The following is a 72,089-nucleotide window of genomic DNA, read 5'->3' as shown; positions in this document are numbered from 1 at the left end:
CCTCCGACGGCCCCGGGCTCTCAGCAGTGCAAGCATCGCAGGTCCGCTGAGAGCCAAGGGCCGTCGGAGGGTGAGCATATCACAATTTTTTATTTTTGTTTATTATTTTTTTACATTATATCTTTATCCCGGATCCAGAAGAAAAGCTGATCCGGCGCAATCAGTTTTAACACTAATTGCGCCGGATCCAGCAATCCGTCCCGCCGCCGGATTATGCGTGACAGCGCGGGACGGATGTGTGAAAGTAGCCTTACTGTTTTTTTCCTATGCTCCGCCATTGAGGGACAGATATATATATGTGTGTATATGGCAGCTTTACACGTGCCTTTCTCTCTGTTATAATCTGGTTGACTTCTTATATACTGAACCCCAAATTAGTTAGAAAGTAAAGATGACTCCAGATAAGTCTGACCTTTCACCTTAGGGTACCGTCACACAGTGCAATTTTGATCGCTACGACGGTACGATTCGTGACGTTCTAGCGATATCGTTACGATATCGCAGTGTCTGACACGCAGCAGCGATCAGGGATCCTGCTGAGAATCGTACGTCGTAGCAGATCGTTTGGAACTTTCTTTCGTCGCTTGATCACCCGCTGACATCGCTGGATCGTTGTGTGTGACAGCGATCCAGCGATGCGTTCGCTGGTAACCAGGGTAAACATCGGGTAACTAAGCGCAGGGCCGCGCTTAGTAACCCGATGTTTACCGTGGTTACCAGCGTAAAAGTAAAAAAAAACAAACCGTACATGCTCACCATCTGATGTCCGTCCGGTCCCTTGCCGTCCGCTTCCCGCTCTGACTGTCTGCCGGCCGGAAAGTGAGAGCAGATCACAGCGGTGACGTCACCGCTGCACTCTGCTCTCACTGTACGGCCGGATCTGTCAGAGCAGGAAGCGGACGGCAAGGGACCGGACGGACATCAGATGGTGAGCATGTACGTTTTTTTTTTTTTTACTTTTACGCTGGTAACCACGGTAAACATCGGGTTACTAAGCGCGGCCCTGCGCTTAGTTACCCGATGTTTACCCTGGTTACCCGGGGACTTCGGCATCGCTCCAGCGCCGTGATTGCAACGTGTGACCGCAGTCTACGACGCTGGAGCGATAATCATACGATCGCTGCGACGTCACGGATCGTGCCGTCGTAGCGATCAAAATTGCACTGTGTGACGGTACCCTTAGGTCGACTTATTTATTTTTGGCTGTTCCTGTGTGTTGCAAGTTGGCTGCAGTGCTGCTAAGTAATGTATGCGCTGGGCTATATAAATAAAATAACATTTTTAATTCTACCTATAATCCACGAATGAGTTTTTCTCTGCCACCATCAGTGCTTTTGACTGTTGTCATGATAAGAACCGAGCTGCCATCCCCCACACATTGCAGCTGAACTGAATAAAGTTTGATGGAAATTTGGGGATGGTCCCTTAGCTACAGTTTCAGTAATCCCTTAGTAAAGGCGATGTAAAGTGATCCCTTTGGAAATTCATGTGTATGAAATTAAGTATAATCTGCATGGTAAAAACCCAAATTTTTGTTCTGAATTCAGTTGCATGATATTTGTGCAGATGTCTGTTCTATTACAGCACACGTTTACTGTAATTCTGTTTCTAGAACAATATAAATTAAAGGTAATTCCCAAATTCACTAATTTACAATTGTATAAATGATGCTCTAACTTGTTTCTTTATATTTGTAGTTTTAGTATTTTATATTTACAAGAGAACAAGAAATTATGGAACATCTTGGAGTGGGGAGTGTATTTTGCATTGAGAATATGATTCAATGTATGTTTCTATTAGAGATGAGCTAACCCGAACTTAAAAGTTTGGGGTTTGTACCAACTGTACGGTGCTTAAACGCTGAACACGGACTTCTACCGGAAATCCACTGCAATGTTCGTGATTCCGGAGGAAGTCCGGGGAGAGAGAGAGAATTTTCCAGCTCAAATGTTCGGGTCACTTGTTTTCAGTAGGGTACAGGTTCTGCTTCAAGTTTGGCAACAGTTCTGGTACTCGAACCGAACTTTAGAATAACGTTTGGGTCGGGTACCAGAACCTGAACTTCCACAGATCCGCACATCCCTAGTTTCTGTTGTATGATCTAATTATGATAAGTTTAAATGCTAAACATTCAGTTTTACCTGCAGCTAATTATGGTTAAATTATTGATTTCCAACATAGATTGTAGTCTGACATAGGAAAGTGATTATGTCGGGCAGCAACTAAACAATGACTCTTGTTTATATATAATAGACTCTTTCTCAGATACCTGACCAAAAGTAGCATTTTCCGTCCAACATGGTAGTCAAAAACTGAAGGAAACAGAACTGATCCTGTAGGTTTGGTATGTGATCACTTCAGACATAAGATGTAGCCGTTATTGTGCCAAATTGGTGGTAGAATTGACTTCAAAAACCTCATCTAGGTCATTTTTGGTCCAGATATGGACACCAGACTGGTGCACACAGTGAAACCAATATCCGATAGTTAGAAACCAATCGCTTTATATCATCTAAAGTCAATAATGATTGCCAAATGTTGTAAAAATGATCACAAAGGGAATACATCATTCTCTCTACACTAATTTTCTAGAGAGAAAAAGTCACACAAAGAATGGCACACACCACATTAGTGCAACAATTGTCAACTTTTTCTTTTCCCACTCTTCTGAGAAGTGGAGAGATCTTAGCAGAAGGGGATTTGGATTCCCACAACCTGTCAAATTTACTATAGTTTACACCATAAAATTGACATAAATTATAGTGTAAATTTACCCCAGCCCTTTCGCATATATATACATTTCTGCAACAGGGACTGCCCCAGATGTGCCTCATTTATTAAGACATGTTCTTCTCTAAATAAAATACATGCATCATATCCCAACAAGCTTTTATTAAGATCAGATTTTAAAATTCCGGTCTTAATCTATTCCCCCATGGTCATGCATACTACTCTATAACAGTTCTGCACCACCTTACAGCCATAACACTACACCCATAGACTTCTATTGGCTCCTACTGTACTGTCCTACTTTCTACTTTTCAGATTTAATGTGTGTCAATGAATCATGTTTCACTGGATACCATATTATAGAGGCAATAGATTAAAGAGAACCTTACATCAAATTTTGTATGTTGAACTGCACACACGATGTGATAGGTACTGCAGAGCAAAATTAAACAATTTTTTTAAAATTATTAGTGATCAGAGTATTTGGCTCATAGACAGGGTTTTTTTTTAAGTGTAAGTGAGCATTAGCAGATAGATTTCGCTGGGGGGGTGTGCTTCTCCTCTTTCTGATGCTAACTAACTGGGGAAAGAACAACACACCCCACAATACCTTAGATCAAAATCATTGTGGGACATGTATTGACAAAGAGTCTGGTCTCCTCACTGCATAGTTGTCACATGTGCTGGAGTACAGCAGACCTGAACGTGACTAAAGAAGAACTCCCATCAAAGATTTTATCCTATTAATATATTGCGGTCATCATATTATATAACGCGGTGTAGTTACAATTGCTCATTTTGCCTTTCTACCCTGCTAATTCTTCTCTTTGCTCTATACAGAAACAGGAAGTCTCTTGTCCCTGCATTTATCATTTCCCTCTTCAGCTCCTGATCCAGCTTCCCCTCCTGCCAGGGACTTTTGCAGTGACTCATGACTCATACAGGGATAATTGACTTCCTAATTCTACATAGAGCTTCGCAGGTTTCAACTAGTCAGTTTTTAACCCCTTCATGACCTTGGGATTTTCCGTTTTTCCGTGTTCGTTTTTCGCTCCCCTCCTTCCCAGAGCCATAACTTTTTTATTTTTCTGTCAGTATGGCGATGTGAGGGCTTATTTTTTGCGGGAAGAGATGTACTTTTGAACGACATCATTGGTTTTAGCATGTCGTGTACTAGAAAATGGGGAAAAAATTCCAAGTGCGGTGAAATTGCAAAAACAGTGCAATCCCACACTTGTTTTTTGCTTGGCTTTTTTGCTAGGTTCACCAAATGCTAAAACTGACCTGCCATTATGATTCTCCAGGTCATTACGAGTTCATAGACACTATGACTAGGTTATTTTTTATCTAAGTGGTGAAAAAAAATTCCAAACTTTGCTAAAAACAAAAAAAATAATTGTGCCATTTTCCGATATCCATAGCGTCTCCATTTTTCGTGATCTGGGGTCGAGTGAGGGCTTATTTTTTGAATGCTGAGCTGGCATTTTTAGTGATACCATTTCAGTGCAGATACGTTCTTTTGATCACCCGTTATTGCATTTTAATTCAATGTCACAACGACCAAAAAAACGTAATTCTGGCGTTTCGAATTTTTTTCTCGCTACGCTGTTTAGCGATCAGGTTAATGCTTTTTTAAGTTGATAGATCGGGCAATTCTGAACGCGGCGATACCAAATATGTGTAGGTTTGATTTTATTTTGTTGATTTACCGCATATACTCGAGTATAAGCCGAGATTTTCAGCCCAAATTTTTGGGCTGAAAGTGCCCCTCTCGGCTTATACTCGAGTCATGGTCGGCGGGTGAGGGGGAGAGAGGAGTGTCGCATACTCACCTAGTCCCGGCGCTCCTGGCGCTCCCCCTGCCCGTCCCACGGTCTTCAGTGCCACAGCTCTTCCCCTGTTTAGCGGTCACGTGGGACCGCTCATTAAAGTTATGAATATGGACTCCACTCCCATAGGGATGGAGCCGCATATTCATTTCTCTAATGAGCGGTAACGGTGACCGCTAACAGAGGAAGAGGCTGCGGCACCCGGAGACCAGCTGTCCGGGATAAGAAGCCAGGGACGCCGGGAGCAGGTAAGTATGTCATAGTTACCTGTCCGCGTTCCACACGCCGTCTTCCCATCCTCTTGCTCTGACTGTTCAGGTCAGAGGGCGCGATGACGTACTAGTGTGCGCGCTGCCCTCTGCCTGAACAGTCAGTGCGGAGAGACGCAGAGACGGGACGCTGAGGAGCTGCGGGCAGCAAGAGAGGTGAGTATGTCATTTTTTTTTTATTGCAGCAGCATTATATATGGCACAGATTTATGTGGAGCATCTATGGGGCCATAATGAACGGTGCAGAGCATTATATATGGCACAGCTTTCTGTGGAGCATCTATGGGGCCATACTGAACGGTGCAGAGCATTATATATGGCACAGCTTTCTGTGGAGCATCTATGGGGCCATAATGAACGGTGCAGAGCATTATATGTGGCACAGCTTTATATGGAGCATCTATGGGGCCATAATGAATGGTGCAGAGCATTATATGTGGCACAGCTTTATGCGGAGCATCTATGGGACCATAATGAACGGTGCAGAGCATTATATATGGCACAGCTTTATATGGAGCATCTATGGGGCCATAATGAACGGTGCAGAGCATTCTATATGGCACAGCTTTATGTGGAGCATCTATGGGACCATAATGAACGGTGCAGAGCATTATATATGGCACAGCTTTATGTGGAGCATCTATGGGACCATAATGAACGGTGCAGAGCATTATATGTGGCACAGCTTTATGTGGAGCATCTATGGGACCATAATGAACGGTGCAGAGCATTATATATGGCACAGCTTTATATGGAGCATCTATGGGGCCATAATGAACGGTGCAGAGCATTCTATATGGCACAGCTTTATATGGAGCATCTATGGGGCCATACTGAACGGTGCAGAACATTATATATGGCACAGCTTTATGTGGAGCATCTATGGGACCATAATGAATGGTGCAGAGCATTTTATATGGCACAGCTTTATGTGGAGCATCTATGGGACCATAATGAATGGTGCAGAGCATTATATATGGCACAGCTTTATGTGGAGCATCTATGGGGCCATAATGAACGGTATGGAGCATCTATTTTTATTTTTGAAATTCACAGGTAGCTGCTGCATTTTCCACCCTAGGCTTATACTCGAGTCAATAAGTTTTCCCAGTTTTTTGTGGCAAAATTAGGGGGGTCGGCTTATACTCGGGTCGGCTTATACTCGAGTATATATGGTATTTTGAATGGGGCAAAAGGGGGGGTGATTTAAACTTTTATATATTTTTTAATTTTTTCACATTTTTTTAACTTATTTTTTTAACTTTTGCCATGCTTCAATAGCCTCCATGAGAGGCTAGAAGCTGGCACAACGCGATTGGCTCTGCTACATAGCAGCGATCATCAGATCGCTGCTATGCAGCAGAATTGCAGGTGTGCTATGAGCGCCGACCACAGGGTGGCACTCACAGCTACCGGGGATCAGTAACCATAGAGGTCTCAAGGACCTCTATGGTTACTATTCTGATGCATCGCTGACCTCCGATCATGTGAAGGGGGTCGGCGATGCGATCATTTCCGGCCGCCCGGCCGGAAGCGCCGGTTAAATGCAGCTGTCAGCGTTTGACAGCGGCATTTAACTAGTTACCCGCCGCTATTGCGGGCACATGTCAGCTGTTCAAAACAGCTGACATGTCCCGGCTTTGATGCGGGCTCACCGCGGAGCCCTGCATCAAAGCGGGGTATCTGACCTCGGACCTACTATCCCGTCCAAGGTCAGAAAGGGGTTATTCATGTGATGTCATAGACCTAATGGAAAACAGAAGAACTAACTCTGCAGAAGGGCAAAATGAACAATTGCAAGTACACAGGGCTATATAATATGATCACTGCAAAATATTAAGAGGATACAAATTTTGATGGGAGTGCTTCTTTAATTAATAGCTTTCAGCTCTCAACTCTAGTAGTCAATGTGGGGGGAGGGGCAATGCTGCAGAATTAAGTCTCATTGCAACCACTTTTAGTAGCTCTCCTCTCATAGTGTGGCCAGCTCTGCCAATCATAAACAGGCATGCATATACAAGGAGAAAAAGAACACGCCCCCATTATAGCTGAGAGCAATTGTGGTGGATTGGTTCATTATCTAACTTAAGTACGGTAATTCAGCAACTAGTATCAGTCTATAGATATTGTCCTTGAGAGCAATTGCCTTTGGTATGACCTTGTGATTTCTGCGTTGTGTTCATTTTAGTACTCATTTTAGTAGAATGTATATTCAGTTATGTCAGTAGTGATTTTAAGGGATTTTCCGCAAGTCAAGAAGATGTTTATTTGGAGATTTGCTATTTCAGAATGTTTAGTATCATACACAACTGCATGTCTAATAAATGTTATATTACAGGATCATTTGAGCAGGGATCTTGTTTCTAGTTTTTTGCGTGTTTCTTGCGTAATTGTTATGACAACCCGCTGCAGGACCTTCTTTCCACAGAACAGCTGACATCGTATAGATGTTATATATAATTTTGGCATATGATGTGGAGTTTTATGATTATAGAACTATCTGAAGGAAAGAAAATACTTTTCTGAAAGAGACTTAAAAAAATACAGCCAATCCATTTTATAACTGCATCGCAGGTTAAATGGGGTTAAACGTTGTGTCTTCACTATCCAGCTGCTTACCAAGATCACTGCATCAGTGTCAGATTATCCGGCAATAGATACATCCACAGCTAATCATTTACTTCCAATTGTGTTCTCTTTTCTCCTCATTCTCTGAATTTAAGGGAATACTATAGCTAGAATATAAAATCCAGATTTATGGACTGTTATTGACGCGTCTGATAACTTTTTCACAGTGATTTAATATTTTTGCCCCTGTTTCTCCACATTGAGCTACAACTGCGATGACTTGTGTTGTCTAGAATGATAATGCCATTACATTGGGTTTTAATGGAATAACCAACCATGAGCTATTGTGGTTTTATCATCCACAGTAGAATATTATATGTATGAGGCAACTCATTTTGAATATATTTATAAAGGTTAGGCAGTAAAAAAAAGCACATTGCTACCAGAAACAGCAATCACACTCCTGATCAGTCTACTGTGGATACAATTGCTGGAAGATGTCTATAAACACGTTGTCATGAAAAAAAATATTGGATCCATAACCCATATCCTCATAGCTGTACATGAAATGTTGAACCTGGATCATGAAGTGGCTTCTGGTGCAGCTTGTGTGTCAGGACCTCATTAGATGGAAACAATCTTCATCACACATGGTAGCTATAATATTGTATTCAGCATCCAATTGCAGTTCGCTAAATACTTCATTTTCTACCTTTAGTTTAACTCTTACATAACTGACAGTCTGGCTTCAGGATAAGTGATTTCACTACACATTCACATATAGTTCTACCGATATGCCCCATTTTGGGGATAATTTTCATAACGATTTCCTTTGGCTCCTCATCAGCCTCTCCTGGATGTCTGCAAAAAAAACAAGGTGTCTAAAATCAAGGTTGTCTTTTTTTTTGCATCCGCCATGCAACTTGTGCTCCGCCACTTCTGCAGAACACCATGTGCAGTATACGGCTTTTTGCTGGAATAGGAATGTCTGAATACTGACTAGTCACTGTCCTGTGTTTCTTTGATTGTGTGCTCCACTGTGACAACATTGTTGCTGTATTCAGTTGAGTATCATGGTGTCTTTACCTGGTGACGGGGGGACAATTAGTCCCCGAAAAGCGTTGTATGCCTATAACCTACAATACATTTATGATCATACTGATCATCATCTTCCTTTTGGCACCATCCGCAAAACCACTTGGGTTTTTTCCGAATCCTCCATTGTGACGCTTATCTAGACATACCTAGATGGGACACCGGATAAGAGAGTCATTAATTTGTTAAATTGCTGGTAAAATGAATTCTGAGCTCTGATTAGTCAACAAAGATTTTTCTACTGTAAGGCACTGAATGAAGGATAATTAGTACTTTTCTGTACATGACACACAAGGGAAACAGAGGTCTGTTTTCTACAGCCCATCCTATATTTTAACTTGCTGAATCCATTTAAAAACAAAAAATAGTTTAATTAATTGACGTAACTGTAGTAGTATAAAATATTTCACTAATTATTAAGTGGTTTTTAAATCTTATGAAATAGAACATGACGAACGCGAAATGTTCGTTAGGTAAAGGGTCCAACACCAAGGTGGGACTCCAACTATGGGTAAATATAGCATATACAGTGCCTTACAAAAGTATTCAGCCCCCTGGAATTTTTCATCTATTCCCACATATCATGCTTCAAACATAAAGATACCAAATGTAAATTTTTGGTGAAGAATCAATAACAAGTGGAACACAATTGTGAAGTTGAACAAAAGTTATTGGTTAATTTAAATTTTTGTGGAAATTCAAAAACTGAAAAGTGGGGAGTGCAATATTATTCGGCCCTTTTAACTTAATACTTTGTTGCGTCACCTTTTGCTGCGATAATAGCTGCAAGTCGCTTGGGGTATGTGTCTACCAGTTTTGTTCATCGAGAGACTGAAATTCTTGCCCATTCTTCCTTGGCAAACAGCTCGAGCTCAGGTTTGATGGAGATCGTTTGTGAACAGCAGTTTTCAACTCTTTCCACAGATTCTCGATTGGTTTGAGGTCTAGACTTTGACTTTGCCATTCTAGCACCAGGATACGTTTATTTGTGAACCATTCCACTGTAGATTTTGCTTTATGTTTGGGATAATTGTCTTGTTGGAACAAATCTCCGTCCCAGTCTCAGGTTTTTTGCAGACTCCAACAGGTTTTCTTCAAGAATGGACCTGTATTTGGCTCCATCCATCATCCCATCAATTTTAACCATCTTCCCTGTCCCTGCTGAAGAAAAGCAGGCCCAAAGCATGATGCTGCCACCACCTTGTTTGACAGTGGGGATGGTGTGTTCAGGGTGATGAGCTGTGTTGCCTTTATGCCAAACATATCAGTTGGCATTGTTGCCAAAAAATTTGATTTTGGTTTCATCTGACCAGAGCACCTTCTTCCACATGTTTGGTGTGTCTCCCAGGTGGCTTGTTGAAAACTTTAAATTACATTTTTATGCATATCTTAGAGAAATGGTTTTCTTCGTGCCACTCTTCCATAAAGGCCAGATTTGTGCAGTGTATGGCTGATTGTTGTTCTATGGACAGACTGACCCACCTCAGCTGTAGATCTCTGCAGTTCATCCAGAGTGATCATGGGCCTCATGGCTGCATCTCTGATCAGTCTTCTCCTTGTTTGAGATGAAGTTTAGAGGGACGGCCAGGTCTTGGTTGATTTGCAGTGGTATGATACTCCTTCCATTTCAATATGATCGCTTGCACAGTGCTCCTTGGGATGTTTAAAGTTTTGGAAATGATTTTGCATCCAAATCCGGCTTTAAACTTCTCCACAACGGTGTCACGGACCTGCCTGTTGTGCTCCTTGGTCTTCATGATGCTCTCTGTGCTTCAATCAGAACCCTGAGACTGTCACAGAGCAGGTGCATTTATACGGAGACTTGATTACACACAGGTGGATTATATTTATCATCATTAGACATTTAGGACAACAGTGGATCATTCAGAGATCCACAATGAAGTTCTTGAGTGAGTTTGCTGCACTGAAAGTAAAGGGGCCGAATAATATTGCATGCCCCATTTTTCAGTCAATGGATTTCCACAAAAATAAAATGACCAATAAATTTCGTTCAACTTCACAATTGTGTTCCACTTGTTGTTGATTCTTCACCAAAAATTTATTTTTGGTATCTTTATGTTTGAAGCATGAAATGTGGGAAAAGTTTGAAAAGTTCCAGGGGGCCGAATACTTTCGCAAGGCACTGTAATAGGAACAGTCTATTGCTACATTGTCCAGCAAGGCATTCTAATATAGGTTTGGACATATGTATTTGGGTATTTTGTATCCTCTCTGTCTGCCAGCAGGAAAGATTAGTTGCCCTGCAGGACAGCCAGTGCTGGACTGGCCATCTGGCAATTCTGGCAAATGCCAGAAGGGCCTGTCTTATCGTGGGCTGCCTTGTCTGCAACGTTGTTAACTGAATTTGATATTCTCAAGACACCCATACTGTAAAGACTTGTGTCGGAGCACAAAGTCGCTGACTCCGTCACTTACCCCACCAGGCCACTGGTATCATTAGAAATATTGGTCTTGTAGTAAATCTTGCTTTCCTCCATCCAGGGTAATATTAGTAATACATCCTATCTAGTGCTTGGGGATGGGGACAGCATGGGCCTGTGTGATTTTAAATGCCAGGGCTGAATTTCAGCCCCGGTCCGTACCTGAGGACAGCATAGTGCTATTTGGCATTTGGATAGGAATCTAATACAAATATACTTCTATCAAAGCCTGTAGCATATAAGAGCTTGACATTTGTGATAAACTTGTTTTGCCTTGTCAATGGTTCCCTCTTTACCCTGGATCATGATCACAAAGATCATATGTATCCATATAATGTTTTGATGTATTTTTTCATGTATATATTTGTGATAATAAAGTTTTATATTGAATTTTAATATGGCTTGAAAGGCTCTGTTCCTCCTTATTTGCTCGTCGGCTATGAGTCGCGAATATATGGGAACATTTACTATGTGGAACTGGTACATGTGCTATATCATCCAAAGAACTGCAGGCCTCACTTGTCTCAGGTAAGGTCAGTGTTCATGACTCTATTAGTAAGAGACTGGGCAAAAATGGCCTGCATGGCAGAGTTACAAGATGAAAACCGCTGATGAGCAATAAAAGCATAAATGCTCATCTCAGTTTTGTAAGAAACCATCTAGATGATCCCCAAGACTTTTGGGAGAAAACTCTCTTCTGTGGACTGACGGTACAAAAGTTAAACTTTTTGGAAGGTGTATGTCCCATTACATCTAGCATAGAAGTAACACAGCATTTCAGAAAAGGAACATCATACCAACAGTAAAATATGGTGGAGTTAGTGTAATAGTTTGGGGCTGTTTCGCTGCTTCAGGACCTGGAAGTTGCTGTGGTAAATGGAACCATGAATTCTGCTGTGTTCCAAAAAATCCAGAAGGAGAATGTCCGGCCATCTGTTCGTCAACTCAAGCTGAAGCGCACTTGGGTTATGCAGCAGGACTATGAGCCAAAGCACACCAGCAAGTCCATCTCTGAATGGCTTAAGAAAAACAAAATTAAGACTTTGGAGTGGCCTAGTCAAAGTCCTGACCTTAATCTGATTGAAGTGCTGTGGCATGTCCTTAAAAAGGCGGTTCATAGTTGGAAACACTGCAATGTGGCTGAGTTACAACAATTCTGCAAAGATGAATGGGCCAAATTTCCTTCATAGCGTTGTAAAAGACTCATTGTCAGTTATCGCAAACGCTTGAGTGCAGTTATTGCTGCCAAGGGTAACCCAACCAGTTATTAGGTTTATGGGGCAATCACTTTTCGCACAGGGCCCTGTAGGTTTGGATTTCTTTTCCCCTTAATAATAAAGACCTTCATTTAACCCCTTACCGACATTGGGAGTAATAGTACGCCGATGTCGGTATCCCTCCCTTTTAATGTGGGCTCCGGTGGTGTGCCCACATCTTTCCGGGGACATGTCAGCTGTTCAAAACAGCTGACATGTGCCCACAATAGCCATGGGTGGAATCGCGATCCACCCGCAGCTATTAACCAGTTAAATGCTACTGTCAAACGCTGAAATGGAGCCAGAAATACGCATGTGTCGGCATAACAACCCGAGGTCTCCTGGAGACCTCTATGGTTGTCAGTGCCAGATTGCTATGAGTGCGACCCAGGGGCCTGTGCTCATAGCAAGTCAGAAATTCTACTACATAGAGGCGATCTGAACGTTGCCTCTATGTAGCAGAGCCGATTGAGCTATGGCAGCTTCTAGTCTTCTATGGAGACTATTGAAGCATGCCAAAAGCAAAAAAAAAAAGTTTTTAAAAATATAAAAGAAATTAAAAAAATATAAAAGTTCAAATCACTCCCCTTTCGACCCATTCAAAATAAACAATAAACATAAAATCAATCCTCCACATATGTGAAATCGCCATGTTCAGAATCGCCCAATCTATCAATAAAAAAAAGGATTAACCTGATCGCTAAATGGTGAGAAAAAAAGTCAAAGCACCAAAATTAAGATTTTTGGTCACCGCAACATTGCATTAAAATGCAATAACGGGCGATTAAAATATTGTATCTGCACCAAAATGATATCATTAAAAATGTCAGCTCGGTGTGCAAAAAGTAAGCCCTCACCTAACCCGACATCACGAAAAATGGAGACGTTACAGGCATCGGAAAATGGCACAATTTTGTATTTTTTTTATCAAAGTTTGGATTTTTTTTCACCACTTAGATGGTCAAGAACCTAGACATGTTTTGTGTCTATGAACTCGTAATGACCTGTCGAATCATAATGGCAGGTCAGTTTTAGCATTTAGTGAACCTAGTAAGAAAGCCAAACAAAAAAACAAGTGTGGGATTGAACTTTTTTGCAATCTCATCGCACTTAGAATTTTTTTCCTATTTTCTAGCACATGACATGGTAAAACCAATGATGTTGTTCAAAAGTACAACTTATCCCGCAAGAAACAAGCCCTCACATGGCCATATCGACTTAAATATAAAAAAGTTATGGCTCTGGGAAGGAGGGAAGCGAAAAACGAAAACGCAAAACCGAAAAAAGTTAAGAGGTTAAGGGGTTAAAAACTTCATTTTGCATTTACCGTATATACTCGAGTGTAAGCCGACATGAGTATAATCCGAGACCCCTAATTTTGCCACAAAAAACTGGGAAAACTCCAGTTATGCCACTGCTGCTGAAGATAAGAGCTTACACTCTACAGGAGGTCGAGAGACTTGCTGAGTTACTCTAGAAATGGAAAATACCTCTGCCGTACAAACTGTGCTCCATTGGGACCCGGTGATCTGTGATGGCTTAGGTACGGTACAACATATGATAATCCACTAGATTCCATAGCTGCAAGACATTATGGGGAGGCCCACATGACCATACAAAAACACATTAGTCCACTCACTGATGCTCCAGTAGTAAAGCAAATGTTGGCCAGCAAATTCTTTTTGTGAATCATGAATTGGAATCTTGTGAAACCGCAAATTTCAGGAAATATAAATTGAACTCAGTCCTTGGAGACAAATCTGCAGATCTCTAGTTAAAAGTTTAACATCAATTTTTCATTTTTCACATGAAAAAATGAAATTTCTTTTTATAATATACGAATGAGCCCAGCAAAAAATTGAGGCACACCTCCAAATTTGTCACTGCCTTCAGAGCAGAATACGGCACATGACAAATGCCTTATTCACATGTATTTACCTCTGTTTCCTTTGTATTGTGTTCATCAGTCTGGTAATATAACGTCTCTTTCCTGTGCGTATTTGTGTGGTACTGTGATAGGGTGCTATAGTCTGGAATGTGCGAACCACACTTAGAAGGAAAAGACTTTTCTTGAACCTGTGTATAAACTTTATGTACTGTAAAAATGTATTTAACCTTTGTGACCTGTAGCTGGTGCAATACCCATTATATAGAGTAACAACATAGTACTAATCTTCAGAGCTTAAGACAGCAACTAAATTTATCACATAGCGAGTTGAATTATGTCGCTGAAAAATATAATAAAAAGGTGTTAATGATGTGTGCACACTGTAGTCATAAGTGTAAGTATTCAAATGGTTGGCCAAAATATAGAAAGTATCAGGATGTTTTGAGTTTATTGCCCCTCGTTGACACCCCATTATTAGCCATAGCAAAGCTATTGAAGAGTGTAATTCCCAGTGAGCAGTCTGTATATTGAAATAAATAGGTTCATATATATTTATTTCAGCGTGTGCCAGCTTTTTTGTTTCTGAACGGCAGAAGAATATTATTTTTATGATTCCAGGCGATAGCAACCGAATCCTAGCGAACTGCTGAACTAAAAATCTTGTCCATGCTGAATAACCCTTTACACCAGGGGTGGCCAGTAAATTTTCCCAAGGTGCCACATGAGAGACCATGACTGTTGTGGAGGACCGACAAGTAGGCTGAAATTAATTCTGCTCAATGTTAATATTAACATATTAATTCTGATTATTATTTTATATTAATTATATAACTTAATATTGATCAGAATTAAGCATGCTTACTCACTGCTATTGCTAATACATGTTATGAAAGTGCTGCTTTGTATTAACACCATATAATTAATTGCTTGTTATTAAATACCATCTCCTGGTATTCAGCCCTTTACCTTGATCAACAACTCCCCCCACACAGTATGTTGTCCACACAGCTCTCCCACAAATTTTATGATGCTCCTCACAGCCTGATACACAACCGGTATTATGGTTTGAGGACCACACCCCGATACACAGTATGATGCTCTTCACAGTACTCTACACATAATATGATGGTCCTTACAGCACCTCACATAAAATATGATGGTTCTCACAGCACCCCATACATGGTATAATGATTCTCACAGTCGTCCATATGTAGTAATATGGTCCTCACATCGTCACACATGGTATGATGGCCTTCACAGTGCTCAACATGGGATGATGGTCCTCACAGTGTCACACACGCAATATGATGGTCCTCACAGCACCTAACACATGGTATAGTGGTCTTCACAGTGCCCCACATACAGTATGATAGTCCTCACAGTGCCCCACACATGATATGATGGTACTCACAGCATATCACTAAAGTTATGATGGTTCTCACAGTGTCCCACATATGGTATCATGGATCTCACAGCAGCCCACATGATATGATGGTACTCACAGTACCTCTCACAAGATATGACAGTCCTCACCGCCCTTCTCACATGGTATGATGGTCCTCACATGCTCCCTGTAAACAGTATGATCCAACAACCCCCATATGCAGTATCAAAACAGTGCCCCTATATACAGTATGAGCTCACAAATAGCCCCTATATACAGTATGAGCCCCCACACAGCCCCTATATACAGTATGATCCAAAACACAACCCCCATATACAGTATAAAAAAAACAAAGATAAAACCTAGCTCCCAATGGGAAGCCAGGCAGAGGAGGGTGGCCGCGTGGTGCAGTCCTGTGGGCCATTGCTTTTAACCCTTCAGTTGTCTCAATCCATGGCTGGACAGGAAAAAACAGAGGTCCAAATATGGCCAGGGGGCCACAGGTCCACAATATGCTATATGAAATATTAATTGATCCAATTTTGGACAATGCAGGAATTGATTATATTAATAAAATATTTTATATTTCCATACTGAAAACTTTCAAACTAATTGCTAAGTACATCTCTAGCCTTTACCAACGTCCGCTGTACATGTATGGAGCAAGATGGTAGGGCATGTGTGGAGTGGGCTCATGGGGTGAGCTCGCCCCATACCCTGCAGGTAAAGGCTGTGTGTTACAGCCAGGGCTTGCCTCTAACAGCCGCGACTCTTAACCTGTTAAACCCTGCATTCACACTCTAACAGCATCATTAAGAGCCCAGCGGTCATTCTATAAACCATCAGAGCTTCCGTGACAGGATCATATGGGGTAGAGGATGATGGGTTGCTTTGACAGCCAGGGGTCTGTTGAGGACCTTCGTGCCTCTCATCACTGAGCTTCTTTGAAACCCAGTCTGTGGCTTTGCTTCAGCGGAGACCGTGATTTTTACTTAATGCAGCAATACTGTGGAATTGATAGAACAAGTGATACGATGATTGTAGGTTGAAGTCCCCTGAGGGGTCTAATAAATAAAGTTAAAAGTAAAAAAAGTTTTAAAAAATATAAAAGAAAACATAAAAGTTCAAATAGCCCTGCTTGGATGAAGGGGAGGAAAAACAAAAATGAAAAAATGAAAATTGGCAATGTTAAAAAAGGGTTAAAGAGAATCTGTCATCAAGTTTTTGTCACCTAATCTGAGACCAGCATAATGTAGAAAGAGACCTTTATTCCAGGGATGTGTCACTCACTGGGCTGCTTTCTATAGTTTTTTGAAAATCATTGTTTTATCAGCAGGAGATTATAACTAGAGGACTAATAAACCTGCTGCCATGTATAACCTGACAGTGGTCACAGAAAGCTGCCAATCAGTGGAGGGGATGGGGCTATACAGAGATCAGCATTCAGAGAACTGATAAATCTGCAGTGGATAAGAAAGTGATTTTAACAAAACTGGAGCAAGCAACCCAGCAAGCGATACATCCCTCAGATTAAGGTCTCTGCCCACACATCATGCTGCTCTCAGATGGGGTAGCAAAAACCTGGTGACAATTACTTTAACAATTTACTCCTTTAGCTATTTATCATATGAGTAACATTTATAGTATTGGTCTAAAGTTCACATGCACGTGTTCATGCAGTGGTTTCCCTTGTTCTTATTTGATTGTGCACATTGTAGATTCAGACTAAAGGCAGCAAAACTATAAAGGAACTAGATGGCAGCCCGATTCTAAAGAATCGGGAGTCTAGAATCCATATATACTTTATTTATTCAAATGTAAGAATAATACAATTAATAAATAATAGTAAAAAAGAACAAAAAATGGCTGCACTCACCAGCTCTTGACAATTCTTGACAGTACGGCACATTTCTGATTGGTCGCTCGCGGCAGGCGGCAACCAATCAGAAAAGTACTGCGCACCACGAAGGCAGATATCTTTGTCCACCCTGAGCGGGTGTAGGACGCTGGTGACGTCACTTATCTCCGGATATTATCTCCGGACAAAGCCACGGAAGTTGGCACAAATTGCCGGAAGTAGTATTCTAGGCAATTATATATTAGATTTTAATGTTATCAGTGTTTACCTTTGAACGTTTATATTGTATTGTCCTGACACCAGCCATGTGTACGATTATCGGCCGAAAGCCTCTCTGGAACCAATAATCACCCCATGTAAAGGTATCTTTATAAGTTAAAGATTCAGAATACTATGACTTTTATCATATCCTGAACAGTCAAGTTTTTTATGAACCGTTAAGGTTTTCTGGTTGAAGTGCTCTGCCTGGGGCCCCATATGCTGCCTGGGGCCCCTGTGCTCTGCCTGGGGCCCCATGTTCTGCCTGGGGCCCCTGTGCTCTGCCTGGGGCCACTGTGCTCTGCCTGGGGCCCCATATGCTGCCTGGGGCCCCTGTGCTCTGCCTGGGGCCCCATATGCTGCCTGGGGCCCCTGTGCTCTACCTGGGACCACTGTGCTCTGCCTGGGGCCCCATATGCTGCCTGGGGCCCCTGTGCTCTGCCTGGGGCCCCATGTTCTGCCTGGGGCCCCTGTGCTCTGCCTGGGGCCACTGTGCTCTGCCTGGGGCCCCATATGCTGCCTGGGGCCCCTGTGCTCTGCCTGGGGCCCCATGTTCTGCCTGGGGCCCCTGTGCTCTGCCTGGGGCCACTGTGCTCTGCCTGGGGCCCCATATGCTGCCTGGGGCCCCTGTGCTCTGCCTGGGGCCCCTGTGCTCTGCCTGGGGCCCCATGTTCTGCCTGGGGCCCCTGTGCTCTGCCTGGGGCCCCATATGCTGCCTGGGGCCCCTGTGCTCTGCCTGGGGCCCCTGTGCTCTGCCTGGGGCCACTGTGCTCTGCCTGGGGCCCCATATGCTGCCTGGGGCCCCTGTGCTCTGCCTGGGGCCCCATATGCTGCCTGGGGCCCCTGTGCTCTGCCTGGGGCCCCTGTGCTCTGCCTGGGGCCCCATGTTCTACCTGGGACCACTGTGCTCTGCCTGGGGCCCCATATGCTGCCTGGGGCCCCTGTGCTCTGCCTGGGGCCCCATGTTCTGCCTGGGGCCCCTGTGCTCTGCCTGGGGCCACTGTGCTCTGCCTGGGGCCCCATATGCTGCCTGGGGCCCCTGTGCTCTGCCTGGGGCCCCATGTTCTGCCTGGGGCCCCTGTGCTCTGCCTGGGGCCACTGTGCTCTGCCTGGGGCCCCATATGCTGCCTGGGGCCCCTGTGCTCTGCCTGGGGCCCCATATGCTGCCTGGGGCCCCTGTGCTCTACCTGGGACCACTGTGCTCTGCCTGGGGCCCCATATGCTGCCTGGGGCCCCTGTGCTCTGCCTGGGGCCCCTGTGCTCTGCCTGGGGCCCCATGTTCTGCCTGGGGCCCCTGTGCTCTGCCTGGGGCCACTGTGCTCTGCCTGGGGCCCCATATGCTGCCTGGGGCCCCTGTGCTCTGCCTGGGGCCCCATATGCTGCCTGGGGCCCCTGTGCTCTGCCTGGGGCCCCATATGCTGCCTGGGGCCCCTGTGCTCTGCCTGGGGCCCCTGTGCTCTGCCTGGGGCCCCATGTTCTGCCTGGGGCCCCTGTGCTCTGCCTGGGGCCACTGTGCTCTGCCTGGGGCCCCATATGCTGCCTGGGGCCCCTGTGCTCTGCCTGGGGCCCCATATGCTGCCTGGGGCCCCTGTGCTCTGCCTGGGGCCACTGTGCTCTGCCTGGGGGCCCCATAGGCTGCCTGGGGCCCCTGTGCTCTGCCTGGGACCACTGTGCTCTGCCTGGGGCCCCATATGCTGCCTGGGGCCCCTGTGCTCTGCCTGGGGCCCCATATAAGTGCAACCACAGCCCATATATGGATAAAAGCAAGGTGAGACACCAGACAGGAGATATATATAAAAACGCCTTTATTGATTATAATTGGCAAACAAACGTATATTTAAAATACATATAAGAAGTACACAGACGGACCGAAATAATATATACTTATACAACAATATATAATTGATATATAGAAAAAATGGCTGACCTCACCCGTGATACCTACAAGATAGAGGGTGTGACTCCCACCCCATATATAATTCTAAAAGCCATATATATCAAACCGATGCAATACGAATTAAAACCACGTGAGAAAAGAGATATATAAAGGCACCACTATTTTGATAGTGCTTCTAGTGATTCACTGATGTGAATACTAGGCCACATGGACCAAGAGTGTAAGGTACAAAGAATATATGGTCAAAATGAAATCAGTATATCGTGCAAACGCTAGTGTATACTCCACATTGCAAACCCATGTGCAAAAAAAATAATAAATATATATCTATATAAAAATGTTTAAGATATAAAATACATGTGCAAAGCAACCCAAACAAAAGTAAAAATAATAAATAATAAATAAATACAAAAAATGCTCAGGTAAAAAAGTGCACAAGTGCTATATTGCCACTAGGTGAGAACAATTTGCACGGTATAGTGCTATATAACATCTATATGGCAAAGCTATATGGATAACTATTACTGACCCAATATTGGGCCAAAAGCATACTAAGAGGTCACTGAGGATCGCATAAGGCAAAAATGCCGCCGCGGTCCGAACAATCACTCTGTGATGACAATGAAGGGAGCACACTATACCTCAAATAATGACTCAGATCAGCGAGGTCAGCCCGGTCCTCATGTGAACGCGCCCCAGCTTTGCCATATAGATGTTATATAGCACTATACCGTGCAAATTGTTCTCACCTAGTGGCAATATAGCACTTGTGCACTTTTTTACCTGAGCATTTTTTGTATTTATTTATTATTTATTATTTTTACTTTTGTTTGGGTTGCTTTGCACATGTATTTTATATCTTAAACATTTTTATATAGATATATATTTATTATTTTTTTGCACATGGGTTTGCAATGTGGAGTATACACTAGCGTTTGCACGATATACTGATTTCATTTTGACCATATATTCTTTGTACCTTACACTCTTGGTCCATGTGGCCTAGTATTCACATCAGTGAATCACTAGAAGCACTATCAAAATAGTGGTGCCTTTATATATCTCTTTTCTCACGTGGTTTTAATTCGTATTGCATCGGTTTGATATATATGGCTTTTAGAATTATATATGGGGTGGGAGTCACACCCTCTATCTTGTAGGTATCACGGGTGAGGTCAGCCATTTTTTCTATATATCAATTATATATTGTTGTATAAGTATATATTATTTCGGTCCGTCTGTGTACTTCTTATATGTATTTTAAATATACGTTTGTTTGCCAATTATAATCAATAAAGGCGTTTTTATATATATCTCCTGTCTGGTGTCTCACCTTGCTTTTATCCATATATGGGCTGTGGTTGCACTTACTCGGTAACTAGTGGGTCTCCACTAATTTTCCACAGCGCACTGGTTGTTCTTACAGTGAAATGTATATTTGATATATATTCTTGTCATATTTACTGCATATATAAATGAATACCACTGTGCTCTGTGGGTCTGTTTAAACTGGGGCCCCATATGCTGCCTGGGGCCCCATATGCTGCCTGGGGCCCCTGTGCTCTGCCTGGGTGTAGGACACTGGTGACGTCACTTATCTCCGGACATTAGCTCCGGACATTAGCTCCGGACATTATCTCCGGACATTATCTCCGGACATTATCTCCGGACATTAGCTCCGGACATTAGCTCCGGACAAAGCCACGGAAGTTGGCACAAATTGCAGGAAGTAGTATTCTAAGCTATTATATATTAGATGGGCATTTCCTGAAGGAAATACATGGTGCTTGAACAGCGCTACCAGCTTTACAGCAGCACTTTTCACACACGGGACTGGGGGGCGCGCTTACTTTTGCACCCGGGGCCGGGGGCGCGCTTACTTTTGCACCCGGGGGCGCACTTACTTTTGCACCCGGAGGCGCACTTACTTTTGCACCCGGGGGCGCACTTACTTTTGCACCCGGGGGGCACTTACTTTTGCACCCGGGGGCGCACTTACTTTTGCACCCGGGGGCGCACTTACTTTTGCACCCGGGGCGCACTTACTTTTGCACCCGGGGGCGCACTTACTTTTGGGGCCGCACTTACTTTTGGTGGGCGGGGCTCCTCGGCCTCCGATTTGGTTGGTGGGGCCCCTCGTCCTCCGATTTGGTGGGTGGGGACCCTCGGCCTCCGATTTGGTGGGCGGGGACCGGCCTCCGATTTGGTGGGCGGGGACCCTCGGCCTCCGATTTGGTGGGCGGGGACCCTCGACCTCCGATTTGGTGGGCGGGGACCCTCGGCCTCCGCTTTGGTGGGCGGGGCCCCTCGGCCTCCGATTTGGTGGGCGGGGTCCCTCTGCCTCCGATTTGGTGGGTGGGGACCCTCGGCCTCCACTTTGGTTGGCGGGGCCCCACGGCCTCCGATTTGGTGGGCGGGGTCCCTCTGCCTCCGCTTTGGTGGGCAGGGCCGCTCGGCCTTCGATTTGGTGGGCGGGGCCGCTCGGCCTTCGATTTGGTGGGCGGGGCTCCTCGGCCTCCGATTTGGTTGGTGGGGCCCCTTGGCCTCCGATTTGGTGGGCGGGGCCCCTTATCCTCCGATTTGGTGGGCGGGGACCCTCGGCCTCCGATTTGGTGGGCGGGGCCACTCGGCCTCCGATTTGGTGGGCGGGGCCCCTCGGCCTCCGATTTGGTTGGCGGGGCCCCTCGGCCTCCGATTTGGTGGGCAGGGACCCTCGGCCTCCGATTTGGTGGGAGGGGACCCTCGGCCTCCGATTTGGTTGGTGGGGCCCCTTGGCCTCCGATTTGGTGGGCGGGGCCCCTTATCCTCCGATTTGGTGGGCGGGGACCCTCGGCCTCCGATTTGGTGGGCGGGGCCACTCGGCCTCCGATTTGGTGGGCGGGGCCCCTCGGCCTCCGATTTGCTTGGCGGGGCCCCTCGGCCTCCGATTTGGTGGGCAGGGACCCTCGGCCTCCGATTTGGTGGGAGGGGACCCTCGGCCTCCGATTTGGTGGGCGGGGACCCTCGGCCTCCAATTTGGTGGGCAGGGCCCCTCGGCCTCCGATTTGGTGGGCGGGGACCCTCAGCCTCCGATTTGGTGGGTGGGGACCCTCGGCCTCCGATTTGGTGGGCGGGGCCCCTCGGCCTCCGATGTGGTGGGCGGGGCCCCTCGGCCTCCGCTTTGGTGGGCGAGGCCGGGCCCCTCGGCCTCTGCTTTGGTGGGTGGGGCTGCTCGGCCTTCGATTTGGTGGGCGGGGCTCCTCGGCCTCCGATTTGGTTGGCGGGGCCCCTCGGCCTCCGATTTGGTTGGCGGGGCCCCTCGGCCTCCGATTTGGTGGGAGGGGACTCTCGGCCTCCGATTTGGTGGGCGGGGACCCTCGGCCTCCGATTTGGTGGGCGGGGACCCTCGGCCTCCGATTTGGTGGGCAGGGACCCTCGGCCTCCGATTTGGTGGTCGAGGACCCTCGGCCTATGCTTTGGTGGGCGGGGCCCCTCGGCCTCCGATTTGGTGGGCGGGGTCCCTCTGCCTCCGGTTTGGTGTGCGGGGACCCTCGGCCTCCGCTTTGGTGAGCGGGGCCCCTCGGCCTTCGATTTGGTGGGCGGGGCCCCTTGGCCTCCGATTTGGTTGGTGTGGACCCTCGGCCTCCGATTTGGTGGGCGGGGACCCTCGGCCTCCGATTTGGTGGGCGGGGACCCTCGGCCTCCGATTTGGTGGGCGGGGACCCTCGGCCTCCGATTTGGTGGGCGGGGCTCATCGGCCTCCGATGTGGTGGGCGGGGCCCCTCGGCCTCCGATTTGGTGGGCGGGGACCCCTGGCCTCCGATTTGGTGGGCGGGGACCCTTGGCCTCCGATTTGGTGGGCGGGGACCCTCGGCCTCCGATTTGGTGGGCGGGGACCCTCGGCCTCCGATTTGGTGGGCGGGGACCCTCGGCCTCCGATTTGGTAGGCGGGGCCCCTCGGCCTCCGTTTTGGTGGGCGGGGACCCTCGGCCTCCGATTTGGTGGGCGGGGACCCTCGGCCTCCGATTTGGTGGGCGGGGACCCTCGGCCTCCGATTTGGTGGGCGGGGCCCCTCGGCCTCCGCTTTGGTGGGTGGGGCCGCTCGGCCTTCGATTTGTTGGGCGGGGCTCCTCGGCCTTCGATTTGGTTGGCGGGGCCCCTCGGCCTCCGATTTGGTTGGCGGGGCCCCTTATCCTCCGATTTGGTGGGCGGGGACTCTCGGCCTCCGATTTGGTGGGCGGGGTGTTGTGAAATTGGATTTTGGGCTCCCCCGGTGGCCACTGGTGGAATTGAACTGGTGTGCATCATCCTCTCTGTTCACCTGTTTCCATCAGGATGTGGGAGTCGCTATTTAGCCTTGCTCCTCTGTCACTTCCATGCCGGTCAACATTGTAATCAGAAGCCTTTCTGTGCATGTTCCTGCTGCTAGACAACTCCCAGCTAAGTTGGACTTAGTCCTTGTTTGTTTTTGCATTTTGTTCCAGTTCACAGCTGTAGTTTCGTTTCTGTGTCTGGAAAGCTCTTGTGATCTGAAATTGCCACTCTGATGTTATGAGTTAATACTAGAGTCTTAAAGTAATTTCAGGATGGTATTTTGATAGGGTTTTCAGCTGACCATGAAAGTGCCCTTTCTGTCTTCCTGCTATCTAGTAAGCGGACCTCAATTTTGCTAAACCTATTTTCATACTACGTTTGTCATTTCATCTAAAATCACCGCCAATATTTGTGGGGGCCTCTGTCTGCCTTTCGGGGAAATTTCTCTAGAGGTGAGCCAGGACTATATTTTCCTCTGCCAGGATTAGTTAGTCCTCCGGCTGGCGCTGGGCGTCTAGGGATAAAACGCAGGCTACGCTACCCGGCTACTGTTAGTTGTGCGGCAGGTTTAGTTCATGGTCAGTTTAGTTTCCATCCTTCCAAGAGCTAGTTCTTATGTTTGCTGGGCTATGTTCTCTTGCCATTGAGAACCATAACAGTTTGACCGGCCTAAAAGGGTTAAATTAATTGACAGAGAAAGGAGAGAAAAGAGAAGTCTGCTGAAGATTTTTTTTTTTTTTTTTTCTCAGTTCTGAGTGTGCTTGTAATTGAATCTCTTGCAAGTCTGCCTATATTGCAGCCTTTCTCTCTCTCTCTCCTTCTAATCCTGGAATGGCTCTGTGTTCACCTGTTTAAGATGGATATTCAGAGTTTAGCTGCAGGTTTGAATAATCTCACCACGAAAGTTCAAAACTTACAAGATTTTGTTGTTCATGTTCCTATATCTGAACCTAGAATTCCTTTGCCTGAATTTTTCTCGGGGAATAGATCTTGCTTTCAAAATTTCAAAAATAATTGCAAGTTGTTTTTGTCCCTGAAATCTCGCTCTGCTGGAGATCCTGCTCAGCAGGTCAGGATTGTGATTTCTTTGCTCCGGGGCGACCCTCAGGATTGGGCTTTTGCATTGGCTCCAGGGGATCCTGCGTTGCTCAATGTGGATGCGTTTTTTCTGGCCTTGGGGTTGCTTTATGAGGAACCTCAGTTAGAACTTCAGGCGGAAAAGGCCTTGATGTCCCTATCTCAGGGGCAAGACGAAGCTGAAATATACTGCCAGAAATTCCGTAAATGGGCTGTGCTTACTCAGTGGAATGAGTGCGCCCTGGCGGCGAATTTCAGAGAGGGTCTCTCTGATGCCATTAAGGATGTTATGGTGGGGTTCCCTGTGCCTGCGGGTCTGAATGAGTCCATGACAATGGCTATCCAGATCGATAGGCGTCTGCGGGAGCGCAAACCTGTGCACCATTTGGCGGTGTCTACTGAGAAGACGCCAGAGAATATGCAATGTGATAGAATTCTGTCCAGAAGTGAACGGCAGAATTTTAGACGAAAAAATGGGTTGTGCTTCTATTGCGGTGATTCAACTCATGTTATATCAGCATGCTCTAAGCGTACTAAGAAGCTTGATAAGTCTGTTTCAATTGGCACTTTACAGTCTAAGTTTATTCTATCTGTGACCCTGATTTGTTCTTTATCATCTATTACCGCGGATGCCTATGTCGACTCTGGCGCCGCTTTGAGTCTTATGGATTGGTCCTTTGCCAAACGCTGTGGGTATGATTTGGAGCCTCTTGAAACTCCTATACCCCTGAAGGGGATTGACTCCACCCCATTGGCTAGCAATAAACCACAATACTGGACACAAGTAACTATGCGGATTAATCCGGATCACCAGGAGATTATTCGCTTTCTTGTGCTGTATAACCTACATGATGTGTTGGTGCTTGGATTGCCATGGCTGCAATCTCATAACCCAGTCCTTGACTGGAAAGCTATGTCTGTGTTAAGCTGGGGATGTAAGGGGACGCATGGGGATGTACCTGTGGTTTCCATTTCATCATCTATTCCCTCTGAGATTCCTGAATTCTTGACTGAATATCGTGACGTTTTTGAAGAACCTAAGCTTGGTTCATTACCTCCGCACCGGGAGTGCGATTGTGCCATAGATTTGATTCCGGGTAGTAAATACCCTAAGGGTCGTTTATTTAATCTGTCTGTGCCTGAACATGCTGCTATGCGAGAATATATAAAGGAGTCCTTGGAAAAGGGACATATTCGTCCTTCGTCATCTCCCTTAGGAGCCGGTTTTTTCTTTGTGGCTAAGAAAGATGGCTCTTTGAGGCCGTGCATTGATTATCGGCTTTTGAATAAAATCACGGTTAAATATCAATATCCGTTGCCACTGCTGACTGATTTGTTTGCTCGCATAAAGGGGGCCAAGTGGTTCTCTAAGATAGATCTTCGTGGGGCGTATAATTTGGTGCGAATTAAGCAGGGGGATGAGTGGAAAACCGCATTTAATACGCCCGAGGGCCACTTTGAGTATTTGGTGATGCCTTTTGGTCTTTCAAATGCCCCTTCAGTCTTTCAGTCCTTTATGCATGACATTTTCCGTGATTATTTGGATAAATTTATGATTGTGTATCTGGATGATATTTTGATTTTTTCGGATGACTGGGACTCTCATGTCCAGCAGGTCAGGAGGGTTTTTCAGGTTTTGCGGTCTAATTCCTTGTGTGTGAAGGGATCTAAGTGCGTTTTTGGGGTTCAAAAGATTTCCTTTTTGGGATATATTTTTTCCCCCTCTTCCATCGAGATGGATCCTGTCAAGGTTCAGGCTATTTGTGATTGGACGCAACCCTCTTCTCTTAAGAGTCTTCAGAAATTTTTGGGCTTTGCTAACTTTTATCGTCGATTTATTGCTGGTTTTTCTGATGTTGTTAAACCATTGACTGATTTGACTAAGAAGGGTGCTGATGTTGCTGATTGGTCCCCTGCTGCTGTGGAGGCCTTTCAGGAGCTTAAGCGTCGCTTTTCTTCCGCCCCTGTGTTGCGTCAGCCTGATGTTGCTCTTCCTTTTCAGGTTGAGGTCGACGCTTCTGAAATCGGAGCTGGGGCGGTTTTGTCGCAGAGAAGTTCCGATTGCTCCGTGATGAGACCTTGTGCTTTTTTCTCGCGTAAATTTTCGCCCGCCGAGCGGAATTATGATGTTGGGAATCGGGAGCTTTTGGCCATGAAGTGGGCTTTTGAGGAGTGGCGTCATTGGCTTGAGGGGGCTAGACATCAGGTGGTGGTATTGACTGACCACAAAAATCTAATTTATCTTGAGTCCGCCAGACGCCTGAATCCTAGACAGGCGCGCTGGTCGTTGTTTTTCTCTCGGTTTAATTTTGTGGTGTCCTACCTGCCGGGTTCTAAGAATGTTAAGGCGGATGCCCTTTCTAGGAGTTTTGAGCCTGACTCCCCTGGTAATTCTGAACCTACAGGTATCCTTAAGGATGGAGTGATATTGTCTGCCGTTTCTCCAGACCTGCGGCGGGCCTTGCAGGAGTTTCAGGCGGATAGACCTGATCGTTGCCCACCTGGTAGACTGTTTGTTCCTGATGATTGGACCAGTAAAGTCATTTCTGAGGTTCATTCTTCTGCGTTGGCAGGTCATCCTGGAATCTTTGGTACCAGGGATTTGGTGGCAAGGTCCTTCTGGTGGCCTTCCCTGTCTCGAGATGTGCGAGGCTTCGTGCAGTCTTGTGACGTTTGTGCTCGGGCCAAGCCTTGTTGTTCTCGGGCTAGTGGATTGTTGTTGCCCTTGCCTATCCCGAAGAGGCCCTGGACGCACATCTCGATGGATTTTATTTCGGATCTTCCTGTTTCTCAGAAGATGTCTGTCATCTGGGTGGTGTGTGATCGTTTCTCTAAGATGGTCCATTTGGTTCCCCTGCCTAAGTTGCCTTCTTCTTCCGAGTTGGTTCCTCTGTTTTTTCAAAATGTGGTCCGTTTGCATGGTATTCCGGAGAATATCGTTTCTGACAGAGGTACCCAATTCGTGTCTAGATTTTGGCGAGCATTCTGTGCTAGGATGGGCATAGATTTGTCTTTCTCGTCTGCTTTCCATCCTCAGAGTAATGGCCAGACCGAGCGGACGAATCAGACCTTGGAGACATATTTGAGGTGTTTTGTGTCTGCAGATCAGGATGATTGGGTTGCTTTTTTGCCTTTAGCGGAGTTTGCCCTCAATAATCGGGCCAGTTCTGCCACCTTGGTGTCTCCCTTTTTCTGTAATTCGGGGTTTCATCCTCGATTTTCTTCTGGTCAGGTGGAATCTTCGGATTGTCCTGGAGTGGATGCTGTGGTGGAGAGGTTGCATCAGATTTGGGGGCAGGTAGTGGACAATTTGAAGTTGTCCCAGGAGAAGACTCAGCTTTTTGCCAACCGCCGGCGTCGGGTTGGTCCTCGGCTTTGTGTTGGGGACTTGGTGTGGTTGTCTTCTCGTTTTGTCCCTATGAGGGTTTCTTCTCCCAAGTTTAAGCCTCGGTTCATCGGCCCGTACAAGATATTGGAGATTCTTAACCCTGTGTCCTTCCGTTTGGACCTCCCTGCATCTTTTTCTATTCATAATGTTTTTCATCGGTCATTATTGCGCAGGTATGAGGTACCGGTTGTGCCTTCCGTTGAGCCTCCTGCTCCGGTGTTGGTTGAGGGCGAGTTGGAGTACGTTGTGGAAAAAATCTTGGACTCCCGTGTTTCCAGACGGAAACTCCAGTATCTGGTCAAATGGAAGGGATACGGTCAGGAGGATAATTCTTGGGTGACTGCCTCTGATGTTCATGCCTCCGATTTGGTCCGTGCCTTTCATAGGGCTCATCCTGATCGCCCTGGTGGTTCTGGTGAGGGTTCGGTGCCCCCTCCTTGAGGGGGGGATACTGTTGTGAAATTGGATTTTGGGCTCCCCCGGTGGCCACTGGTGGAATTGAACTGGTGTGCATCATCCTCTCTGTTCACCTGTTTCCATCAGGATGTGGGAGTCGCTATTTAGCCTTGCTCCTCTGTCACTTCCATGCCGGTCAACATTGTAATCAGAAGCCTTTCTGTGCATGTTCCTGCTGCTAGACAACTCCCAGCTAAGTTGGACTTAGTCCTTGTTTGTTTTTGCATTTTGTTCCAGTTCACAGCTGTAGTTTCGTTTCTGTGTCTGGAAAGCTCTTGTGATCTGAAATTGCCACTCTGATGTTATGAGTTAATACTAGAGTCTTAAAGTAATTTCAGGATGGTATTTTGATAGGGTTTTCAGCTGACCATGAAAGTGCCCTTTCTGTCTTCCTGCTATCTAGTAAGCGGACCTCAATTTTGCTAAACCTATTTTCATACTACGTTTGTCATTTCATCTAAAATCACCGCCAATATTTGTGGGGGCCTCTGTCTGCCTTTCGGGGAAATTTCTCTAGAGGTGAGCCAGGACTATATTTTCCTCTGCCAGGATTAGTTAGTCCTCCGGCCGGCGCTGGGCGTCTAGGGATAAAACGCAGGCTACGCTACCCGGCTACTGTTAGTTGTGCGGCAGGTTTAGTTCATGGTCAGTTTAGTTTCCATCCTTCCAAGAGCTAGTTCTTATGTTTGCTGGGCTATGTTCTCTTGCCATTGAGAACCATAACAGTTTGACCGGCCTAAAAGGGTTAAATTAATTGACAGAGAAAGGAGAGAAAAGAGAAGTCTGCTGAAGATTTTTTTTTTTTTTTTTCTCAGTTCTGAGTGTGCTTGTAATTGAATCTCTTGCAAGTCTGCCTATATTGCAGCCTTTCTCTCTCTCTCTCCTTCTAATCCTGGAATGGCTCTGTGTTCACCTGTTTAAGATGGATATTCAGAGTTTAGCTGCAGGTTTGAATAATCTCACCACGAAAGTTCAAAACTTACAAGATTTTGTTGTTCATGTTCCTATATCTGAACCTAGAATTCCTTTGCCTGAATTTTTCTCGGGGAATAGATCTTGCTTTCAAAATTTCAAAAATAATTGCAAGTTGTTTTTGTCCCTGAAATCTCGCTCTGCTGGAGATCCTGCTCAGCAGGTCAGGATTGTGATTTCTTTGCTCCGGGGCGACCCTCAGGATTGGGCTTTTGCATTGGCTCCAGGGGATCCTGCGTTGCTCAATGTGGATGCGTTTTTTCTGGCCTTGGGGTTGCTTTATGAGGAACCTCAGTTAGAACTTCAGGCGGAAAAGGCCTTGATGTCCCTATCTCAGGGGCAAGACGAAGCTGAAATATACTGCCAGAAATTCCGTAAATGGGCTGTGCTTACTCAGTGGAATGAGTGCGCCCTGGCGGCGAATTTCAGAGAGGGTCTCTCTGATGCCATTAAGGATGTTATGGTGGGGTTCCCTGTGCCTGCGGGTCTGAATGAGTCCATGACAATGGCTATCCAGATCGATAGGCGTCTGCGGGAGCGCAAACCTGTGCACCATTTGGCGGTGTCTACTGAGAAGACGCCAGAGAATATGCAATGTGATAGAATTCTGTCCAGAAGTGAACGGCAGAATTTTAGACGAAAAAATGGGTTGTGCTTCTATTGCGGTGATTCAACTCATGTTATATCAGCATGCTCTAAGCGTACTAAGAAGCTTGATAAGTCTGTTTCAATTGGCACTTTACAGTCTAAGTTTATTCTATCTGTGACCCTGATTTGTTCTTTATCATCTATTACCGCGGATGCCTATGTCGACTCTGGCGCCGCTTTGAGTCTTATGGATTGGTCCTTTGCCAAACGCTGTGGGTATGATTTGGAGCCTCTTGAAACTCCTATACCCCTGAAGGGGATTGACTCCACCCCATTGGCTAGCAATAAACCACAATACTGGACACAAGTAACTATGCGGATTAATCCGGATCACCAGGAGATTATTCGCTTTCTTGTGCTGTATAACCTACATGATGTGTTGGTGCTTGGATTGCCATGGCTGCAATCTCATAACCCAGTCCTTGACTGGAAAGCTATGTCTGTGTTAAGCTGGGGATGTAAGGGGACGCATGGGGATGTACCTGTGGTTTCCATTTCATCATCTATTCCCTCTGAGATTCCTGAATTCTTGACTGAATATCGTGACGTTTTTGAAGAACCTAAGCTTGGTTCATTACCTCCGCACCGGGAGTGCGATTGTGCCATAGATTTGATTCCGGGTAGTAAATACCCTAAGGGTCGTTTATTTAATCTGTCTGTGCCTGAACATGCTGCTATGCGAGAATATATAAAGGAGTCCTTGGAAAAGGGACATATTCGTCCTTCGTCATCTCCCTTAGGAGCCGGTTTTTTCTTTGTGGCTAAGAAAGATGGCTCTTTGAGGCCGTGCATTGATTATCGGCTTTTGAATAAAATCACGGTTAAATATCAATATCCGTTGCCACTGCTGACTGATTTGTTTGCTCGCATAAAGGGGGCCAAGTGGTTCTCTAAGATAGATCTTCGTGGGGCGTATAATTTGGTGCGAATTAAGCAGGGGGATGAGTGGAAAACCGCATTTAATACGCCCGAGGGCCACTTTGAGTATTTGGTGATGCCTTTTGGTCTTTCAAATGCCCCTTCAGTCTTTCAGTCCTTTATGCATGACATTTTCCGTGATTATTTGGATAAATTTATGATTGTGTATCTGGATGATATTTTGATTTTTTCGGATGACTGGGACTCTCATGTCCAGCAGGTCAGGAGGGTTTTTCAGGTTTTGCGGTCTAATTCCTTGTGTGTGAAGGGATCTAAGTGCGTTTTTGGGGTTCAAAAGATTTCCTTTTTGGGATATATTTTTTCCCCCTCTTCCATCGAGATGGATCCTGTCAAGGTTCAGGCTATTTGTGATTGGACGCAACCCTCTTCTCTTAAGAGTCTTCAGAAATTTTTGGGCTTTGCTAACTTTTATCGTCGATTTATTGCTGGTTTTTCTGATGTTGTTAAACCATTGACTGATTTGACTAAGAAGGGTGCTGATGTTGCTGATTGGTCCCCTGCTGCTGTGGAGGCCTTTCAGGAGCTTAAGCGCCGCTTTTCTTCCGCCCCTGTGTTGCGTCAGCCTGATGTTGCTCTTCCTTTTCAGGTTGAGGTCGACGCTTCTGAAATCGGAGCTGGGGCGGTTTTGTCGCAGAGAAGTTCCGATTGCTCCGTGATGAGACCTTGTGCTTTTTTCTCGCGTAAATTTTCGCCCGCCGAGCGGAATTATGATGTTGGGAATCGGGAGCTTTTGGCCATGAAGTGGGCTTTTGAGGAGTGGCGTCATTGGCTTGAGGGGGCTAGACATCAGGTGGTGGTATTGACTGACCACAAAAATCTAATTTATCTTGAGTCCGCCAGACGCCTGAATCCTAGACAGGCGCGCTGGTCGTTGTTTTTCTCTCGGTTTAATTTTGTGGTGTCCTACCTGCCGGGTTCTAAGAATGTTAAGGCGGATGCCCTTTCTAGGAGTTTTGAGCCTGACTCCCCTGGTAATTCTGAACCTACAGGTATCCTTAAGGATGGAGTGATATTGTCTGCCGTTTCTCCAGACCTGCGGCGGGCCTTGCAGGAGTTTCAGGCGGATAGACCTGATCGTTGCCCACCTGGTAGACTGTTTGTTCCTGATGATTGGACCAGTAAAGTCATTTCTGAGGTTCATTCTTCTGCGTTGGCAGGTCATCCTGGAATCTTTGGTACCAGGGATTTGGTGGCAAGGTCCTTCTGGTGGCCTTCCCTGTCTCGAGATGTGCGAGGCTTCGTGCAGTCTTGTGACGTTTGTGCTCGGGCCAAGCCTTGTTGTTCTCGGGCTAGTGGATTGTTGTTGCCCTTGCCTATCCCGAAGAGGCCCTGGACGCACATCTCGATGGATTTTATTTCGGATCTTCCTGTTTCTCAGAAGATGTCTGTCATCTGGGTGGTGTGTGATCGTTTCTCTAAGATGGTCCATTTGGTTCCCCTGCCTAAGTTGCCTTCTTCTTCCGAGTTGGTTCCTCTGTTTTTTCAAAATGTGGTCCGTTTGCATGGTATTCCGGAGAATATCGTTTCTGACAGAGGTACCCAATTCGTGTCTAGATTTTGGCGAGCATTCTGTGCTAGGATGGGCATAGATTTGTCTTTCTCGTCTGCTTTCCATCCTCAGACTAATGGCCAGACCGAGCGGACGAATCAGACCTTGGAGACATATTTGAGGTGTTTTGTGTCTGCAGATCAGGATGATTGGGTTGCTTTTTTGCCTTTAGCGGAGTTTGCCCTCAATAATCGGGCCAGTTCTGCCACCTTGGTGTCTCCCTTTTTCTGTAATTCGGGGTTTCATCCTCGATTTTCTTCTGGTAAGGTGGAATCTTCGGATTGTCCTGGAGTGGATGCTGTGGTGGAGAGGTTGCATCAGATTTGGGGGCAGGTAGTGGACAATTTGAAGTTGTCCCAGGAGAAGACTCAGCTTTTTGCCAACCGCCGGCGTCGGGTTGGTCCTCGGCTTTGTGTTGGGGACTTGGTGTGGTTGTCTTCTCGTTTTGTCCCTATGAGGGTTTCTTCTCCCAAGTTTAAGCCTCGGTTCATCGGCCCGTACAAGATATTGGAGATTCTTAACCCTGTGTCCTTCCGTTTGGACCTCCCTGCATCTTTTTCTATTCATAATGTTTTTCATCGGTCATTATTGCGCAGGTATGAGGTACCGGTTGTGCCTTCCGTTGAGCCTCCTGCTCCGGTGTTGGTTGAGGGCGAGTTGGAGTACGTTGTGGAAAAAATCTTGGACTCCCGTGTTTCCAGACGGAAACTCCAGTATCTGGTCAAATGGAAGGGATACGGTCAGGAGGATAATTCTTGGGTGACTGCCTCTGATGTTCATGCCTCCGATTTGGTCCGTGCCTTTCATATGGCTCATCCTGATCGCCCTGGTGGTTCTGGTGAGGGTTCGGTGCCCCCTCCTTGAGGGGGGGATACTGTTGTGAAATTGGATTTTGGGCTCCCCCGGTGGCCACTGGTGGAATTGAACTGGTGTGCATCATCCTCTCTGTTCACCTGTTTCCATCAGGATGTGGGAGTCGCTATTTAGCCTTGCTCCTCTGTCACTTCCATGCCGGTCAACATTGTAATCAGAAGCCTTTCTGTGCATGTTCCTGCTGCTAGACAACTCCCAGCTAAGTTGGACTTAGTCCTTGTTTGTTTTTGCATTTTGTTCCAGTTCACAGCTGTAGTTTCGTTTCTGTGTCTGGAAAGCTCTTGTGATCTGAAATTGCCACTCTGATGTTATGAGTTAATACTAGAGTCTTAAAGTAATTTCAGGATGGTATTTTGATAGGGTTTTCAGCTGACCATGAAAGTGCCCTTTCTGTCTTCCTGCTATCTAGTAAGCGGACCTCAATTTTGCTAAACCTATTTTCATACTACGTTTGTCATTTCATCTAAAATCACCGCCAATATTTGTGGGGGCCTCTGTCTGCCTTTCGGGGAAATTTCTCTAGAGGTGAGCCAGGACTATATTTTCCTCTGCCAGGATTAGTTAGTCCTCCGGCCGGCGCTGGGCGTCTAGGGATAAAACGCAGGCTACGCTACCCGGCTACTGTTAGTTGTGCGGCAGGTTTAGTTCATGGTCAGTTTAGTTTCCATCCTTCCAAGAGCTAGTTCTTATGTTTGCTGGGCTATGTTCTCTTGCCATTGAGAACCATAACAGTTTGACCGGCCTAAAAGGGTTAAATTAATTGACAGAGAAAGGAGAGAAAAGAGAAGTCTGCTGAAGATTTTTTTTTTTTTTTTTCTCAGTTCTGAGTGTGCTTGTAATTGAATCTCTTGCAAGTCTGCCTATATTGCAGCCTTTCTCTCTCTCTCTCCTTCTAATCCTGGAATGGCTCTGTGTTCACCTGTTTAAGATGGATATTCAGAGTTTAGCTGCAGGTTTGAATAATCTCACCACGAAAGTTCAAAACTTACAAGATTTTGTTGTTCATGTTCCTATATCTGAACCTAGAATTCCTTTGCCTGAATTTTTCTCGGGGAATAGATCTTGCTTTCAAAATTTCAAAAATAATTGCAAGTTGTTTTTGTCCCTGAAATCTCGCTCTGCTGGAGATCCTGCTCAGCAGGTCAGGATTGTGATTTCTTTGCTCCGGGGCGACCCTCAGGATTGGGCTTTTGCATTGGCTCCAGGGGATCCTGCGTTGCTCAATGTGGATGCGTTTTTTCTGGCCTTGGGGTTGCTTTATGAGGAACCTCAGTTAGAACTTCAGGCGGAAAAGGCCTTGATGTCCCTATCTCAGGGGCAAGACGAAGCTGAAATATACTGCCAGAAATTCCGTAAATGGGCTGTGCTTACTCAGTGGAATGAGTGCGCCCTGGCGGCGAATTTCAGAGAGGGTCTCTCTGATGCCATTAAGGATGTTATGGTGGGGTTCCCTGTGCCTGCGGGTCTGAATGAGTCCATGACAATGGCTATCCAGATCGATAGGCGTCTGCGGGAGCGCAAACCTGTGCACCATTTGGCGGTGTCTACTGAGAAGACGCCAGAGAATATGCAATGTGATAGAATTCTGTCCAGAAGTGAACGGCAGAATTTTAGACGAAAAAATGGGTTGTGCTTCTATTGCGGTGATTCAACTCATGTTATATCAGCATGCTCTAAGCGTACTAAGAAGCTTGATAAGTCTGTTTCAATTGGCACTTTACAGTCTAAGTTTATTCTATCTGTGACCCTGATTTGTTCTTTATCATCTATTACCGCGGATGCCTATGTCGACTCTGGCGCCGCTTTGAGTCTTATGGATTGGTCCTTTGCCAAACGCTGTGGGTATGATTTGGAGCCTCTTGAAACTCCTATACCCCTGAAGGGGATTGACTCCACCCCATTGGCTAGCAATAAACCACAATACTGGACACAAGTAACTATGCGGATTAATCCGGATCACCAGGAGATTATTCGCTTTCTTGTGCTGTATAACCTACATGATGTGTTGGTGCTTGGATTGCCATGGCTGCAATCTCATAACCCAGTCCTTGACTGGAAAGCTATGTCTGTGTTAAGCTGGGGATGTAAGGGGACGCATGGGGATGTACCTGTGGTTTCCATTTCATCATCTATTCCCTCTGAGATTCCTGAATTCTTGACTGAATATCGTGACGTTTTTGAAGAACCTAAGCTTGGTTCATTACCTCCGCACCGGGAGTGCGATTGTGCCATAGATTTGATTCCGGGTAGTAAATACCCTAAGGGTCGTTTATTTAATCTGTCTGTGCCTGAACATGCTGCTATGCGAGAATATATAAAGGAGTCCTTGGAAAAGGGACATATTCGTCCTTCGTCATCTCCCTTAGGAGCCGGTTTTTTCTTTGTGGCTAAGAAAGATGGCTCTTTGAGGCCGTGCATTGATTATCGGCTTTTGAATAAAATCACGGTTAAATATCAATATCCGTTGCCACTGCTGACTGATTTGTTTGCTCGCATAAAGGGGGCCAAGTGGTTCTCTAAGATAGATCTTCGTGGGGCGTATAATTTGGTGCGAATTAAGCAGGGGGATGAGTGGAAAACCGCATTTAATACGCCCGAGGGCCACTTTGAGTATTTGGTGATGCCTTTTGGTCTTTCAAATGCCCCTTCAGTCTTTCAGTCCTTTATGCATGACATTTTCCGTGATTATTTGGATAAATTTATGATTGTGTATCTGGATGATATTTTGATTTTTTCGGATGACTGGGACTCTCATGTCCAGCAGGTCAGGAGGGTTTTTCAGGTTTTGCGGTCTAATTCCTTGTGTGTGAAGGGATCTAAGTGCGTTTTTGGGGTTCAAAAGATTTCCTTTTTGGGATATATTTTTTCCCCCTCTTCCATCGAGATGGATCCTGTCAAGGTTCAGGCTATTTGTGATTGGACGCAACCCTCTTCTCTTAAGAGTCTTCAGAAATTTTTGGGCTTTGCTAACTTTTATCGTCGATTTATTGCTGGTTTTTCTGATGTTGTTAAACCATTGACTGATTTGACTAAGAAGGGTGCTGATGTTGCTGATTGGTCCCCTGCTGCTGTGGAGGCCTTTCAGGAGCTTAAGCGCCGCTTTTCTTCCGCCCCTGTGTTGCGTCAGCCTGATGTTGCTCTTCCTTTTCAGGTTGAGGTCGACGCTTCTGAAATCGGAGCTGGGGCGGTTTTGTCGCAGAGAAGTTCCGATTGCTCCGTGATGAGACCTTGTGCTTTTTTCTCGCGTAAATTTTCGCCCGCCGAGCGGAATTATGATGTTGGGAATCGGGAGCTTTTGGCCATGAAGTGGGCTTTTGAGGAGTGGCGTCATTGGCTTGAGGGGGCTAGACATCAGGTGGTGGTATTGACTGACCACAAAAATCTAATTTATCTTGAGTCCGCCAGACGCCTGAATCCTAGACAGGCGCGCTGGTCGTTGTTTTTCTCTCGGTTTAATTTTGTGGTGTCCTACCTGCCGGGTTCTAAGAATGTTAAGGCGGATGCCCTTTCTAGGAGTTTTGAGCCTGACTCCCCTGGTAATTCTGAACCTACAGGTATCCTTAAGGATGGAGTGATATTGTCTGCCGTTTCTCCAGACCTGCGGCGGGCCTTGCAGGAGTTTCAGGCGGATAGACCTGATCGTTGCCCACCTGGTAGACTGTTTGTTCCTGATGATTGGACCAGTAAAGTCATTTCTGAGGTTCATTCTTCTGCGTTGGCAGGTCATCCTGGAATCTTTGGTACCAGGGATTTGGTGGCAAGGTCCTTCTGGTGGCCTTCCCTGTCTCGAGATGTGCGAGGCTTCGTGCAGTCTTGTGACGTTTGTGCTCGGGCCAAGCCTTGTTGTTCTCGGGCTAGTGGATTGTTGTTGCCCTTGCCTATCCCGAAGAGGCCCTGGACGCACATCTCGATGGATTTTATTTCGGATCTTCCTGTTTCTCAGAAGATGTCTGTCATCTGGGTGGTGTGTGATCGTTTCTCTAAGATGGTCCATTTGGTTCCCCTGCCTAAGTTGCCTTCTTCTTCCGAGTTGGTTCCTCTGTTTTTTCAAAATGTGGTCCGTTTGCATGGTATTCCGGAGAATATCGTTTCTGACAGAGGTACCCAATTCGTGTCTAGATTTTGGCGAGCATTCTGTGCTAGGATGGGCATAGATTTGTCTTTCTCGTCTGCTTTCCATCCTCAGACTAATGGCCAGACCGAGCGGACGAATCAGACCTTGGAGACATATTTGAGGTGTTTTGTGTCTGCAGATCAGGATGATTGGGTTGCTTTTTTGCCTTTAGCGGAGTTTGCCCTCAATAATCGGGCCAGTTCTGCCACCTTGGTGTCTCCCTTTTTCTGTAATTCGGGGTTTCATCCTCGATTTTCTTCTGGTAAGGTGGAATCTTCGGATTGTCCTGGAGTGGATGCTGTGGTGGAGAGGTTGCATCAGATTTGGGGGCAGGTAGTGGACAATTTGAAGTTGTCCCAGGAGAAGACTCAGCTTTTTGCCAACCGCCGGCGTCGGGTTGGTCCTCGGCTTTGTGTTGGGGACTTGGTGTGGTTGTCTTCTCGTTTTGTCCCTATGAGGGTTTCTTCTCCCAAGTTTAAGCCTCGGTTCATCGGCCCGTACAAGATATTGGAGATTCTTAACCCTGTGTCCTTCCGTTTGGACCTCCCTGCATCTTTTTCTATTCATAATGTTTTTCATCGGTCATTATTGCGCAGGTATGAGGTACCGGTTGTGCCTTCCGTTGAGCCTCCTGCTCCGGTGTTGGTTGAGGGCGAGTTGGAGTACGTTGTGGAAAAAATCTTGGACTCCCGTGTTTCCAGACGGAAACTCCAGTATCTGGTCAAATGGAAGGGATACGGTCAGGAGGATAATTCTTGGGTGACTGCCTCTGATGTTCATGCCTCCGATTTGGTCCGTGCCTTTCATATGGCTCATCCTGATCGCCCTGGTGGTTCTGGTGAGGGTTCGGTGCCCCCTCCTTGAGGGGGGGATACTGTTGTGAAATTGGATTTTGGGCTCCCCCGGTGGCCACTGGTGGAATTGAACTGGTGTGCATCATCCTCTCTGTTCACCTGTTTCCATCAGGATGTGGGAGTCGCTATTTAGCCTTGCTCCTCTGTCACTTCCATGCCGGTCAACATTGTAATCAGAAGCCTTTCTGTGCATGTTCCTGCTGCTAGACAACTCCCAGCTAAGTTGGACTTAGTCCTTGTTTGTTTTTGCATTTTGTTCCAGTTCACAGCTGTAGTTTCGTTTCTGTGTCTGGAAAGCTCTTGTGATCTGAAATTGCCACTCTGATGTTATGAGTTAATACTAGAGTCTTAAAGTAATTTCAGGATGGTATTTTGATAGGGTTTTCAGCTGACCATGAAAGTGCCCTTTCTGTCTTCCTGCTATCTAGTAAGCGGACCTCAATTTTGCTAAACCTATTTTCATACTACGTTTGTCATTTCATCTAAAATCACCGCCAATATTTGTGGGGGCCTCTGTCTGCCTTTCGGGGAAATTTCTCTAGAGGTGAGCCAGGACTATATTTTCCTCTGCCAGGATTAGTTAGTCCTCCGGCCGGCGCTGGGCGTCTAGGGATAAAACGCAGGCTACGCTACCCGGCTACTGTTAGTTGTGCGGCAGGTTTAGTTCATGGTCAGTTTAGTTTCCATCCTTCCAAGAGCTAGTTCTTATGTTTGCTGGGCTATGTTCTCTTGCCATTGAGAACCATAACAGCGGGGACGCTCGGCCTTCGATTTGGTGGGCGGGGCTCCTCGGCCTCCGATTTGGTTGGCGGGGCCCCTCGGCCTCCGATTTGGTTGGCGGGGCCCCTCGGCCTCCGATTTGGTGGGCGGGGACTCTCGGCCTCCGATTTGGTGGGAGGGGACCCTCGGCCTCCGATTTGGTTGGCGGGGCCCCTCGGCCTCCGCTTTGGTGGGCGGGGTCGCTCGGCCTTCGATTTGGTGGGCGGGGCTCCTCGGCCTCCGATTTGGTTGGCGGGGCCCCTCGGCCTCCGATTTGGTTGGCGGGGCCCCTCGGCCTCAGATTTGGTGGGCGGGGACCCTCGGCCTCCGATATGGTGGGTGGGGACCCTCGGCCTCCGATTTCGTGGGCGGGGACCCTCGGCCTCCGATTTGGTGGGCCGGGACCCTCGGCCTCCGATTTGGTGGTCGGGGACCCTCGACCTCCGCTTTGGTGGGCGGGGCCCCTCGGCCTCCGATTTGGTGGGCGGGGTCCCTCTGCCTCCGATTTGGTGTGCGGGGACCCTCGGCCTCCGCTTTGGTGGGCGGGGCCCCTCGGGCTTCGATTTGGTGGGCGGGGCCCCTCGGCCTCCGATTTGGTTGGTGTGGACCCTCGGCCTCCGATTTGGTGGGCGGGGACCCTCGGCCTCCGATTTGGTGGGCGGGGACCCTCGGCCTCCGATTTGGTGGGCGGGGACCCTCGGCCTCCGATTTGGTGGGCGGGGCCCATCGGCCTCCGATGTGGTGGGCGGGGCCCCTCGGCCTCCGATTTGGTGGGCGGGGACCCCCGGCCTCCGATTTGGTGGGCGGGGCCCCTCGGCCTCCGATTTGGTGGGCGGGGACCCTCGGCCTCCGATTTGGTGGGCGGGGACCCTCGGCCTCCGATTTGGTGGGCGGGGCCCCTCGGCCTCCGATTTGGTGGGCGGGGACCCTCGGCCTCCGATTTGGTGGGCGGGGACCCTCGGCCTCCGATTTGGTAGGCGGGGCCCCTCGGCCTCCGATTTGGTGGGCGGGGACCCTCGGCCTCCAATTTGGTGGGCGGGGACCCTCGGCCTCCAATTTGGTAGGCGGGGACCCTTGGCCTCCGATTTGGTGGGCGGGGACCCTCGGCCTCCGATTTGGTGGGCGGGGCCCCTCGGCCTCCAATTTGGTGGGCGGGTCCCCTCTGCCTCCAATTTGGTGTGCGGGGACCCTCGGCCTCCGCTTTGGTGGGCGGGGCCCCTCGGGCTTCGATTTGGTGGGCGGGGCCCCTCGGCCTCCGATTTGGTTGGTGTGGACCCTCGGCCTCCGATTTGGTGGGCGGGGACCCTCAGCCTCCGATTTGGTGGGCGGGGACCCTCGGCCTCCGATTTGGTGGGCGGGGACTCTCGGCCTCCGATTTGGTGAGCAGGGACCCTCGGCCTCCAATTTGGTGGGCGGGGCCCCTCGGCCTCCAATTTGGTGGGCGGGGCCCCTCTGCCTCCAATTTGGTGTGCGGGGACCCTCGGCCTCCGCTTTGGTGGGCGGGGCCCCTCGGGCTTCGATTTGGTGGGCGGGGCCCCTCGGCCTCCGATTTGGTTGGTGTGGACCCTCGGCCTCCGATTTGGTGGGCGGGGACCCTCAGCCTCCGATTTGGTGGGCGGGGACCCTCGGCCTCCGATTTGGTGGGCGGGGACTCTCGGCCTCCGTTTTGGTGAGCGGGGACCCTCGGCCTCCGATTTGGTGGGTGGAGCCCCTCGGCCTCCGATTTGGTTGGCAGGGCCCCTCGGCCTCCGATTTGGTGGGTGGGGACCCTAGGCCTCCGATTTGGTGGGTGGGGCCCCTCGGCCTCCGATTTGGTTGGTGGGGCCCCTCGACCTCCGATTTGGTGGGCGGGGACCCTCGGCCTCCGATTTGGTGGGCGGGGACCCTCGGCCTCCAATTTGGTGGGCGGGGACCCTCGGCCTCCGATTTGGTGGGCGGGGACCCTCGGCCTCCGATTTGGTGGGCGGGGACCCTCGGCCTCCGATTTGGTGGGCGGGGACCCTCGGCCTCTGATGTGGTGGGCGGGGCCCCTCGGCCTCCGCTTTGGTGGGCGGGGCCAGGCCCCTCGGCCTCCACTTTGGTGGGCGGGGCCGCTCGGCCTTCGATTTGGTGGGCGGGGCTCCTCGGCCTCCGATTTGGTTGGCGAAGCCCCTCGGCCTCCGATTTGGTTGGCGGGGCCCCTCGGCCTCCGATTTGGTGGGCGGGGACCCTCGGCCTCCGATTTGGTGGGCGGGGACCCTCGGCCTCCGATTTGGTGGGCGGGGCCCCTCGGCCTCCGATTTGGTGGGCGGGGTCCCTCTGCCTCCGATTTGGTGTGCGGGGACCCTCGGCCTCCGCTTTCGTGGGCGGGGCCCCTCGACCTTCGATTTGGTGGGCGGGGCCCCTCGACCTTCGATTTGGTGGGCGGGGCTCCTCAGCCTCCGATTTGGTTGGTGGGGCCCCTCGGCCTCCGATTTGGTGGGCGGGGACCCTCGGCCTCCGATTTGGTGGGCGGGGACCCTCGGCCTCCGATTTGGTGGGCTGGGACCCTCGGACTCCGCTTTCTTGGGTGGGGCCCGTCGGCCTCCGATTGTGTGGACGGGGCCCCTCGGCCTCCGATTTGGATGGTGTGGACCATCGGCCTCCGATTTGGTGGGCGGGGACCCTCGGCCTCCGATTTGGTGGGCGGGGACCCTCGGCCTCCGATTTGGTGGGCGGGGCCCCTCGGCCTCCGATTTGGTGGGCAGGGACCCTCGGCCTCCGATTTGGTGGTCGGGGACCCTCGGCCTCCGCTTTGGTGGGCGGGGCCCCTCGGCCTCCGATTTGGTGGGCGGGGTCCCTCTGCCTCCGATTTGGTGTGCGGGGACCCTCGGCCTCCGCTTTCGTGGGCGGGGCCCCTCGACCTTCGATTTGGTGGGCGGGGCTCCTCGGCCTCCGATTTGGTTGGTGGGGCCCCTCGGCCTCCAATTTGGTGGGCGGGGACCCTCGGCCTCCAATTTGGTGGGCGGGGACCCTCGGCCTCCAATTTGGTGGGCGGGGACCCTCGGCCTCCGATTTGGTGGGCGGGGACCCTCGGCCTCCGCTTTCTTGGGTGGGGCCCGTCGGCCTCCGATTGTGTGGACGGGGCCCCTCGGCCTCCGATTTGGATGGTGTGGACCCTCGGCCTCCGATTTGGTGGGCGGGGACCCTCGGCCTCCGATTTGGTGGGCGGGGCCCCTCGGCCTCCGATTTGGTGGGCGGGGCCCCTCGGCCTCCGATGTGGTGGGCGGGGCCCCTCGGCCTCCGATTTGGAGGGCGGGGACCCCCGGCCTCCGATTTGGTGGGCGGGGACCCTCGGCCTCCGATTTGGTGGGTGGGGACCCTCGGCCTCCGATTTGGTGGGCGGGGACCCTCGGCCTCCGATTTGGTGGGCGGGGACCCTCGGCCTCCGATTTGGTGGGCGGGGCCCCTGTGCTCTGCCTGGGGCCACTGTGCTCTGCCTGGGTGTAGGACACTGGTGACGTCACTTATCTCCGGACATTAGCTCCGGACATTAGCTACGGACATTAGCTCCGGACAATAGCTCCGGACAATAGCTCCGGACAAAGCCACGGAAGTTGGCACAAATTGCAGGAAGTAGTATTCTAGGCAATTATATATTAGATACATGCAGAAACAAGGAGAAACACCTGTAAAACCAGAATTTATCTTAAACCTTACATTCCTCAAGGGGCAATCATTTCACTCTGACAGCAGTTTTACACCTCCTTGACATTTTCTCAAGCAGCTTAATCAGGTAGTCACCTGGAATGGCTTTCCAACAGTCTTGAAGGAGTTCCCAAAAGTGCTGAGTGGTTTTTGGATGCTTTTTCTTTTCTCTATGGTCCAACTCATAACAAATCATCACAATTGGGTTGAGATTGGGGGATGGTGGAATCCATGTCAGCCCCACTGTCTCCTGTGATGTATATGTACCGGCCCCAGTGTCTCCTGTGATGTACATGCTCCAGCCCAATGTCTCCTGTGATGTATATGTACCGGCCCTAGTGTCTCCTGTGATGTATATGCTCCAGCCCAATGTCTCCTGTGATGTATATGTACCGGCCCTAGTGTCTCCTGTGATGTACATGCTCCAGCCCAATGTCTCCTGTGATGTACATGCTCCAACCCCACTATCTCCATTGATGTACATACACATGCCCACTGTCTCCTGTAATGTACATTCTCCAGCCCCAATGTCTCCTATGATGTACATGCTCCAGCAACAGTGTTTTCTGTGAGGAGACATGCAGTGTCATCTGTGTTCAAAACAACTTACTGTTGCAAGTTCTTTTCAAAACTTATCATCACAAAGAGTGATGCCCACTTGACTGCCCTCAAGAGTGACGCAAACCTGGAAAAGCAGTTGCGAGTAGCAACATAATCAATACCACCTAATATTAATCATCTTCTCAACAAAGAGAAGCAGTTCCAGTCATCACATTATGGGTGAGTTAATTATCTGTTTGACCAAATATACCAGGATCATTTTCAAGTTGAAACTTATGTGTGGCCCTCGAATGATGGTATAAATATTGAAATGACCCTTGGTAGAAAAAAAGTTATCCACCCCGTTCTTAAAGTTTTGATGGACTGTTGTTTCTCTTAGCTGAGTGGATCTTGCCATATTTTGTTTTAGGCTCAGCACTGTATAGAATTGTGTACCAACCCTGCTTCTACAAAACACATCTGATGGTTGCAAACACTTTCTGAAGGCCAATAGTTCCACAAATGAACTCTTGATGAGGTTTACCTGTTCAATAGAAGCCTATCCAGGTGACTACCTGATGAAGCTGCTTGAGAAAATTCCAAGAGTTTGGAAAGCTGTCATCGGAGTAAAAGTGGTGTACTTTGAGCAATCTAAGGTTTAACATATATTTGGGTTTGCCAACACATTTGCTGAAATGTATTTAATACTTCATAGAAAAGCCTTTGTTGGTGACAACAGCTTCAAGCGCCTCTTGTATGGAGAAACTTGTCACATGCATTGCTCAGGTGTGATTTTGGCCCTTTCTTCCACACAAACACGCTTCAAACTCTGAGCTTTAGTGCCTTCCCTAAATTTTCTATTGCATTTAGGTGGATTTGATGGGTTGTTACCGACATCTGCTGAGCATTTATTTATTTCATGCAATGTATATTTTACACACTGTATATTAAAAGCTGCTTTAGCTCTATTTTCCCAAAAAGCCCTTTGAACAACTGAATTTATAGCATCAAATAACACATAGAATGTCAAGTATGTGAGCCCCAACGGGGACAGTGCCAATAATGTCTGTAAAGCGCTGTGGAATTAATGACGCTATCTAAGTGAGTACAATATATAAATTATAGGATTGGGGACATTATTACAGGATAGGTGACATTTTTACAGAATTGGTGACATTATTACAGGATGTGGGACATTATTACAGGATTGGTGACATTATTAGAGGATTGGTGACATTATTACAGGATGGGGGACATTATTACAGGATTGGGACATTATTACAGGATGGGAGCCAAAATTGCTATGAGGAGTTGATTGTAAAACAATAATACTGTATGGGGCCGATTGGGAAGGAAAAAAAGTAAAACATAAAAAAAAAATAAAAAAATAAAAATAAATTATGAAAAAATAAGACATGTACCATTATTGTTATGATTAACACTATTAAAGAGAATAAAAACATGCCAAAAAAGGTTAAAAAATTATGATCAGAAAGTCATATAGAAAAATAATGGTATCACTGAAAACGTAATCTTCTCCCGCAAAGAACGCAGCCCTTCATATTCAGTTTTTTTCTATGTGCAGCCCCTTTACCCGGCTGAGTTTAAGAACTCTGCTATAGCCCATACCCCAGTCAGAATTGATGAGGGAAATTGTATGTCTTACAGTGGTATGAAGAATGCTTTTTCTCACCCTACTGGCGCCTATAAGGAACAATGATTTACATTCTGACTCCATTATTCTAGGATAAAGTTTAGCAGTCATTGGCTAGCGAACACTGGACAGTTGGGTTTAGTCTCCAGTCGCTATGGTATAAAGTCTTGTAACTCTTATGGTGCCAGAAATGAGATCTGATATGTAGGATTTTGCTGTCCATCTCTGTCACAGAAGCAAAAGAGTTAAGTTGCTGGACCTGCCAGTGAACAAAAAGTCAAAGTCATGGAAGGATATCATTCATCATCTGTCCTTCTAGGCTGCATATGAGGCCCAGCATATACAAACTATTAATCTTCATCGCCTGGCATGACATGTTCTCTCATAGCTTATTTACTTCCCTGGAGTGGCTTTACCTTTTGTCTGAGCAAATAGCAAAAAAAGGAGACTATTGCAAACATGGGCGCCTTAACATTTGTACAAGCTGAGGTTTCAGAATACATGCTTGGCTGTTTGCTTTGGAGTCCACACAATGCTAGACAAACATTGTATTACATGAGCCTTTCCTGTTGGAGTTGGAGCCGCGTTGTAATTTGTGGCTTTGGATGGTATACTCCCCCCCTTGTAATGGCTCAAGGTATAATGAAACCGAGTGGATGTGCATGATATGTCTCCTAACCAGGTACCTGCTTGTTGTAAGGATCAATTACTAGTGACTGTTACGTGCGCCAAAACATCTCATATACTTTGTCCTCAAAAGTGACAGTTCTTCCATTTCATAGCACTGCCCACCAGGTAAAGTTCAACATAAGAAGCCATGCCAATTTTATTACATGGATTCTTGTGTTATGATGGAACAACTTGTTGTTTTAATGTAAAATACAATTAATTGAACGGACTAATAAAATCTGGCAAGTGGATGAGACAGAAAAGTTGATGTCTACCTAATTACATCAGGTTGTTTTTATGGGTTCCAAATAGTGATGAGCGAATGTGCTCGGATAACTTGTTGTCCGAGCATGTTCGGGTGTTATCCAAGAATCGCGAGCATGCTCAGATAATACGTTATCCGAGCACGTTCCCTCGTCACTAGTTCCATATCTTGAGCTAATCCATTAAGTAATACTTCATTATAACTGTGAAAGCTTGTTTTTATTGTAATATAAAGCTCAAAATTCCTACATATACAGTCCTGCTCATCGTCATTGGCATCCATGAAGCGTAGATACATAATGTGGAATGTCTCCTGAAAAAAATGAATCAAGTGAACCAGTTTTTTTTGTATAGAAGACTCATTTTAAATGCAAAAGAGCAAATGATAATAATTTAAAACAAAAAACAATGGGAGGGAAAAATAGAAAAACCTAAAGCTTGCTGTGACACTGGTATTGGCACCCTTTACTATAAATTAGTATGGAAACACATTTTGACTCACCGGTGGTAAATCACAAATGAGAATCACCTTTGATTAATTGTCAGTGCCCATGTGACATGAATTAGCCAATGAATGATGACTTCAGTGGTTTAAAAAGCCACATAGTAGGCCATGTTCCTTAGTCACAATAGTGAACACAAAGGAGCTGTCTGAGGACATCAGAATTGCTATTATTAGCAAACACAAGACTTCCAAAGGGTAAAAAGCCATCTCCAAAGACCTTGGTATCCCAGTTTCAACAGTGCGCAGTGTTATTAAGAAGTTTGCCAAGCATGGAACCGAACCATCAAGAACCTACCTGGACATGGGGGAAGGAGGAAACTCTTCAAAGGTTGGTGTGAATGGACTAAAAAACACATTGTCAGACATCCAAAGACCTGAAGGTCAACCTGGAACAGTCTGGGGTCATGGATTCAACAAGTACCATATGCTGCACACTAAAATAAGCAGAGCTTTATGGGCGAAGGACAAGTAAGAAACCGTTGCTGGAAAAAAAAAAGATAAAAAGGAACAACTGATCTTTGCCAAAGAGTACCTTGACAAACCACAGTCCTTCTGGGAACATGTTTTGTGGACAGATGAAACAAAAATAGAGCTTTTTGGCAATGCAAAGCAGCAGTTTGTTTACAGATGGTGCAATGAGGCTTATAAGGAAAAGAATACCCTACCAACAATTAAGCATGGTGGAGCATCCATAATGCTGTGGGGGTTACTTTGCTGCGTCTGCTCCTGGAGGCCTCAACCGTATCACAGGAATCATGAAATCATGGAATTATCAAGAGATTTTAGAGTGAAATGTTCTACCCAGTGTAAGAAAACTTGGTTTGAGTCTAAGATCATGGGTCCTCAAGCAAGATAATGACCCAAAGCACACATCCAAAAGTACACAGGAATGTTTGAAAAAGAAAAAATGTACTGTTTTAAAATGGCCAGCAATATGTCCTGACCTTAATCCCATTGAAAATCTTTAAAAATCTGCCATTGGGAAAAAGAACCCTGCAAACATTCAAGATCTTGAACAAACTGCAAAGGAAGAGTGGGGGAAAATACCAGCTAAGAAGCTTATAGATGGCTGCAAGAAACATTTGGAGGCTGTCATCAATGCCAAAGGGTGTGCAACCAAGTATTAATTAGGGTTGCCTTTATTGCTGCACATGCTGCTTATTCTGTTTCTTCTTTGAAATTGCAACATGTAAGTTGAAAAACAGTTTTTTATTTTTGTATTACGTTGGACCACTAATTATAAAATCGTGAGGATATAACTTTGGTACATTACCATATAATTCTTAACATATTTTACAGTCTGTGAAAAAATGAAGGGGTGCCAATAATGGGGACCAGCACTGTACATAGCAATTAATAATAAACAACCCTGTCTTCAGCCACCACTAGGGGGAGTTCATAAGTTGCTGCATACAAACTTCCCATAGTGGTGGCAGCTAGAGTAAGAGTTACCATTAACTAAATATCTGTGCAAGTAATTTGGAGATTTATATGAGAGCAGAACAATAAACTACTATAATTCTCTTAAATTGAAGTGACACATTTAAGTATATTTTGGATTATTTTTGGTGATTTTAGCAGATTCAAATAAGTTATAGACATAAGAAAGAATTAGTGCCAGAATCACATTGTTTTTCCATAAAAAACAAATGCATACTTATTGTTAATACACAGACTAATTGCAGCATAAAGTTTGTTTCTTGCATCTTTTGTATTTTTCATCTCTGTCTGTCACTTTGTGCATCCAGCTACACATATCACAATGGTTGGTCCTATTCTTATTTCCTAAAAATCCTTTTACCAGCAGCACGTGCTGCAGGTGCCTCCATTCCACCTCTGTGTGCTCCTGCCTGAGTCCTGACAAAACCAACCTCTTTGAGTTATCATCAAGCCAATCTAAGTGCTGAATTCACTTTAGGCCAGTTTCACACGTCAGTGTCTCCAGTACGTGTAGTGACAGTTTTCTCATGTACCGGAGACACTGACACACATAGACCCATTCAAATTAATGTGTCTATGCACATGTCAGCATGTTTTCACAGGCCGCAAAACGTGCCACACACATGCACACGGAGAACAGTGCACACTGCCCTCCGTGTTCATGGGTGGCGACCGGGGAAGTAGCGCTACTGTAAGTGCTGTTCCCCTGCGTGTGGTGTTGAACTCAGTTTTCATCCATTCTTCCCTGCTCTGCCGGCGAGCAGCGCGAGCAGGGAACAATGAATGAATGAAAAACCCGACGTGAAGTCCCCCCTATATTGTTAAACCAACCCGGCAAAACTCAGAGTTGCAGCCTACTATTCTCAGGCTGGTAAGGGGCCATCAATATGGCCCCCCTAGCCTAAAAATATCAGCCTGCAGCTGCCCAGAAAAGGCGCATCTATTAGATGTGTCAATTCTGGAGCTTTGCCTGGTTCTTCCCACTTGCCCTGTAGTGGTGGCAAGGGGAGTAATGAGAGGTTAATGTCACCTTCCTATTGTAAGGTGACATTAAGCCGGCTTAGTAATGAAGAGGTGTCAATAAGGTGACGGCAGCGAGCACAGACTCAGTGACGTCAGCACTAGTTACTGAGCTTGTGCCTGCTGCTTCTTATTCATTCATTCGCCCCTGCTTGCTAGCCGGGCAGGAGAGAATGGATGACAGCTGTGTTCAGTACCACACGCAGGGGAACAGCGCTTACAGTAGCGCTACTTCCCCGGCAGCCGTCCGTGTGGTACTGATGCTGCACACGGGCAGCACACGGTTGCCACATGTGTGCCGCATGAGGTACACACACGGAGACACGGACATGGATATCTCCAATACCGTGTTTTCCAGGACCAGAAATATCAGGACGTGTGAAACCGGCCTTATACTTATTTTCGCTACACAGCATCTTGTTGTTCCAACAAAGTGGATGGAATTTATGGAAATCTCAAGCCCACTGTGCTTTTTTTTGCTGCATAAACTGACCTGTGGTGCGTATTTCAAATACGCAATTTCTTTGCCTGTATGCTGAGTTTCATATACGGATTTTCCCCATAGCATTGCATCAGACGCAAAAATGCAGGTAAAAACATAGACATTTACCTGTATTTATAAAAAACAAAGCAGCTTAATTTAACACATGAGCAAAAAGACACAAAAACTGCAGCAACAAAAACGCAATAAAATGTTTGTCAAAAAAGCACTCAAAAATACAATGAAAAAATATAAGTACCGTAATCTAATTTAGCGAATAGATGCAGAACTGCTGCACCATCAAAAACTTACCAAATACTCATCGAGGCAATGTAGCTTTTTGGTTTGTCATGTTTTAAACACAGCTGCTTTGCTTTTTATAATTTATGGTTTTTAGTTTTGACAAAACTTTATTGATACCGTCATCTACAGCAGAAAAAGATTAAATAAGCATATGCATTTTCTACCTGTGGATTTTCCACATCTAACGCAATTCTATGGGAGAATTTGCACAGAAAGCTCTGCGGACTTTTAGAAGAAATTGACATGTTGCAAATTTCAACCATGCACACTGTGTAAAATAAAGCACAGTGGGCGTAAGATTTACATAAATCCCATCCACATTGCTGGAACTGTAAGATTCTGCGTTTTCTACTCTGCGAAAAAAAGCAGCATCAAAACCTCATTGTGGAAAGTTAAGCTAAGAGATTTCCAAATCATGGCATTCTTTTTTTAACACTTAACAAAAAGTCACAATTTTTGTATATTGTATAAACTAAATATATTGTGCATACATAAATAAGAGGCAAATCTAGGTTTTTCAGCCTCCTGGGAAAATTCAGGTTAGTGCCCTCTGCTATAAACATGTTCACTGGTTTGAGTAGTCATAGTGATGAGCGAATATACTTGTTACTCAACATTTCTCGAGCACGCTCGGGGGTCCTCCGAGTATTTTTTTAGTGCTCGGAGATTTAGTTTTCATCGCTGCAGCTGAATGATTTACATCTGTTTGCCAGCATAAGTACATGTGGGGGTTGCCTGGTTGCTAGGGAATCCCCACAAGTAATCAAGCTGGCTAAGAGATGTAAATCATCCAGCTGAGGTGAGGAAAACTAAATCTCCAAGCACTTACAAATACTTGGAGGACACCCGAGCGTGCTAGGGAAATCTCGAGTAACGAGTATATTCACTCATCACTAGTCATTATGTGACTGCTCATATGCGATTTGAATACTTACAGCCATGTGTCGACGAGCTGCTCTTCCTGATTCTCTCAATGTTCAGTGAAAAACTACAGCCACTGCATTATTGGGAGAAGCATAAAGAGAAGTTTGTTGGAACGTGACCATATGTATGAAAATCGAAGTTAAGTCAAGTGATGACCGCTGGAACTGGCAAGTAGAGCCGAATCCTGACAGTGGGTATATTACATGCTGTTAAGATTTGGCATGCCAGAGTGCATATGACCTTAGGCATATCCATACGTCCAGGTCGCCTGGTTCCTAACAACCTTGGACGTATGGATATGTTCTGGCGATTTTGCCCACACAGAGGCTGTGTCAGCTGATTCTGATAGCTGATGCCCGCTCTCAGTGCCATGAGCAGTGCCCGCACTGCTCCGCGCACTTTAGCCCCCTAAATGTTGTGATCTAAGAAAAAGGTGGAATTAAATGCGATCAAAAAGTCGAATGTTAATAAAAATGGTATACTTGAAAAGGTCACCTTGTCCTGCAAAAAACAAGCTGTCACACAGCTCCATCAGCTAAAAAATAAAAAAGTTATAGCACTCAGAAATGAATAAAGCAATGCAAAAATAATTATTTTTTCTATAAAATAGTTTTTATTGTGTGTAAGCGCCAAAACATAAAAAAAAGATATAAATGAGGTATCACTGTAATCGTGCTGACCCGAAGAATAAAGATGCCTTATTAATTTACAACAGCATAAAGAAAAAAAAATTCTGTGGTTTTTGTTTATTCTGCCTCCCAAAAGTTTTAATAGAAAGCAATCAAAAAATGTCATGAGCCCAAAAATGGTACCAAAACGTCAACTTGTCAACAGAAACTATGGGACAAATTTTGTTGACATTTTTACCCATTTTCCTGTTTGAAAATGTAAAATCTGGCGCCAAAACAAAATTTTGGTGGTAAAAATTTAATTACTGTATTTTTCAGATTATAAGATGCACTTTTTTCCCCAAAATTTGGGGGATAAAGGGAGGTGCATCTTGCAACACCCCAGGTAACCGGTTGTTGCAGTGATGCCGCTTTCCTTTCGGGGAGCGTGATGTCACGCTTGGAGGCAAGGGAGATTCTTTCTATCAGGTAAGGCACTCACATTCAACACATCTGAGTCTAGGCCAGGAGGGGGAGCTAATGACCTGGATTCACGGGAGCTTCCTTAGACTTTATGTATCCTGGTCTGGAGGAAGAGTCAGGCAGTCTGAGAGAGAAGAGGAGAGTAGAAGGACGTCTGGAGCAGATGTAGGGGCCGAGCAGCCACGTGGGGGAGCAGCGACCCCTGGAAAGAGAGATATCGCGAGGAGTTGAATTATGGAGGAGCTTAGAGGGAAGAAGCACAGAGGAGGAAGAGGCTCAGCAGGGGAACAGTGGAAGGACACCCTAGGAGCCAGAGTGCAGAAACCGGGTACCGGAACCCAAGGTCGTGTTGTTCTCCAGGACGCGCGACAGAACCGGAGGGCATAGGACTGCATGTCAATTGCCCGCATCAAGTCTGAGGTGAAGCAGTAACCTGAGAGTCCGGGTCATGATAGAGACCCTATAAACAGGCTCGCACTGCCTATCGTACAGACAACTGTCTTAGGACAAGAGAGAGGGGACTTTGCAACCAAGTTTTAAGCGGCAGGGACCTCGCCAACTAAAGTAGCGCAAGTAGGAAAGGCTTATGGATCTCACCTGGGAGAGGGATCTCCTATTGCCTCTAAGCCGGCCGGACCACAGCTACCCTGCACTTGGTACCCTGGACTGAGGACTGCTATCATCAGTAAACCAGGCAAAGACTGCAAACCTGTGTCCTCTTTCTTTGCCACATCATTGACCACACCATCGGTGCCCTACACTTGGAAAGCCCTGAGGACCCCGCTTCACCTATGGGAAGCGTCACCATCTTGCTGCATAACATCACCCCAGAGGACCCCTTTAAGCAGCGTCGGTCCCTACTGACCAAAAACCACAGGTGGCATCACGAACATAGACATTACAAATCCCCTTAAAGACCTCTCCCTTTAATTGGGTGCCAAGGGCCACGGACCAGGTCGTAGCCACTATGGCATCCCCTTTAAAAGCAACTGGACCCGGTACCGAGTACCCCGCTGCCCTGGTAGGGCGCTCCAACTTGGCATCACGAACAGGATGGACCAGCCCATTGAAGTGGGTCATGTGCACCTTAGAGACTATAATTTGCTGTGTGATTATTGAACTGTAAATTGTGCCAAAACCACCACCATTATAGCACCATGTGGCGTGCAGGAGGAAATGGGCGCGTTGTCGTGGGCGGCACCTGGAGGAACGGCACGAAAACCATGGCCGCCCTTTATCAGTATTACTATGTCCGAGAAATATGCCCATTGACTAGAGAGGTCCGCCTCTTGATCTGGGATGGCAGAGAGAAGAAAAGGAACCGCCCACGAAGATGGGCGTGGTACAGCAAAACCGCGGGAAGCAACACCGAGGAGGCAGAACCGGTAATCAACATGGCAGAGGGAGGTGAGCAGACCCCGGGGCGTGGGATGGAGCAAGAGGACTCTCCCAGCCGGGAACTGCAAGAACTGCACCCGTCACCGACGATGAACCCTGACATCCTGCAGAGAGAAGTGGAGGAACTGACCCGACAACTCATGCGGTTACAGCAGGAAACCATGACCAGGTGGAGAGAGGCCTTGGTCGGAAGTCTTGCCGGATGACCGCTAACTACCCTGACCGGTCTGGAGCCGAAGAGGAGTTCCGGTGCTCAGGAGGCAGAGGTAAGGGGCATGACCCTGACAACCCTGATGGCGGAAGGCCCAATAGACATTCCCGACTCTCCTCCCCAGCTGTATACACCCAACCAGGGTTACGAGGCCATCGATAACACGCCACCTCACCTCGAGGGTATCCCAGCCACTAGCTCGACACCAACTTCTGGGCCCGACGACACCTTGTTAGGCCCCTTTCCGATCGCGCCAGCACTGCCACCCGGACAGACATGTCACTGGCTACCACGAAACACCACAGGCCTGAAGCAGATGACATTGCCGCTAATCCCCATTAGTGGGCCCCAAGCTAGCTCCCCAGAGCCCATGATATTTGCAGAGGGACCCGCAGAGAAGGACATGATCGTGCTCCAGGGTGAGATCCCTATGATTACCTGGCAGGAGCACTGCAGGCACCGGGAGGATAGGGAGCGACAGGAATCCATGGCCCGTGAAACGGCATTCAAGGAAAGAAATCTGGCAGGGAAGGCCCATATGCTTAAAATTCCACGGGCAGAAAGAGGACCACTGCGGCTGGAGGAAGTAGTGATTTTCAATAAGCAGAGAGGCTGGAGATTCATTAAGGAAGCCAAGATGATAAATGAAATCTTTATTAACCGGAGGGATGTGGAGTCCCATCTACTGGAAGGACATCCTGACAGGGACCTAAATGATGGCGACCATGTGACCTATACCCCCCACATTGGAGAGAAGGGGTGGTATGCATTGGACTGCAAAAGACGTACACCACCCTCAATCCCTGTAAACGTAACAGCCCAGGCTAGGTCAACTCCAACATGTGACCAATCCACACAGACACCAGTAGTGGAACCAGCCAGCAGGCCCTGGTGTGCAGTACCTATGAAGAGATATGACCAGGAATATTCCCAGCCAGGAAGCAGCCATCCTTCCCAGTTACCCTGGGAAAAGAAGTAAACAGTTTTCAAAGTTTGATTATGACTGCAGAAAGTTCAACCTTTATTGTTCCAGTTGATATATTTCTCTAAACCCGATCAGGTTTCCATTTTGAAAGTTATAATATGATTATTTTTGAAAAGTTGCATTGACTGTTCCTGAAAGTTTGAAAATTTAAAAAGACGATAGAATCATGGACGGTGAATGGTTCACAGACTGTACTGTAAATAGTTGGCACCTCCTTAGGTCCTTTCTACTGGTTTTACATGGAACCTTTAAAGGGACGGTTCCAAAGTTGCCTTTAATTGTTGAGCTGTTTACATTGAGACCTGAAGAAAAACCCATTGGCGGTAGCAGAACACCGGGTCTGGATATACGCCTTGTAGCCCGCCTACGTTGTAGGCCTACGTTGGGGGTTGATAACAGGTCCTTCACATCGTTGCTGCTGTTAAAGAATGTTGTTGATAGACTTGAATATTAATTTGAATAATACAATTGCACTATTTCAGAGTTGAGAAAAGTTAGAAAAGTTAGAATTAATTTTGATTTGCTAGAAAGTTTGATAGATATAACTTTGCACTTTTTGACCAGTTAAAGTGTTGCACTTTTGAATTGAGATATAGTATACCCGACAGGGCAATTGCCGTTTATAGGAAGATTCTGCACTTTGATCCTAAAGATAGTATACCCTTAGAGGGTAATTGCACTGCATAGCCTATGATAGTACATTTATATGTCTGAAAGTTAATATATTGGTTTAAATATTAATTCCTCCCATAAAGGGAAGTCAATGTTCATATTAATTTGTTATACCAGTTTTTAAGCATTCCAAAAATCTTTTTGCATGTCTTATTGTAACCTGCTGTTTATGTTTTCTTTTTCCCAGTCCAGAAGTACTGGAGTTAAAGGGGGGAATGCAACACCCCAAGTAACCGGTTGTTGCAGTGATGCTGCCTTCCTCTCGCGGAGGGTGATGTCACGCTTGGAGGCAAGGGAGATTCTTTCTATCAGGTAAGGCACTCACATTCAACATATCTGAGTCTAGGCCAGGAGGGGGAGCTCAGGACCCGGATTCAGGGAAGCTTCCTTAGACTTTATGTATCCTGGTCTGGAGGAGGAGTCAGGCAGTCTGAGAGAGGAGAGGAGAGTAGAAGGACGTCTGGAGCAGACGTAGGGGCCGAGCAGCCACGTGGGAGCTGCAACCCCTGGAAAGAGAGATATCATGAGGAGTTGAATAGTGGAGGAGCTTAGAGGGAAGAAGCACAGAGGAGGAAGAGGCTCAGCAGGGGAACAGCAGAAGGACACCCTAGGAGCCAGAGCGCAGAAACCAGGTACTGGGAGCCTGAGGTCGTGTTGTTCTCTAGGATGCGTGACAGAATTGAAGGGCATAGGACTGTAAGTCAATTGCCCGCATCAAGTCTGAGGTGAAGCAGTAACCTGAGAGCCCGGGTCATGATAGAGACCCTATAAACAGGCTCGCACTGCCTATTGTACAGACAACTGTCTTAAGACAGGAGAGAGGGGACTTTGCAACCAAGCTTCAAGTGGCAGGACCTCGCCAACTAAAGTAGCGCAAGTAGGAAAGGCTTACGGACCTCACCTGGGAGAGGGATCTCCTATTGCCTCCAAGCCGGCCGGACCACAGCTACCCTGCACTTGGTACCCTGGACTGAGGACTGCTATCATCAGTAAACGAGGTAAAGACTGCAAACCTGTGTCCTCGTTCTTTGCCACATCATCCACCACACCATCGGTGCCCTACACTTGGGAAGCCCTGGGGACCCTGCTTCACCTGTGGGAAGCATCACCATCTTGCTGCATAACATCACCCCACAGGACCCCTTTAAGCAGCATCGGTCCCTACTGACCGAAAACCACAAGTGGAGTCACTAACATAGACATTACAAATCCCCTTAAAGACCTTTCCCTTTAATTGGGCACCCAGTGCCACGGACCAGGTCGCAGCCACCATGACATCCCCTTTAAGAGTGACCAGACCTGGTACCGAGTACTCCGCTGCCCTGGTAGGGCGCTCCACATCTTATAATGCCGATATACCTTACTGATTGCGGTGGAGCAGGTTCCCAGTGTCACTGCTGAAGGAGGCAAGAGTGGAGCGTTGCTGCAGGTCGCAAGCTGGGATGAGGGGGTGTTCGGATGTGCGGTGTGCCGCTGCGGGTGTTTGGGGCTGTGGGGGTTCTGCCGATATTTTGTGAAAGCCCAGAGCCCCCGCAGTTACATGGTTTCCTATGCGGTGAACTCCGGGAAAATGGCTGCCGTGGCGGCGCATGCGCATATGAAGATCTCGGCACCAAGATCTCAGGAGATGAGATCTCAGCGCTGAGATCTCATCTCCCGAAATCTTGGTGCCGAGATCTCCATCTGCGCATGCGCCACCCCCGGAAGCCATTTTCCCAGAGTCCACCGTGATATGTGGTTTCTTATGTGTGAAATGTACCTTATTGATTGGTATGTGTTCTAACATTGTCTAACAAATGTCATTTCCTCTCTTGAGCAGGATATCAAGTCAGGAGCTTTGTTTTTTACTCATCATAATTAAGTGGACAAGGACCAACAAAAATTTGAGCGACATTGTATATCAAAAATAATTTCTCAAAGGGTATGCATGGTCTTAAAGTCACTGATAGTAGGACTAGTAAATGGCCGATCATCAATACAATATACAAACAACAAAAGAACAGAGGATGATACAGAGGCCAAAATTAGATATAAAAATAAACAGTCTTTATTGGAAAAATTATCATTCTCTTTTTCTTTAAAACAACAAGTGAAACAGTGGATGAAACTACAGTGCATATGGAGCGCCCCCACAGGGCCGAGGGGTACCCGGAGCCGGGCCTCTGAGTCTCAGTTCTGGGGTTGTCACGGTGGCTAGACCCGGTCCGTGGCCCTGTCTGTCAGTGGGGGAACGTCCAGTGCAATAAATGATGATAATGGTGCAGCTGTGGGGTGCAGGTCGCGGTAAATAATGAGGACACCAGGTTGCAGTCTCTTTACCTCTTTACTGAAGGTTTTGGAGACCTCAGTCCAGAGCGCTGTTAACTGGGTTGTCAGAGACCGGCCGGTCCAAAGGCACATCAGGAGTTCTCTTTACAGGTGGGAATCAGTGTCTACCTTCTAGCGCTGGGTGTTGTAGTTCTTCCCTGCTGAGCTCCCGGGATAGTCCTCACAACTGTTTCTGTCTGTCTCTGATGTTCGTTTTCTCCGTCCTCCAGATGATATGGTAGGACGCACCCGTATGACGGGGTAGGCCTGGAGTTCTTCCGGGACCCTAGAGTCGCCCCTCTCCCACAGCTGCCTCCGTTGTCTGCTTAGGTGTTAAGTGAGACAGCCAACCTATAATTGGCTGTCCGGCCGTGGTTTGCAGTGTACTTAAAGTCTCTTACTTGCTCGGCGTTCCGGCCACCGACTGTTTGCGCCTCAGAAGGATGTTGCCTCGGTCTAACAGCACGACTCCTTCTGGTTCTAATTCCTCTTTGCTGTATTCCCGTTGTTCACTGGTTTGTTCTGCTCTGAGGAGTCTGCCAGGATCCCATCCCTGACAGGTCCTCTCACTAGCTCTTCCCAGCTACTTCTCCCTGTCTTCCTGTCCAACCCCCAGTTTTACCAGAGTTGTGAGGAGTGGCCTACTAGATAGGACCACCCCCCCTGGTGGCCGGAGTGTGAAGTGTGGTGTGAGTGTACCTGGTCAGAGAAACTCCTTAGTGCAATCAGACGTACCATAGCTCCCCATAGTGGCGGGGCCACAGTACTGCAACGACCAGGACTCTGGGGCGCTGCACTCCCCCCCGGTTAAATCCAGTACTCCGGGACTGGGAAAACAAGAACAAAAATACATGTTAACAGGAAACACACAACATTTTGAAATAGCATAAACAATTAAACATAACAATGCTTCCCTTTACGGGAGGTGAGGTGTTGTGAATTTACCTTTTGGCTCCCTCTAGTGGCTACTAGTGATTTGACTCTGGGTATGTCATTCATCCCTTGTATGCTCACCTGGGTCGTTAGGTCAGGGGTGTTGCTATATAAGCTCCCTGGACCTTCAGTTCAATGCCTGGCAACGTTAATATCAGAGCTAATCTGTAGTGCTCTTGTCTACTGATCCTGGTTCCTGTTTGATTAAGCTAAGTCTTCTTCCTTGCTTTTTGCTATTTGTTTTGGTTTGCATTTTTGTCCAGCTTGTATATAATCTGTTTCCTGACCTTGCTGGAAGCTCTGGGGTGGCTGGTGTTCTCCCCCCGGGCCGTTAGACGGTTCGGGGGTTCTTGAATCTCCAGCGTGGATTTTGATAGGGTTTTTGTTGACCATATAAGTTATCTTACTACATTCTGCTATTAGTAAGTGGGCCTCTCTATGCTAAAACCTAGTTCATCTCTGTGTTTGTCATTTCCTCTTACCTCACCGTTATTATTTGTGGGGGGCTACTATCCTACTTTTGGGGTCTATTCTCTGGAGGCAAGAGAGGTCTTTGTTTTCCTCTTCTAGGGGTAGTTAGTCCTCCGGCTGGCGCGAGACATCTAGCGACCAACGTAGGCATGTTCCCCGGCTACTGCTAGTGTTGGCGTTAGGAGTAGATATATGGTCAACCCAGTTACCACTGCCCTATGAGCTGGATTTTTGTACGTCGCAGACTTACTTGTTTCTCTGAGACCCTCGCCATTGGGGTCATAACAGTTTGCCAGGCCAGTATTAAATGTTAAATGCATTGCAGAAGCGGGATTATAAGAAAGAAAGTTCTGAGGTTTTTTTTCTCTCTCTCATTTTTTTTTCTTTTCCCCTTTACCTCTGAGTGGCTTGTGTTTGCTGCAGACATGAATGTCCAGACCTTGATTACAAGTGTGGACCAGCTTGCTGCTCGTGTGCAGGGCGTACAAGATTATGTTATCAGAAGTCCTATGTCAGAACCTAAGATACCGATTGCTGAACCGTTTTCCGGAGACCGATTTAAATGTAGAAATTTCAGGAATAATTGTAAATTGTTTTTGTCCCTGAAACCCTGTTCATCTGGAGACTCCGCTCAGCAAGTAAAAATTGTTATTTCTTTTTTACGGGGCGACCCTCAGGATTGGGCCTTCTCGCTGGCGCCAGGAGATCCGGCATTGGCTGACATTGATGCGTTTTTTCTGGCGCTCGGTTTGCTTTATGAGGAACCCAATCTTGAGATTCAGGCAGAAAAGGCCTTGCTGGCTATGTTTCAGGGCCAGGACGAGGCTGAAGTGTATTGCCAAAAATTTCGGAAATGGTCCGTGCTGACCCAGTGGAACGAGTGTGCATTGGCTGCTAATTTTAGAAATGGCCTTTCTGAAGCCATTAAGAATGTGATGGTGGGTTTTCCCATTCCCACAGGTCTGAATGATTCTATGGCCCTGGCTATTCAAATCGACCGGCGGTTGCGGGAGCGCAAAATCGCTAATTCCCTCATGGTGTTGTCTGAACAGACACCTGATTTAATGCAATGTGATAGAATCCTGACTAGAAATGAGCGGAAAATTCATAGACGCCAGAATGGCTTGTGTTACTACTGTGGTGATTCTACACATGTTATCTCAGCATGCTCTAAACGTCTTACTAAGGTTGTTAGTCCGGTCGCCATTGGTAATTTGCAACCTAAATTTATTCTATCTGTAACTTTGATTTGCTCACTGTCATCGTATCCTGTCATGGCGTTTGTGGACTCGGGTGCTGCCCTGAGCCTTATGGATCTGTCATTTGCCAAGCGCTGCGGATTTGTTCTTGAGCCATTGGAAAATCCTATCCCTCTTAGGGGTATTGATTCTACGCCATTGGCAAAAAATAAACCGCAGTTTTGGACACAGGTTACCATGTGCATGACTCCCGAACATCGGGAGGTAATACGTTTTCTTGTTCTGCATAAAATGCATGATTTGGTTGTTTTGGGTTTGCCATGGTTACAGACCCATAATCCAGTCTTGGACTGGAAGGCTATGTCAGTGTCAAGTTGGGGCTGCCATGGAATTCATGGAGATTCCCTGCCCTTGTCTATTGCTTCTTCTACGCCTTCGGAAGTTCCGGCGTATTTGTCTGATTATCAGGATGTCTTCAGCGAGTCTAAGTCCAGTGCACTGCCTCCTCATAGGAAATGTGACTGTGCAATAGATTTGATTCCTGGCAGTAAGTTTCCTAAGGGGAGACTGTTTAATCTGTCGGTACCTGAACATACCGCGATGCGTTCATATATCAAGGAGTCTCTTGAGAAGGGGCATATCCGTCCTTCTTCTTCCCCTCTTGGTGCGGGATTCTTTTTTGTGGCCAAAAAGGACGGATCTTTGAGGCCTTGTATTGACTATCGGCTTTTAAATAAGATCACTGTCAAATTTCAGTATCCTTTGCCGCTGTTGTCAGATTTGTTTGCCCGGATTAAAGGTGCCAAGTGGTTCACCAAGATAGACCTTCGTGGTGCGTACAACCTTGTGCGCATTAGGCAGGGCGATGAATGGAAAACCGCATTCAATACGCCCGAAGGTCATTTTGAGTACTTGGTGATGCCATTCGGTCTCTCTAATGCACCTTCAGTTTTTCAGTCCTTCATGCATGACATTTTCCGGAAGTATCTGGATAAATTTTTGATTGTTTATCTGGATGATATTCTGTTTTTTTCTGATGATTGGGACTCGCATGTGGAGCAGGTCAGGATGGTTTTTGAGATTCTGCGTGAAAATTCTTTGTTTGTAAAAGGCTCAAAGTGTCTCTTTGGTGTACAGAAGGTTCCCTTTTTGGGGTTCATTTTTTCCCCTTCTGCTGTGGAGATGGATCCAGTCAAGGTCCGAGCTATTCATGATTGGACTCAACCCTCGTCAGTTAAGAGTCTTCAGAAGTTCTTGGGTTTTGCTAACTTCTACCGTCGTTTTATCGCAAATTTCTCTAGCGTTGTTAAACCGCTGACGGATATGACCAAGAAAGGCTCTGATGTAGCTAACTGGGCTCCTGCTGCCGTGGAGGCTTTCCAGGAGTTAAAACACCGGTTTACTTCGGCGCCTGTTTTGTGCCAGCCTGACATCTCACTTCCCTTTCAGGTTGAGGTGGATGCTTCGGAGATTGGGGCAGGGGCCGTTTTGTCGCAGAGAGGCCCTGGTTGCTCTACTATGAGACCTTGTGCCTTTTTCTCTAGGAAGTTTTCGCCGGCAGAGCGAAATTATGATGTGGGCAATCGGGAGTTGTTGGCCATGAAGTGGGCATTTGAGGAGTGGCGTCATTGGCTCGAGGGTGCTAAGCATCGTGTGGTGGTCTTGACTGATCACAAAAATCTGATGTATCTCGAGTCTGCTAAACGCCTGAATCCTAGACAGGCCCGCTGGTCATTGTTTTTCTCCCGTTTTGACTTTGTGGTCTCGTATTTACCAGGTTCTAAGAATGTGAAGGCCGATGCTCTGTCTAGGAGCTTTGTGCCTGATGCTCCTGGAGTCGCTGAACCTGTGGGTATTCTTAAGGAAGGAGTTATCGTGTCTTCTATTTCTCCAGATCTGCGACGTGTGTTGCAGAGATTTCAGGCTGGTAGGCCTGACTCTTGTCCACCTGACAGATTGTTTGTGCCTGCTAGATGGACCAGCAGAGTCATTTCCGAGGTTCATTCCTCGGTGTTGGCAGGGCACCCGGGAATTTTTGGCACCAGAGATCTGGTGGCTAGGTCCTTTTGGTGGCCTTCCTTGTCAAGGGATGTGCGGTCATTTGTACAGTCCTGTGGTACTTGTGCTCGAGCTAAGCCTTGCTGCTCTCGTGCCAGCGGGTTGCTCTTGCCCTTGCCTGTCCCGAAGAGACCTTGGACACACATCTCTATGGATTTCATTTCTGATCTTCCGGTGTCTCAGGGCATGTCTGTCATCTGGGTGATATGTGATCGTTTCTCCAAGATGGTCCATTTGGTTCCTTTGCCTAAGCTGCCCTCCTCTTCTGATCTGGTTCCTGTGTTCTTCCAGAACGTGGTTCGTTTGCACGGCATTCCTGAGAATATTGTGTCGGACAGAGGATCCCAGTTTGTTTCCAGGTTCTGGCGATCCTTTTGTGGTAGGATGGGCATTGAGTTGTCGTTTTCATCCGCTTTCCATCCCCAGACTAACGGACAAACGGAGCGAACTAATCAGACTCTGGAGGCTTATTTGAGGTGTTTTGTCTCTTCTGATCAGGATGACTGGGTGACCTTCTTGCCGTTGGCTGAATTTGCCCTTAATAATCGGGCTAGTTCCGCCACCTTGGTTTCGCCATTTTTCTGCAACTCTGGTTTCCATCCTCGTTTTTCCTCGGGACATGTGGAGCCTTCTGACTGTCCTGGGGTGGATTCCGTGGTGGATAGGTTGCAGCGGATCTGGGGGCACGTGGTGGACAACTTGAAGTTGTCACAGGAGAAGGCTCAGCGTTTTGCCAACCGCCGCCGCGGTGTGGGTCCCCGACTTCGCGTTGGGGATTTGGTATGGCTGTCTTCTCGATTTGTTCCTATGAAGGTCTCCTCTCCCAAATTTAAGCCTCGCTTCATTGGTCCTTACAAGATATTGGAAATCATTAATCCTGTATCCTTTCGCCTGGATCTTCCGGTGTCGTTTGCCATCCACAACGTATTTCATAGGTCCTTGTTGCGGCGGTACGTTGTGCCTGTGGTTCCTTCTGCTGAGCCTCCTGCTCCGGTGTTGGTTGAGGGCGAGTTGGAGTACATGGTGGAGAAGATCTTAGATTCTTGTCTCTCCAGGCAGAGGCTTCAGTACCTGGTCAAGTGGAAGGGCTATGGTCAGGAGGATAATTCCTGGGTGGTCGCCTCTGATGTGCATGCGGCCGATTTAGTTCGTGCCTTTCACGCCGCTCATCCTGATCGCCCTGGTGGTCTTGGTGAGGGTTCGGTGACCCCTCACTAAGGGGGGGGTACTGTTGTGAATTTACCTTTTGGCTCCCTCTAGTGGCTACTAGTGATTTGACTCTGGGTATGTCATTCATCCCTTGTATGCTCACCTGGGTCATTAGGTCAGGGGTGTTGCTATATAAGCTCCCTGGACCTTCAGTTCAATGCCTGTCAACGTTGATATCAGAGCTAATCTGTAGTGCTCTTGTCTACTGATCCTGGTTCCTGTTTGATTAAGCTAAGTCTTCTTCCTTGCTTTTTGCTATTTGTTTTGGTTTGCATTTTTGTCCAGCTTGTATATAATCTGTTTCCTGACCTTGCTGGAAGCTCTGGGGTGGCTGGTGTTCTCCCCCCGGGCCGTTAGACGGTTCGGGGGTTCTTGAATCTCCAGCGTGGATTTTGATAGGGTTTTTGTTGACCATATAAGTTATCTTACTACATTCTGCTATTAGTAAGTGGGCTTCTCTATGCTAAAACCTAGTTCATCTCTGTGTTTGTCATTTCCTCTTACCTCACCGTTATTATTTGTGGGGGGCTACTATCCTACTTTTGGGGTCTATTCTCTGGAGGCAAGAGAGGTCTTTGTTTTCCTCTTCTAGGGGTAGTTAGTCCTCCGGCTGGCGCGAGACATCTAGCGACCAACGTAGGCATGTTCCCCGGCTACTGCTAGTGTTGGCGTTAGGAGTAGATATATGGTCAACCCAGTTACCACTGCCCTATGAGCTGGATTTTTGTACGTCGCAGACTTACTTGTTTCTCTGAGACCCTCGCCATTGGGGTCATAACAGTTTGCCAGGCCAGTATTAAATGTTAAATGCATTGCAGAAGCGGGATTATAAGAAAGAAAGTTCTGAGTTTTTTTTTCTCTCTCTCATTTTTTTTTCTTTTCCCCTTTACCTCTGAGTGGCTTGTGTTTGCTGCAGACATGAATGTCCAGACCTTGATTACAAGTGTGGACCAGCTTGCTGCTCGTGTGCAGGGCGTACAAGATTATGTTATCAGAAGTCCTATGTCAGAACCTAAGATACCGATTGCTGAACCGTTTTCCGGAGACCGATTTAAATGTAGAAATTTCAGGAATAATTGTAAATTGTTTTTGTCCCTGAAACCCTGTTCATCTGGAGACTCCGCTCAGCAAGTAAAAATTGTTATTTCTTTTTTACGGGGCGACCCTCAGGATTGGGCCTTCTCGCTGGCGCCAGGAGATCCGGCATTGGCTGACATTGATGCGTTTTTTCTGGCGCTCGGTTTGCTTTATGAGGAACCCAATCTTGAGATTCAGGCAGAAAAGGCCTTGCTGGCTATGTTTCAGGGCCAGGACGAGGCTGAAGTGTATTGCCAAAAATTTCGGAAATGGTCCGTGCTGACCCAGTGGAACGAGTGTGCATTGGCTGCTAATTTTAGAAATGGCCTTTCTGAAGCCATTAAGAATGTGATGGTGGGTTTTCCCATTCCCACAGGTCTGAATGATTCTATGGCCCTGGCTATTCAAATCGACCGGCGGTTGCGGGAGCGCAAAATCGCTAATTCCCTCATGGTGTTGTCTGAACAGACACCTGATTTAATGCAATGTGATAGAATCCTGACTAGAAATGAGCGGAAAATTCATAGACGCCAGAATGGCTTGTGTTACTACTGTGGTGATTCTACACATGTTATCTCAGCATGCTCTAAACGTCTTACTAAGGTTGTTAGTCCGGTCGCCATTGGTAATTTGCAACCTAAATTTATTCTATCTGTAACTTTGATTTGCTCACTGTCATCGTATCCTGTCATGGCGTTTGTGGACTCGGGTGCTGCCCTGAGCCTTATGGATCTGTCATTTGCCAAGCGCTGCGGATTTGTTCTTGAGCCATTGGAAAATCCTATCCCTCTTAGGGGTATTGATTCTACGCCATTGGCAAAAAATAAACCGCAGTTTTGGACACAGGTTACCATGTGCATGACTCCCGAACATCGGGAGGTAATACGTTTTCTTGTTCTGCATAAAATGCATGATTTGGTTGTTTTGGGTTTGCCATGGTTACAGACCCATAATCCAGTCTTGGACTGGAAGGCTATGTCAGTGTCAAGTTGGGGCTGCCATGGAATTCATGGAGATTCCCTGCCCTTGTCTATTGCTTCTTCTACGCCTTCGGAAGTTCCGGCGTATTTGTCTGATTATCAGGATGTCTTCAGCGAGTCTAAGTCCAGTGCACTGCCTCCTCATAGGAAATGTGACTGTGCAATAGATTTGATTCCTGGCAGTAAGTTTCCTAAGGGGAGACTGTTTAATCTGTCGGTACCTGAACATACCGCGATGCGTTCATATATCAAGGAGTCTCTTGAGAAGGGGCATATCCGTCCTTCTTCTTCCCCTCTTGGTGCGGGATTCTTTTTTGTGGCCAAAAAGGACGGATCTTTGAGGCCTTGTATTGACTATCGGCTTTTAAATAAGATCACTGTCAAATTTCAGTATCCTTTGCCGCTGTTGTCAGATTTGTTTGCCCGGATTAAAGGTGCCAAGTGGTTCACCAAGATAGACCTTCGTGGTGCGTACAACCTTGTGCGCATTAGGCAGGGCGATGAATGGAAAACCGCATTCAATACGCCCGAAGGTCATTTTGAGTACTTGGTGATGCCATTCAGTCTCTCTAATGCACCTTCAGTTTTTCAGTCCTTCATGCATGACATTTTCCGGAAGTATCTGGATAAATTTTTGATTGTTTATCTGGATGATATTCTGTTTTTTTCTGATGATTGGGACTCGCATGTGGAGCAGGTCAGGATGGTTTTTGAGATTCTGCGTGAAAATTCTTTGTTTGTAAAAGGCTCAAAGTGTCTCTTTGGTGTACAGAAGGTTCCCTTTTTGGGGTTCATTTTTTCCCCTTCTGCTGTGGAGATGGATCCAGTCAAGGTCCGAGCTATTCATGATTGGACTCAACCCTCGTCAGTTAAGAGTCTTCAGAAGTTCTTGGGTTTTGCTAACTTCTACCGTCGTTTTATCGCAAATTTCTCTAGCGTTGTTAAACCGCTGACGAATATGACCAAGAAAGGCTCTGATGTAGCTAACTGGGCTCCTGCTGCCGTGGAGGCTTTCCAGGAGTTAAAACGCCGGTTTACTTCGGCGCCTGTTTTGTGCCAGCCTGACATCTCACTTCCCTTTCAGGTTGAGGTGGATGCTTCGGAGATTGGGGCAGGGGCCGTTTTGTCGCAGAGAGGCCCTGGTTGCTCTACTATGAGACCTTGTGCCTTTTTCTCTAGGAAGTTTTCGCCGGCAGAGCGAAATTATGATGTGGGCAATCGGGAGTTGTTGGCCATGAAGTGGGCATTTGAGGAGTGGCGTCATTGGCTCGAGGGTGCTAAGCATCGTGTGGTGGTCTTGACTGATCACAAAAATCTGATGTATCTCGAGTCTGCTAAACGCCTGAATCCTAGACAGGCCCGCTGGTCATTGTTTTTCTCCCGTTTTGACTTTGTGGTCTCGTATTTACCAGGTTCTAAGAATGTGAAGGCCGATGCTCTGTCTAGGAGCTTTGTGCCTGATGCTCCTGGAGTCGCTGAACCTGTGGGTATTCTTAAGGAAGGAGTTATCGTGTCTTCTATTTCTCCAGATCTGCGACGTGTGTTGCAGAGATTTCAGGCTGGTAGGCCTGACTCTTGTCCACCTGACAGATTGTTTGTGCCTGCTAGATGGACCAGCAGAGTCATTTCCGAGGTTCATTCCTCGGTGTTGGCAGGGCACCCGGGAATTTTTGGCACCAGAGATCTGGTGGCTAGGTCCTTTTGGTGGCCTTCCTTGTCAAGGGATGTGCGGTCATTTGTACAGTCCTGTGGTACTTGTGCTCGAGCTAAGCCTTGCTGCTCTCGTGCCAGCGGGTTGCTCTTGCCCTTGCCTGTCCCGAAGAGACCTTGGACACACATCTCTATGGATTTCATTTCTGATCTTCCGGTGTCTCAGGGCATGTCTGTCATCTGGGTGATATGTGATCGTTTCTCCAAGATGGTCCATTTGGTTCCTTTGCCTAAGCTGCCCTCCTCTTCTGATCTGGTTCCTGTGTTCTTCCAGAACGTGGTTCGTTTGCACGGCATTCCTGAGAATATTGTGTCGGACAGAGGATCCCAGTTTGTTTCCAGGTTCTGGCGATCCTTTTGTGGTAGGATGGGCATTGAGTTGTCGTTTTCATCCGCTTTCCATCCCCAGACTAACGGACAAACGGAGCGAACTAATCAGACTCTGGAGGCTTATTTGAGGTGTTTTGTCTCTTCTGATCAGGATGACTGGGTGACCTTCTTGCCGTTGGCTGAATTTGCCCTTAATAATCGGGCTAGTTCCGCCACCTTGGTTTCGCCATTTTTCTGCAACTCTGGTTTCCATCCTCGTTTTTCCTCGGGACATGTGGAGCCTTCTGACTGTCCTGGGGTGGATTCCGTGGTGGATAGGTTGCAGCGGATCTGGGGGCATGTGGTGGACAACTTGAAGTTGTCACAGGAGAAGGCTCAGCGTTTTGCCAACCGCCGCCGCGGTGTGGGTCCCCGACTTCGCGTTGGGGATTTGGTATGGCTGTCTTCTCGATTTGTTCCTATGAAGGTCTCCTCTCCCAAATTTAAGCCTCGCTTCATTGGTCCTTACAAGATATTGGAAATCATTAATCCTGTATCCTTTCGCCTGGATCTTCCGGTGTCGTTTGCCATCCACAACGTATTTCATAGGTCCTTGTTGCGGCAGTACGTTGTGCCTGTGGTTCCTTCTGCTGAGCCTCCTGCTCCGGTGTTGGTTGAGGGCGAGTTGGAGTACATGGTGGAGAAGATCTTAGATTCTTGTCTCTCCAGGCAGAGGCTTCAGTACCTGGTCAAGTGGAAGGGCTATGGTCAGGAGGATAATTCCTGGGTGGTCGCCTCTGATGTGCATGCGGCCGATTTAGTTCGTGCCTTTCACGCCGCTCATCCTGATCGCCCTGGTGGTCTTGGTGAGGGTTCGGTGACCCCTCACTAAGGGGGGGGTACTGTTGTGAATTTACCTTTTGGCTCCCTCTAGTGGCTACTAGTGATTTGACTCTGGGTATGTCATTCATCCCTTGTATGCTCACCTGGGTCATTAGGTCAGGGGTGTTGCTATATAAGCTCCCTGGACCTTCAGTTCAATGCCTGTCAACGTTGATATCAGAGCTAATCTGTAGTGCTCTTGTCTACTGATCCTGGTTCCTGTTTGATTAAGCTAAGTCTTCTTCCTTGCTTTTTGCTATTTGTTTTGGTTTGCATTTTTGTCCAGCTTGTATATAATCTGTTTCCTGACCTTGCTGGAAGCTCTGGGGTGGCTGGTGTTCTCCCCCCGGGCCGTTAGACGGTTCGGGGGTTCTTGAATCTCCAGCGTGGATTTTGATAGGGTTTTTGTTGACCATATAAGTTATCTTACTACATTCTGCTATTAGTAAGTGGGCCTCTCTATGCTAAAACCTAGTTCATCTCTGTGTTTGTCATTTCCTCTTACCTCACCGTTATTATTTGTGGGGGGCTACTATCCTACTTTTGGGGTCTATTCTCTGGAGGCAAGAGAGGTCTTTGTTTTCCTCTTCTAGGGGTAGTTAGTCCTCCGGCTGGCGCGAGACATCTAGCGACCAACGTAGGCATGTTCCCCGGCTACTGCTAGTGTTGGCGTTAGGAGTAGATATATGGTCAACCCAGTTACCACTGCCCTATGAGCTGGATTTTTGTACGTCGCAGACTTACTTGTTTCTCTGAGACCCTCGCCATTGGGGTCATAACAGTTTGCCAGGCCAGTATTAAATGTTAAATGCATTGCAGAAGCGGGATTATAAGAAAGAAAGTTCTGAGGTTTTTTTTCTCTCTCTCATTTTTTTTTCTTTTCCCCTTTACCTCTGAGTGGCTTGTGTTTGCTGCAGACATGAATGTCCAGACCTTGATTACAAGTGTGGACCAGCTTGCTGCTCGTGTGCAGGGCGTACAAGATTATGTTATCAGAAGTCCTATGTCAGAACCTAAGATACCGATTGCTGAACCGTTTTCCGGAGACCGATTTAAATGTAGAAATTTCAGGAATAATTGTAAATTGTTTTTGTCCCTGAAACCCTGTTCATCTGGAGACTCCGCTCAGCAAGTAAAAATTGTTATTTCTTTTTTACGGGGCGACCCTCAGGATTGGGCCTTCTCGCTGGCGCCAGGAGATCCGGCATTGGCTGACATTGATGCGTTTTTTCTGGCGCTCGGTTTGCTTTATGAGGAACCCAATCTTGAGATTCAGGCAGAAAAGGCCTTGCTGGCTATGTTTCAGGGCCAGGACGAGGCTGAAGTGTATTGCCAAAAATTTCGGAAATGGTCCGTGCTGACCCAGTGGAACGAGTGTGCATTGGCTGCTAATTTTAGAAATGGCCTTTCTGAAGCCATTAAGAATGTGATGGTGGGTTTTCCCATTCCCACAGGTCTGAATGATTCTATGGCCCTGGCTATTCAAATCGACCGGCGGTTGCGGGAGCGCAAAATCGCTAATTCCCTCATGGTGTTGTCTGAACAGACACCTGATTTAATGCAATGTGATAGAATCCTGACTAGAAATGAGCGGAAAATTCATAGACGCCAGAATGGCTTGTGTTACTACTGTGGTGATTCTACACATGTTATCTCAGCATGCTCTAAACGTCTTACTAAGGTTGTTAGTCCGGTCGCCATTGGTAATTTGCAACCTAAATTTATTCTATCTGTAACTTTGATTTGCTCACTGTCATCGTATCCTGTCATGGCGTTTGTGGACTCGGGTGCTGCCCTGAGCCTTATGGATCTGTCATTTGCCAAGCGCTGCGGATTTGTTCTTGAGCCATTGGAAAATCCTATCCCTCTTAGGGGTATTGATTCTACGCCATTGGCAAAAAATAAACCGCAGTTTTGGACACAGGTTACCATGTGCATGACTCCCGAACATCGGGAGGTAATACGTTTTCTTGTTCTGCATAAAATGCATGATTTGGTTGTTTTGGGTTTGCCATGGTTACAGACCCATAATCCAGTCTTGGACTGGAAGGCTATGTCAGTGTCAAGTTGGGGCTGCCATGGAATTCATGGAGATTCCCTGCCCTTGTCTATTGCTTCTTCTACGCCTTCGGAAGTTCCGGCGTATTTGTCTGATTATCAGGATGTCTTCAGCGAGTCTAAGTCCAGTGCACTGCCTCCTCATAGGAAATGTGACTGTGCAATAGATTTGATTCCTGGCAGTAAGTTTCCTAAGGGGAGACTGTTTAATCTGTCGGTACCTGAACATACCGCGATGCGTTCATATATCAAGGAGTCTCTTGAGAAGGGGCATATCCGTCCTTCTTCTTCCCCTCTTGGTGCGGGATTCTTTTTTGTGGCCAAAAAGGACGGATCTTTGAGGCCTTGTATTGACTATCGGCTTTTAAATAAGATCACTGTCAAATTTCAGTATCCTTTGCCGCTGTTGTCAGATTTGTTTGCCCGGATTAAAGGTGCCAAGTGGTTCACCAAGATAGACCTTCGTGGTGCGTACAACCTTGTGCGCATTAGGCAGGGCGATGAATGGAAAACCGCATTCAATACGCCCGAAGGTCATTTTGAGTACTTGGTGATGCCATTCGGTCTCTCTAATGCACCTTCAGTTTTTCAGTCCTTCATGCATGACATTTTCCGGAAGTATCTGGATAAATTTTTGATTGTTTATCTGGATGATATTCTGTTTTTTTCTGATGATTGGGACTCGCATGTGGAGCAGGTCAGGATGGTTTTTGAGATTCTGCGTGAAAATTCTTTGTTTGTAAAAGGCTCAAAGTGTCTCTTTGGTGTACAGAAGGTTCCCTTTTTGGGGTTCATTTTTTCCCCTTCTGCTGTGGAGATGGATCCAGTCAAGGTCCGAGCTATTCATGATTGGACTCAACCCTCGTCAGTTAAGAGTCTTCAGAAGTTCTTGGGTTTTGCTAACTTCTACCGTCGTTTTATCGCAAATTTCTCTAGCGTTGTTAAACCGCTGACGGATATGACCAAGAAAGGCTCTGATGTAGCTAACTGGGCTCCTGCTGCCGTGGAGGCTTTCCAGGAGTTAAAACGCCGGTTTACTTCGGCGCCTGTTTTGTGCCAGCCTGACATCTCACTTCCCTTTCAGGTTGAGGTGGATGCTTCGGAGATTGGGGCAGGGGCCGTTTTGTCGCAGAGAGGCCCTGGTTGCTCTACTATGAGACCTTGTGCCTTTTTCTCTAGGAAGTTTTCGCCGGCAGAGCGAAATTATGATGTGGGCAATCGGGAGTTGTTGGCCATGAAGTGGGCATTTGAGGAGTGGCGTCATTGGCTCGAGGGTGCTAAGCATCGTGTGGTGGTCTTGACTGATCACAAAAATCTGATGTATCTCGAGTCTGCTAAACGCCTGAATCCTAGACAGGCCCGCTGGTCATTGTTTTTCTCCCGTTTTGACTTTGTGGTCTCGTATTTACCAGGTTCTAAGAATGTGAAGGCCGATGCTCTGTCTAGGAGCTTTGTGCCTGATGCTCCTGGAGTCGCTGAACCTGTGGGTATTCTTAAGGAAGGAGTTATCGTGTCTTCTATTTCTCCAGATCTGCGACGTGTGTTGCAGAGATTTCAGGCTGGTAGGCCTGACTCTTGTCCACCTGACAGATTGTTTGTGCCTGCTAGATGGACCAGCAGAGTCATTTCCGAGGTTCATTCCTCGGTGTTGGCAGGGCACCCGGGAATTTTTGGCACC

Source organism: Ranitomeya variabilis, chromosome 1, assembly GCF_051348905.1.
Source record: "Ranitomeya variabilis isolate aRanVar5 chromosome 1, aRanVar5.hap1, whole genome shotgun sequence".
Taxonomy (NCBI): Eukaryota; Metazoa; Chordata; class Amphibia; order Anura; family Dendrobatidae; genus Ranitomeya; species Ranitomeya variabilis.
The sequence above is the reverse complement of the archived record's forward strand: the minus strand, read 5'-3'. Positions refer to the sequence as shown.